Source organism: Oryza sativa, chromosome 4 (assembly GCF_034140825.1).
Source record: "Oryza sativa Japonica Group chromosome 4, ASM3414082v1".
In the NCBI taxonomy this organism is placed as follows: Eukaryota; Viridiplantae; Streptophyta; class Magnoliopsida; order Poales; family Poaceae; genus Oryza; species Oryza sativa.
The window spans coordinates 30,650,783-30,707,702 of record NC_089038.1 but is presented as its reverse complement, the minus strand read 5'-3'; the positions used below and the strand labels follow the sequence as shown (position 1 = coordinate 30,707,702).

Here is a 56,920-nt window from a genome sequence, read left to right as displayed (position 1 = left end):
GTAGCGCTCTTGTATGTGGTGGCCAATGCTAAGGCTTGAGCTTTATTTTTTAAAAAGCTACTGCGAGCAGATAGCAAGTTAGCAACTTAGCATAAAACGCTGTCAACATTAAGGTGAATGCGTGCCGCTGTCAACATTAAGGCTAGTCTGGTTCCCATCGTCTCCCCATCTCGAGTGCGTCCCTCCACGGTTTCCTCCGTGTAAATTTACTCGTGAATTAGAGCAAGTATAATAGTAGACTATAAGCCGGCTAAATACTGAGATGGAGGAGAGGAGAGAGAGGAGAAGCGGGCTATAAACTTACCGCCGGTTTGAACACAAGAACCAAGAAACTCTGTGAGAGAGATAAATCGGCTATAAAGAGCTAACTATTATATGGGTAGGCTGAGAGAAAGCTATAAAGAATCTTATAGTTAACAATTCGACTATATTATTAACCTTGCTATGCTCTCTGTGTTGCGTTGCATGTGCCGTACCTGAATTGATGATGGCCATATGAGCTCGAGAATCTAAGGCCACGTATACAAGAAGGAAACTTTGCCGACTCTGTGTGAAGTTGCTACCAGCCCAAGGCCGAGGGATCGCCCAGAAGCACCGAGTAGTAAGGCCGAACCATCACGGCCTGCAGTTCGCAGCAATCACCTTATGGGCTTCTGGCCCAACTTTAAGTCTATAACGAACCACACCTTCCTCGATAGGTCGCGTCGCAGCAACCCATATTCTCACAAGGGCCCACCTGTCCGACCTTTTGTCCTCCTCGTGAGTTCCGGCCTCGCATCGCCGCCGCCGCCGCCGCCGTAGCAACAAAACGCAATTAGAACGCGAGCGAAGATGGATTCGACCTCTACAAGCCCGAGGGGATTGCCACTAATCACCAGCAACGGAGCGGCCAAGCAGTCCAACCGCGCCACGCTCATTGGGGTAAGTCAAAGCATGAGGTATACTCTCCTAATCCTAACCATCAACCATGTAGGTTTACTGCTCGACAAGAAGTTGGTTCATACTCAACTATTTATAGTACATGATGGTTAGGTCAGAGGTTGAGGATTGGAAGTTGGAAGGCTTGGCCTCAACCAATTTTTTTAGGGACAAACACCCTTGATAGGTCTAGGGCTGCAGTTTGCCGATCCCCTAACACAGACGTGCGCACTAATATCTTTTGCCTAAAAAAATTACGGAAGTGAACATTTACAAAATTCCTTTACAGTATCGTAATAAGAGCATCATCTTGCCAAGTAAGAAGAAGGCAGTATTTCAGCTGGCAAGCTGTACTCAGTGGTAATTTCCCCTGAAGACTGCAAGCTGGGAATTGGTCTTGCCTCACTATGTACACTGTCTTGTCCATTAGTTATCTGTATTGATTCATTGCTTCTTCTGATGATTTGCTCCTCGTCAAACGACTCTCTTAGCCCATGTAGAACTGAAGCCACTTCCCTCATAACTGGTCGTTCTTCTCCCTTCAAATTTAAGCATCTGACTGAGAGCTGGGCAACAGCATGTATCTGCTCTTCACCTGCTTCTGCCAAAATGTGTGGCTCTATCTCCTGTAGTAGACGCCTTTCATTAAATAAATTCACAATATACATGGCTAAGTTACAGGATTCCTCCGGCCTGCTTGCAGAAATAGGTTTCTGCCTTGTCAATAGCTCTGCAAGAACTACTCCAAAGCTGTAAACGTCACTCTTCTCTGTGAGCTTGCTGCTTTGGAAATATTCAGGATCGAGATACCCAATTGTTCCTTGAATTAGAGTTGTTACATGAGTTTGATCAAATGGGACTGATCTTGATGCACCAAAGTCTGATATTTTAGCCATCAAGTTCTCATCCAAAAGTATGTTGCTTGATTTGATGTCTCTGTGAATGATTGGTGTAGAAGATGTAGAGTGCAGATAGTCAAGTGCTTCGGCTGTTTCTTCAGCTATCCTTAAGCAATCTTCCCATCTTAAAGAACTCCTGTTGTGGATGTGCTGGAAGAGTGTTCCATTAGGTATGAACTCGTAAACCAACAACGGAACGTTTGTCTCTAGACAGCAACCCAAAAGCTTGACAACATTTGGGTGATCAATCTGCGATAAGATGGTAATCTCATTGGCAAATTGCTCCACCTGGCTTTCATCAAACAAGATGGACTTCTTTATGGCAACCGTGGTATTATTTGGAAGGATACCCTTGTAAACCATCCCACTTCCGCCTCGACCAAGGATCCGACTCTCACTATAGTTGTCAGTGGCATCCTTGAGTTCTTCCGCACTAAATATCTTCGCTGATGAATCCTCACCTTGAGATGTCATCATCGAAAATCTTTGCTGCAGTAGCAATCCTCCATTCTTCCTGAATAACTCAGCTCTGTTTCTTTCCACCTTTCTTTTCTTCATTGTCAAGTAGTAGCACAACAACACTGTAGCTAGCGTGGCCGTAAGTGCAAGAGCTACACCTGCAGACACTGGATGAGAATATTCACAACTTGTGTTAGTCTTATTTCTCAATGATATCTTGTGGAAGTAAAAAGAAGTATAAAATTGCAATCAATATTAGGAGCCTTTGACCGAACGACTATTTGTCTGCAGATTGTAAATTGTGATTTGTGCATGGTTCCGGTTTATTTATGAGCTCCGACTTCAATTCTTTCGTCCAGAAACAATATTGAGGTATTTTTTACAACCTTAACACATTTTTAATGTTTATCGTCATTAGCTATGTCTAATCTAGTTTTGCTAGCTCAACTGAATCATTAATCATGAATGCAGTCAATACACTGGTCATATCTATATGATGTTCAATCATTCATGTTAGTAATGACGTAATCATCAGCGGCTATATACTGTAGATTAGCAGTTCTGCACGGGAGATATTTTTGACAACTGTATTAATAGCAGAGGAATTAAAAATAAAAGAGAGAAAATGAATGATCTGATGTGGAATGCCGGGTGTTGAGCATATTTACCCAAAGCGGTATATAAAGGAAACTGCTTTTTGCAGCCACTCCCATTCTTCTGGCCATCGCCGATCATGCCTTTCGGGCAAACACACGAAGTAACTCCTTGCTCATCCTTGCAGGATTTTGAGTACGTGCAAGGGTTCAATTCTCTGCACACATCTAGGCCTAATAATAGTAAATTGCATGCAATTAGGAGATGTTTTCCAAATGAAAAATGATTAGGCCGCTACTGGTTCATTATTAGATGTTGTAAACAAGATTTCGAACGTTCTCCCGGTACATTGAACAAATAATAATTTCCTGATTAGAAAGACTGCACTTAAAATGCTCTTCTGTGTGGTGAACAAAGCACTTTGTTTTATGATACCTTGCGGTTGGTTGTGGGTAGGGGCGCCTGCATGAGAGAGAGAATATATGATCTTGGTCAGATCATCACGCATTATTACGAGTAACTATTGCAGAATTTTTTTAGAGAAGAAATATTACAGCGTAATCCAGCCATATATAGGAGATGCATACAATATCATTTTAGCGTTTCAACCGGAAGAAATATATCAATTCATATTGACATTTCTTTAAGTAAAAAGGGAACAAAGCTCCTATCACCCAGGCAATCCTAAGTTCATGCATAGTCACGTTAAAAGGAACAAAATTCTTACTGTGGTATTTATTGGTAGTAGAATCAATTTAGACCTTTCATCTTTTCTCATCCAATCAAACATAAAAGTACCCAGGAAGAACCGTTTAAAAGCTTTTTTTTTTTTTGAGTTTTCCAACTTATCTCAAAATTGGTCTAGAAATAACACGTGGTGATTAATATGGTTGTTTGAACAGAAATTCTAGAATAAGTAGGATTATATGCAATCTAAAAAAATATCCCATTATCTTAAACAAAAGCAGTCGGAAAAAATATATGGCATGTATTTACCAGGTGGCCGATGGGAGTCAATGCACCCTGTCCCTGTCCTGTAGCCATCACCAGTCTTATTATTGGGGCAAGAGCAAGTATATCCTCCGGGAGTGTTATGACAGAGTACGCTACAGTTGTTGTAAATGAGAGACCGGCATTCGTTGATATCTTCATAAATAGTGTGAAGCCACATTGAGAAAGCAGAAAAATACAGTTCTATTCATAGCAGTTAGCTAAGTTCTATGGTAATTGAATTCTGCCATGATACAAACAGAAAGAAACTATAACAAACTGTTTTCACTAGCTAGTGCATATTTTTTAGATCACTGTGTTTAGAAGTATCTACTATTTACCTTGGCAGCCGCCTGCCTCGTATGGATTCCCGTTGTGTTGGTCGTACCCTGCTTTGCATCTGCACACGTAGCCCTCTCCCATGAACCTGTCCATGCATGAGCTCTCGTTGTTGCAGCGGTACTGTGTCTTGAAGCTGTTGTTCCGGGCTTGCTCACAGGTGGCGCGCCCAATCACCCAGTCCAAGACCATCCTTCGCTCACCCAAAGGCACCAGAACGTCTTCCAGATGCACTGGCTTGCTGTCACCGCCGCCGGCTCTGAAGATGTGCTCTTCTTGGTGGAGATGCATTGGCTTGCTGTTACCGCTGACTTTGAAGATCTGCTCTTTTTGGTAGAGGATGAAGGCTGCGCTGCAGGTGCCGGCCACGCTCGCCGATGTCTTGTTGAACTCGAAGGTGACCTCCTGCGCGTCGTCCAACGGCATGCCGTAGGCGTCGCAGCAGGCCGTCCCGGGGCACAATCCGTCAGAGTTTACTCTGCCGTTGGTTGTGCAGCTTCCGTTAGTAGACCAACCATGATGGTGTAGCGAGCTGGTGAAGGTAGCAGTAAAGTTGGAGTAACAGCCGGTGGCGACGAGCGTGTTGCGCTTGGAGAAGAAGAACGGCGTGTCCGTCAAATTCGTCGGCCCGATTCCGGTGCTCCCCACGACCGGCCGGCCGTTGCGATCGTAGCACAACCGGTAGATGGGGCCTGCAAATATGACGACGAAACCTTCCTGCGAAGACACCTGATCGATTCGAAATTTTTGATGGCCAATGCGGAGCATGGCAGCACTGTCGTTTTTCCGGCATGTTACCCTGAAGCCAGGGGCAGATTTGCCTTTTAAGCCGAAGGGATAAGGGACTTCGTCGCACGACAGGTTCTTCGTCGTCGTCAGCTGCGAGTTTCCCTCTAGAGGCGGCCACTGATTCTCCCGTCCCCGGGAGAGCGTGACGTGAGGCATCGCCGAGAAGACGGCGAGCGCCAGCACCAGTGGGGTGAGAGGCCATGCAGCCACAGCAGGATCAGCTGCAGCTGCAGCGGCCGGTGTGCTTGCTCTTCTGCACGGCATGTCGTCGCGCCTTTGCTTGCTGTTCTCCTTCTCGGTGGTGCATACAGCATAGACGAGCGCCGAGAGAAGCTATGTTGGGAGTGTGAACTGTGAAGGGGTCATTGTCGCCGAAAGCGTGCTAATTCTCTTGTGGCTACTGGCTACATGTTGGTTTTAAATTTTTAATTGTTTCTCAGATTAACCTGGAACTTCTATGTATTCTCATGAGACTGAAAAAACTTTTACTCCCCCCAATTTTTTTCAGATGTTCTATAATACAAGACATATATGCAATTAACTAGCATCCTTAAAATTACTTATCACCGGATAACTACTTAACCCCCTCAACTATTAAACCATGTATTAGACCCCCTCATCTTTTAAATATTGTTTAATTAACCCCCTAAGGTGGTTTTGGAGGGTGGTTTTGCCACGGTGGCGTGTTAAACTGGACAAGCTTCCTGTGTTAGAGCAGGCTGACATGTAGACCGGCTTGTAAGTGAGAGGATTAAACTCTGGACATTGAATCGGCTTAAAAAAAATCAACACTAAAAGTATATGACAGCATGCACATAATCATAATGCAAACACAAATTAGATCATAATTTGAACTATTCATTTCCACCGAAACAAACATAATTGGCTGCTACATCATGAAAAGCTATTTCAGTGTACAATTCAAAGCAACAGGTGCTAGCGCGCCATAACATTCAGAATTTAAGCAACAGGTGCTAGCGGAAATAACGCCATAACATTCAGAATTTAAGCATAAGTGTTTCAGGTCATTTGAGTGTCACAAAATCATGCATGTCCCACATGTCAGCCTGCTATAACACAAGAAGCTTGTCCAACTCAGCACACCACCTGGCAAAACTACCTCAGGGGGTTAATTAAACGGTATTAGAAAGATGAGGGGTCTGATACATGGTTTGATAGTTGAGGGGGTTAAGTAGTCACGCTGTGATAGTTGGTGGGGTTATGTAGACTTATTCCTTATTATTATTTAAATTCTTCACTCTTAGAATTTCTAATTCTATTGGACACATGCATTGTATTTATTAGGATGATTCTAACAATAAGATGATAATGCGAAAGGGACTGTAACCCAGTGGTTATAAGAGCCTCAGTTGCCTTCTATTTTGAAATGGAGAGAGCATATACTACAGTGGTGTTCATTTATATTGAAAATAATGAAGCTAGTATATCCATCCGTCTTATCTGAAAAATTTATGAAAATTTTTTTAAAAAAAATTAACCACACATAAAGTACTAGATCCTCCGTACAAAAAATATAATAATTTTTAGAATAGTGTCAAGTCAAACATTTTTAATTTTGACTATTAGTAGAAAAAAAGATCGATCATGTAAAATTGATTGTTACTAGAATTATCATTAAACAACTATCATGTGCAATTCTTTTTATTTAAAACATTTTACTTTTATAGATATTATTGATCAAGTAGCATCTTGAAGACTGTGTCAAAATCTAAAAATGAGGGAGTATTCATGTTTTATCTAGTAACGAGAAAAACACTAATCATAGAAAATTTTTAAATAAGACGATGAGTCAAATGTTATATCAAAAACTAAAAAATGAGTCTTCGTAGGATGGAGGGAGTAATTAATTGAGTTTTAATTATTTGAAACTTAAAAATGAATTTATCTAAAAGAAAGTTTTCGTGCAAAATACATCATTTAGCAGTTTAAAAACATGATATAAAAAATCAAGGTAAAATTGGTGTCTTGATCTAAATAAAATGGGGCCTACATCGGTTCCAAAGCCATAATAACTTCTGACATAAATATATAGCTAAAAGTTGCTACATTTCGAGAAATAAGTAGTATATCTCTGTCTCAAAATATAATTATTTTAGCATGGTACTTTGTTTTAAAATGAAGCTATTTCTTCACTTACATCTTTCTATCAACCAATCACAACCATCCCACTCAATAATAGGAGGGTGTGAAGAATCTAGATAAAGCTACAGATCAATTGCTCAATGCGCAAGGATGAATGCACGAGAACACCACTACCCAGACTAACAGGCAAAAACTGATAAACAATATGGCACTTAAAGTTGGAAACAATTTGAGGTCGCTCTCTTCAGTATACGCGGGTCGTTTTCCACTAGAGCTCCATACGACGACCGCTATCTCTTAGCTTAGTGACCATGCGACGACCCGAGGACACTGTATTGTAGCGTATAGGAGTAAATATTGCACGATCCTTTCGAATCTTTCACTTTGTAGTCGTCGTCGTCGTCTCGTTAAAGTGCCTTTTTTTCTCCGGGGGATCATTAATTGTTTAGTGAAACATGAACAGACTGTGATGTGAATGTGATGAGGGCATGAAGCAACCATGCACCAGCACTGCACAGATCCATTCGCTGCTGCTGTTTGGCAGGTTTCCACGGTGCACTATCTTCTTCCAGTTTTGGGAAGCTGGACAGTTTGATCAATCTCCCGAGCAGGTGATAAGGCCGACCATGACGGCCCGCACATTAGTCGCGCTCCCGTTTCAGCCCAACTATAACGGGCCGCAATCCCTCGCGCACCTGTTTCCGGCCCAGGTGAAATAGATCACGCCGTCAACCCATCGAACGGCTGGAAATCGCGCATTTTCCCGTGTCTGTCCGACCTTTCTTCCTCGTGAGAACGTTTGCCCCCCAGCACGCCGAACCGATGGAATTTCAAAAAATCGATCTATTTTCGTGAAACTGTTAGGTATCGATTTGTGAAAACCGATAGGTAGTAGCCGCTTTTTTACGGCGTTGATCAAATTCATCGTTTTTTGTCGTATTTCGATAAACCGATAAGAAGCTGTTTTTACAAATCGAGAAGTTAAACCCTGGTCTTCGTCGTCTCCGGCGGAGGAAGAGATGGATTTGGACTGGAATTTGTGGCTTCAATTAAGGGCATGTTTAGTTTGTGAAAAAATTTAGTGTTATATCGAATGTTTGACCGGATGTCCGAAAGGGTTTTTGGACACGAATGAAAAAACTAATTTCATAACTCGCCTGAAAACCGTGAGATGAATCTCTAGAGTCTAATTAATCCGTCGTTAGCACATGTGGCTTACCGTAGCACTTTTGGCTAATCATGGACTAATTATGCTCAAAAGATTCGTCTCGTGATTTTCTTCTTAACTGTGCAATTAGTTTTTTAAATCTATATTTAATAATTTATACATGTGTTTAAAAATTTGATGTGATGTTTTTAGAAAAAAAAATAGAGAATTAAACCAGGCCTAAGCTGTCATCGGAATACTACTCGTGGAGCTCTGTTGTGGAACTATTGCGACGATGCTTCTGCGGTTTCCTGGCTTTTCTGTCTGAGCGTATTGCTGAGAATATTACTGAGTCTGTGCGAATTGCACGTGGTCAAAGATTCGCTATGAGGCACCCAGCTTTAGCTTTCATGAGACATCGACATGGCCGTATACTGAGTTTGGTGGAAGCGATTTCACGTGGCACCTCGCCTGCAGGTTCGCACATATCGTCTCAGAATTCTCAGTATATAATTGCGTGCACACAGTCACCGATCGCCGTTTCAAAAAAAGCAAACTGTTGAGCCTTCTGCGATTTTCTACTGAAGCCCACACTCATGATATGCTCACACACTTGCACAATTGCACTTGCACGTTCAAGTTCATGAATTCATCTGCACATCTTCCGGCTAGCTATAGCTGCTATGCACATGGGAGTGCAAGAAGCAGTGAGAGCTCTCTGATGAACGATTCAATTGGGAGGAATAATACCAGTCCAGTGCTCGTCAGTTCATCACGTGCCCCATTGAGTACGTACGCGGCCGCGATGCCGGTGCGTATATGTGCCTTGAGAGGTGTGCATGCATGCACGCACAGACGACGACGGCCGGCGTGGTGGTGCTGGTGGTCTGGGGGAGCAGCAGTTTACAGATAGACATGATACGCTCGAGACGGCATCTCAGTGGAGATGCTGCGAAGTGGCGAGCAATGCATGCAACCGGACAAACATGTCTCACGCATGCACATCGACTGTGTGCCTGCGTGCGAGAGAGAGCATCCCATTCGGTGAATTAAGAAGAGAGAGCACACTGCACTGTGCACTGCAGTTTGAACAAAGTTAAGAGCAGCGGTGTGGTAGGCGTCGGTCAAATTGCACTGTCGTCTCGGCATCATAAGTGGCACTGCGCTGCTATCCGGGGATCATCAGTTGCAAAAACATTACGCTTGCATGTTCTCGCGCAGGGAGGCAGGGCCAGCAGGGGGGAGCCAGGAGAGGCAGAAAAGCCTGGGTCAGTTAATTTTAGCGTGGTTGCACTTGTATGCGGATCTGGTCTGGACGATAGATGCCGTTCACGTATTTTTCTCTACCACCAATGATTCAGCTCGTTACTTCCACCTCTACTACTGAAGTACATAGAGCTGAATTCCCTTTTTAGCCCCTTGTTTCATGAATTAAGCCTCCTTCATGATAGGAAAAACATAGCTTTACGAAAAACATAGAAATAGATCAATAGGTGCATACAAAACTGTAGGATTATAAACACAAAAAATCAATAGGACAAGCTGTTTGGAACACGGGAATATGAGGAATTCTAGAGTGGATATTAATTTGTATGCATTTTACAACATGCTAAGCTATTATTAATGGATCTATTGTCAATGGATCCATATAACAATACTCCACTAGCACCGTAGTTGAGAAAGCGGGTGTTCGGTGCCCTCAGCGATGGCACACCACAACGCCGCAACAGGCCTAGCATAGATTTGCTATACTAGTTATTGTTGGTGTAGCTGTAGCGATAGCCACATCAACTTATATCAATCTCAATCAAACACCCCCAAAGTATACTCGCGAAACTTTACGCCGATCCGACACGAGAGGAAAAAGGAAGAGAAGAGGTCCATATTCCCCAAATGATGATGGGAGTAGGAAATCTCTTCCTCTAGATTTCCTCTTCTTGTGTTACAAAGATGTCGTGACCTTGAGTCATGGACAAGTTCGAGGATAGACGGAAAAGTTCATTTTCTCCGCTTATCATAAGAAATGAGCTCGAACACAAAATGCACAACTTTAGTGATTGATATTCTTGTCTTGCTATAGGATTTTGGCCGGCTTACAACTTTGCCCTTATGGATATATGAGTTTACCATAATGCCCTTGCCAGGTCAGCAACCCTAAGGACATTTTGATACATTTTAGAGGTCATTATGGTCATTTGGCGGCAACTGATAGAAGTAGTTGGGAGTGGCCTCCACGGAATCTTCTTGTGGTATCTTCATTGCTCGAGTAGTGTTTTCCCTCAAGTTCATTGGCCAAACGCACTTTCCATCTTGAGAGTTCATACATTCCTTCTCACTTGCTGGGCCCTTGAAATTTACCAGTCACAAGTTGAAAACCCACTCGGATGGAACTTTGCCACTCGAGTGAGACTTTACTACTCGAATAGTATTTTACCAATCGAATGGGAATTTATCAATCGGATGGTACTCTACCACTCGAATGGTATTTTACTAGTCGGATGAGAATTTACCAATCGGATGGTACTCTACCACTCGAATGGTATTTTACCACTAGGATAGTATTTTACCACTTTAATGGTACTTTACCACTCGGATGGTAATTTCTGAGTCACGAGCTTTTTCCAAGTTGGACACTTAGAATTCTTAAGACCTCTTTTCCTTTGGTGTTTTGACCGGACTGGGAGGATGGTGTTTACCCCCTGCTACAACAAAAGACATTAATAGTACCTAATCCTTTGAAAATGTATGGTTCATTAAAAATACACCAATCCAAAGGAGGAGGGGGGAAAGCAATACATACTTTACTAATTTTTGTTAATGCACGGTTATTTGACTTCTTGTCAAAATTTTAAAATTACCTATGGATTTGTTTGCTTTGGTTCACTTACAACATTTTTGTGACAAACAAATATAAATAGACAATTCCAATGGATACATAGACAAGAAATCAAACATTCCTTAGGTTTTGATTGCTCGAACAAATTAAAGGTATAAAGCAAATGCATTGTCTATTTGGTATTCATATCTTTTTCTAATACAGTTACTTTTGGATTGTTTCAATTGCTTCAAGATTTGCTCAACCAGGTAACCCTAGTACCTCTTTTCTCTCCACGTTCAAACCATTGGTAAAAAAAATGCATGACCAAAATTTAGGAGTTGCTAATAAAACAAAACAACCGGAAAGCTTGTTTACTAACAAAATTTATTTCTATACATCTTGTCGGGTCATCTCATGTTGTCGTTTCAAATGTGTTTCACGTTGTGGTGTTCCTAATGGAAATGACGATGGGTATTGAATCAGTTAGTTGTCATTGGTTGCTGAATGTAGTATTCAACATAACATGCACATAAAAGGCCATCTGAGGCCCACTAGCCCAATCAAAAAAAACCGTGATGATGTAATGATGCACTGGAGAGTAATACGTACGTGTGGGGTAGTCGCTGTTGTAGCCATTGTGTGTGCCCCCATCATCTTTTGTTTTGGCTAGCCACTCCAAACCACTATCCTCGGTTAACGTTGTCCTTGCCCACCACCTTATTCTCTTACTATTGATCAATTACCCTTCCACCGCCCTCACTTCACCTTGTTAATATAAACCATACACTTGTCGTTGCTACTATATCAGAGCAAGTATAATAGTAAGCTATAAGCCTACTATAAGCTTCGGTGGAGGAGAGAGTGTAGGATCAAATAGCAATAACTAAGCCAACCAGAGGGGGTGAATAGTTGGTATACCCAAAAAACAAAAACTTTTAGCGGAAATAAAAGTTACCCTCGAAATCGATGGATCGCGGTCTGACCGAAGATGTTGCGCCGGTCTGACCGCCTGATGAACATCGGTCTGACCGATGTAGATCGATCGGTCGAACCGCCGAAGTCGCCTGCCTCGCCTGCTGTCGCCGCCGGTCTGCCACCGCATTGCCGCCGGTCTGACCGCCGGTGTGTCGCCGGTCTGACCGCCGGTGTGTCGCCGGTTAGACCGCCGAAACCCGGTAAACACAAATCGAAGAACTCTTAAAGTGGATGACGACTTTATTGATTCTCTCTGTGTTTACAAAGTGCACCAACAACACTCCTTACAAAAATTTCGACTAAACTCGAAACCCTAACTCAAAACTCAACTTAATTGCTCTCAAAAGCGATATCGGGAAGCCTCACGCTCCCCCTCTATTTATACATGAGGTAGGCAGCCTAAAGCCACGAACCAAACTCATACTAGGAGTCCTAAACACCTTAGGAAACCCTCTAGTACAAGAAACAAACTTTACATAACCAATCATACCAAATTTGGACTCCTTCCAAATTCGAGTCCGCATCCCATACGCACATAATAACTCCATCGTATGCCATATGGAATCTCCATCAACCACGTGCATCAACTCTAGCCTAAGTATCCCGCATGATCTCTGACCACCACGGACGTCGTCTTATCCCCAAGCCGACTCCCGGTCCATCACCGCAAATACTCTCCCGAGACATCGAGTCACCTACACATGAAATAAACAAAGAAACCATATTCGGAGACCAAGCTATCTCCAACTTGACTCATTAGTATCAAACAACAGTATTACATACGTATAGTATCCATCTAGAAGCCATAATCATGAAATAATCACGGATATCCAAACAAACAACCCGAAACCGAAACCGACACAGAGTCGGCCGGTCAGACCGCGGGCTGGCCGGTCTGACCGCTCGATCACTGCCGGTCTGACCGGCATACGCACCCCGGTCTGACCGGTCACATAAAATGATAGCACCTGTAATTCACCTGTAAATCCAATCATCTTCAAAACCACTTCGTGAATAAATTCCAAATAACACAACCAATAATCTCCAATGCCCAATTGTTCATCACAGAATAATAATCAAAAACACCTTTGATTTTACAGAGAGATAGTGAAAAATCAAGGGTGTTGGCTCTCATACAAGAGCTAGATTATTACAAACTCCAAGACAAATACATTAAATGTATAAGTGAGAGACAGAGAAGAGAAGAAAATTATAGCCAACCTTATAGCTAATCTATTATATCTGTTGGCTTTAAAATGTGCTAATAGTAGGAAGTGAGCTGTACTATTATCCTTGCTCTCATACAACTGTCTCATGATTAAAAAACGTGGTAATTTTGCTATATATTAAAGTCCCCTGCTACCTTCATTTCTCCTTTTTACCGTCAACTATAAGGTAGAGGCTAAAGATAAGCGTCTCTTTGAGCTAATAGATAACTAATTCTCTCTTAACTAGAAAATCTCGATTGAATTATAGAAGCAACAAGCGAAATTGGAGTAGTCTAAATCGTAAACACGAAGTTATGAGAGAGCAATACGAGCGTTGTACCGTTAGGCAGAGTGGTTGAATGTCGTTTACCCCCAAAATATACTACCAATAGGTAGAGTTCCTTGCCTATGGTAGCTTTTAAATTCAAATGTAAAAAACACTCGATGCACTAGGCTCATTTCATTAATTAATGCTTTCGGACTCGACCGTGAACTATTCCTAGTGTTCTATCGAGCTAATTAATGACTAAGCAAACCAACCTTTGACACAATAGGAGAAACATCGGTAACTGACTACTCCCTCCATCCAAAAGTTTTAAGATATATTTTATTTTTTGGTTTTCTAAAAGTTTAAGTCCTATCCATATAGTCATTACTATGTGTTATATTAAATTTTTGAGCGGAGCCTAAGAAATCATTATACTTCAGTACTTATTGGTTACATGTTCATTGATTTTGTCACATAATGAATTAATTAATTACTCACTGGCCTTGGTCAAAAAGAAAATAGGTCTTGGACTTTTTGGATGGAGGGAGTAAAACCAAGAAATCCCCCGTCATTAATATGGTGATTAGGAGTAACTTTGTCATTTATGTTTTTCCCCGGCTAGATTGATCTGTGGTCATCCGTTGCACCGGCATCGATGATATTCCATAAAAAATCCAGAAAGAGAAACAAATATTTAATCATTGCTAAATGACAATTATACACCATGCACATTATTCTTTTTTACAATAAATATCACTCCATATTTCTACTACCGTTAATTGAAATAATTGTAAAAAAGATCTAAATCCTCCAATCAAATAAGACCAATGAATGCACCATAGTGAGACTTTAAAAGAAGAGAAATTTTACACTACATTTTTTAGAGTAAATTATATTAGCGGTACATAAATTTGTCAGGTGCGTGCAATTTAGTGTATGAACTTATAAAATGCTCGTCTCGTTTTGGTGCATGAATTTGTCTGGTATGTGCAAACTAAGACTAAAATGGTGCGACAAGACCGATTTTTCTTAGATTCCACTTTATCTTTCTTTGTTTCTGTCCCTTGCATCATTACTCAAATTTTTATTTTTTTATACAATCATTATGCCTTATTATATGTTTATCCTTCTTAGACTAATGTTTACATAGAGTTTAAATCAACCACAGAATCAACAAGATTAACCTTGCAGTGCGATTTTGACATTATTCGCACGCATCAAACAAGCTCGTGCACAGAAACGAGCGTTTTAGAAGTTCATGTACTAGATTGCACCAACCTGACAAGTTCGTGTACCGCTGATGCAATTTACTCTTTTGTTTATCTCAAAATACACAGTATCTAAAAGTATTAAGTTTTATATTAAAAAAATACGGTGTCTCTCGATACATTAATTATCCAGAATGGTAAAATAATTCTTAAAAAGTATATTTTCGCCCTCGGAATCAAAAACATTTTTGAGTTGCCCTAGCGTGGGGAAAATCTGCAGAATGACACGCTAATCTTCTGCCCCCACCGCTCACACGATTACATGGACAACCGCCACGTACGATAATTAAGGGCACAAGGCTACGGCCTCACCCGTGTTCACCGTGTACGCAACAACAGTACGCATGCAGGAGTATCTTTTTTCTTCGGAAGAGGAACAGTGACGCCGTTGCTACCTCCAAGGAGAGACGGGACGAAAAGATCGAAGGACACTTGAGACGTGCGCCACATTACAAATGCACGTACGCCGTGACAGGACAACACAATGTGTGGGTGTATTACTCCTATAAGGCTTACTGTGCCTACTTTTTATGTACCGGCACGTAATAGGGCTTACTAGAATCTAGACTATCAAATCGTGTGTGCTCTAGCGACGCATGCAGCTTTCTACAGGACAGGTCGTTTTCACGTAGTATCGATCGGTAGCTCGCTCCCTTCCTCCAAGTATTGGACAAAAACCAAAAGCTAGCGTGAATGCAGATACATCGATCCGGACCAATGCAACGAGCTATGGAGATTTGTCAAGTCAACCGCGTGCAGCAACTATAGCCCAACACTACAGTGGCCGCTATATAACGAGCCCAACGCGACGCACAGAGGTGTGTGGGCGAAACACAAGAAACAACCGGAGAAACCGAGCCCGGCCGACCGCAAGGACAGCAAGCTAGTAGCCATCCTCGCATGGATCCCAACGATGCCTTCTCGGCCGCGCACCCGTTCCGGTGGGACCTCGGCCCGCCGGCGCCGGCGCCCGTGCCACCACCGCCGCCACCACCGCCGCCGCCGCCGCCGGCTAACGTGCCCAGGGAGCTGGAGGAGCTGGTGGCAGGGTACGGCGTGCGGATGTCGACGGTGGCGCGGATCTCGGAGCTCGGGTTCACGGCGAGCACGCTCCTGGCCATGACGGAGCGCGAGCTCGACGACATGATGGCCGCGCTCGCCGGGCTGTTCCGCTGGGACCTGCTCCTCGGCGAGCGGTTCGGCCTCCGCGCCGCGCTGCGAGCCGAGCGCGGCCGCCTGATGTCGCTCGGCGGCCGCCACCATGGGCACCAGTCCGGGAGCACCGTGGACGGCGCCTCCCAGGAAGGTATCTTACGCATCGATCATACCACTATCTTTCTCCTCTTGTTTCATGTGATTACCGAACACGCTCGTGCGTATTAAGTGCGTACTGTGTGTTCTTGCGTGTGAATTGCGACGATGTCATCATGCATGCATGCAAAAGCTGATCGGTTAAATTCTTAACCATGTTCCTGTGCTTGTTCTGTACACGATGCTGTGATGCATGCATGCACGCGAACAGTGTTGTCCGACGAGCATGACATGGCGGGGAGCGGCGGCATGGGCGACGACGACAACGGCAGGAGGATGGTGACCGGCAAGAAGCAGGCGAAGAAGGGATCCGCGGCGAGGAAGGGCAAGAAGGCGAGGAGGAAGAAGGTGGACGACCTAAGGCTGGACATGCAGGAGGACGAGATGGACTGCTGCGACGAGGACGGCGGCGGCGGGTCGGAGTCGACGGAGTCGTCGGCCGGCGGCGGCGGCGGGGAGCGGCAGAGGGAGCATCCTTTCGTGGTGACGGAGCCCGGCGAGGTGGCGAGGGCCAAGAAGAACGGGCTGGACTACCTGTTCCATCTGTACGAGCAGTGCCGCCTCTTCCTGCTGCAGGTGCAATCCATGGCTAAGCTGCATGGACACAAGTCCCCAACCAAGGTACGCGTGATTTACGAGCATTACGTATCTTACGTACTCTATATCTTACGTACTCCTACCCTACTATGCTCGCGTTCTTGCATAAGCATGCAGACGTAAGACGATCTGAATAAGGGAACGTTCGTTCCTGGGCAATCTGGGGGATTGAGAGACAAAAGCATCTCGTTTTCCGTGCGCACGCTTCCCAAACTGCTAAACGGTGCGTTTTTTACAAAAAATTTCTATAGGAAAGTTGCTTTAAAAAATCATATTAATCCATTTTTGAAGTTTAAAATAGTTAATACTCAATTAATCATGTGCTAATGGCTCACCTCGTTTTGCGTATCTTCCCAATCTCCCCAATCTCCCCAATCCCCTTCTCCTCAAACACACCCTAAGACTACTGTCATCCCAACGGCTCGACTTGTTTATTGTTTATTACTCATTCACAGTTACTCCTATAAGTACTACTAGTAGGAGCAAATACATCGTGCTGCCGTCAGATATGGAGTAGGAGTATTCTGTTGGCCAGTCTTGAGTTAAAAAGGTGCGAAAGATTCATTATCATTGCATGGTAACAAACAGTTGATTACTAAAGCATCTAGTAAATAACTTGAGTATTTTCAATGCTTAAGTTTTCCGCCTATTCAAAACTTTTAGCATTGGCTCTTTGACTTAAAAGGGCGACAGTGTTTAAAATTTCTAGAAAATCAACTGTACAACGGGCAAAACCTTTTGAAAAACATTCGTAAAACAGCAGGAATGCTCACTTTCCTTCTGTAAGACTTGCTAGGGTGTTAATCTATTCTACCAATTCATGCTCACAGACGAGGAACACACATCACATGGTAACAGGATGCTCCCTGTTTCTGTCATACCGGTATTTCTGCCATGCACTCGTGCTCTCCCTGTTTCATTAGTCCCATGCATAGCCGTCCGTTCGCTTTGTTACAAGCAAACAGTGATTACGTAGTGGATGCTTCACGTACGCGGGTAGTAGAAGAATTCAGGAAGAGCTGGACACGAGCGCGTACGCCGATGCGCAGTAGTACCAAGTACCAACCTGAAAAAGAGTGCCGACGTGTCAGTTGCAGGTAGGCTGGCAAAGCCTGCGTTCCATGTGTTGTCTTGTCGGGCCCTAGCCATCAGCGTAGGCATGCATGGCAATGGAGCCACACCCCACAGCCATGGAGCCATATGGAGGTAGGGGGAGGAGGACGGCCACTTCCTCGGATTCCGTGGCGGCAATCCCTCGCACGTACGGCCATGTGAGCTCACCTGCCGCCGTGGATCAGGGCGCTCAGCTCGGAGACGGTGCAATGAAATGAATGCACGCACGGCCTGGTCGGGGTTCCAGGGTGATTGGATGGCTTTGCATCCCGTCCACTCACAGCCCGGACGGACCGGCTGCTGCATCGATGCGCTCCTGCGCCCCCAAGCAGCCGATCAGATCCGTGATCTCACTGTGCGACGCATGAGTCATGTGCACGAGCTAGCTGCACGCACACGCGAACGTCTCGGTGGTGAAACGCAATGAAATGGCCTTCATGCATCATGCATGTATGGGTGGATGCAGGTGACGAACCAGGTGTTCCGGTACGCGAAGAAGGTCGGGGCGAGCTACATCAACAAGCCCAAGATGCGGCACTACGTGCACTGCTACGCGCTGCACTGCCTGGACGAGGAGGCGTCGGACGCGCTGCGGCGCGCCTACAAGGCCCGCGGCGAGAACGTGGGGGCGTGGAGGCAGGCCTGCTACGCGCCGCTCGTCGACATCTCCGCGCGCCACGGATTCGACATCGACGCCGTCTTCGCCGCGCACCCGCGCCTCGCCATCTGGTACGTGCCCACCAGACTCCGCCAGCTCTGCCACCAGGCGCGGAGCAGCCACGCCGCCGCCGCCGCCGCGCTCCCGCCGCCCTTGTTCTAAGCTCGCCGGAGACTCTGCTGCTGTTCCCGCGCCGCCACGGCGCGTGGGAGTTTCCTGTGGTGTTGGGCCGTGTTTTCGTTGTAAGGCAGTTAGGTCGTTCTAAGCTATTCGATGGGCCGATCGAGGATGCGTCGTCGTGTAGGAACTCGTCGTGTACCCATGTTTGCGATCTGGATGGCCCATTTGTTTAGCTGTTACCATGTTAAATTCGTTTCCTTTATTTATGAAATGCTAAATCCTAAATGTCGTGAATTTTGCATCGTCTGACGAAATGTTATGACATCCTTGGTTCAAGCAGCTCTATTTATGAAATGCTAAATCCTAAATGTCGTGAATTTTGCATCGTCTGACGAAATGTTATGACATCCTTGGTTCAAGCAGCTCGAATATGTGATAATCGTGACATATCCTCATGGCCAAATAGATATTGGGGTTAAATTTGAAGAGGACTCGACGGGTAAATGGCCAAATAGAACAACCCTCATGGCCACATATCGTTTAATTCCATGCTAAACAACTACTACCTCCTCATAAAAAATCCCACTGATTGATTTAATGCTGGTAAACAGCAGCACCTACTCCTATCTCTAAAAGAAATCCACTGAAACAATAGTATGGGCAGAATTGGCGACTGTCAATAGAGAAAAAATCCCATTGCTAAATAGCAAGTTCGTGAGTAATCAGAATTGGCTAGATGTGCTTTTATCATGGTAAAAGAACTGAGAAAATCATACAGGTTCATAATGTCCCATTTGCAGAAACGGGTGCAAGCAAGAGTGACAGATTCCTGAAAATATTACTAGTAGGCATTTTGATCAGATCAAGCACACAGAAAATAAAACTGAATCAGACATCTCATCAGACAGGACTATAGATTAAATTATGCAAGTACTTGAAACTCCATTCCAGAGGACCAAATGGTACCAAGTTGCAATAGTAACATTGAGGTCTCAACAAGATCACTACTAAAGCATGACAAAAATAGGTCGAATCACATCGTCTCGTAAGGTACATAAGCAGCATTTTGGAACAAATGATCACTTCAGTAGCACGAGATGGTAATGTCCTCAAATATCAAGCCTGAAAAGGTAATAAAACATAAAGATGGTTATACATACATGATTTCAGGACAGGCTACAGTGAATAGTTTATTTTCATCAATTACATTTAGATACCCATTAAAACATTTAATCAGATATAAATTCAATTACAGACATACTCCGCACTAAGCTATTTGAGCTTACTATATAATCATAAACCGATTCAATCAAATGGCAATCCCATCCTAATAACTCCTATCTCACCCTATGATTTTCCGTCGCCATACAGGAATCAAAAGTCTCAAAAAATATCGGGCAAAGTACCTTGCCAATAAACATCAGGAAGGTTAACTAAAGCTTAACATAAATGCAGTATGTTGCATAGAGAAACAATGCGAGTAGTACACTGAAAATAACCTAGACAACCAAAACAGCAAAGTTACACAATAAATTGCACGGTTCGGCAGAACAAGTGAAAAACAGGATGGTAAGTGTAAACAGAAACGGTCACTTAATATCACGAGTATAACGCATGACAAGTGATGATCAACTCTTGTTAAAGTTACAAAACAAGTAATTCCATTCATATTATTCAACGTTGCAAACAAAGAGTACAGTGCGTGGACTTGGTTAAAAAAAGTTATATATGCTTTCATACTAAGAATTATAGGGTTACACAGCTATAAAAGCAATGAGGCCAAATGCATTTCATTTTCAACCAATACCATGTTGGTACATATAAACCTACATATGGAAAAATAAACATTACAGCAGAACAGTACGGCACTAACAGACTTGTGTCATGAAAATTTTATGAATTTAACAATTGCATTGCAAGTTAGCTACAAAAAAGGGTAACAAGAAAGACGCATTTGTATACCTTTTAAGCCGAAGGGATCTCGACCTCGCCATCGGAGATCTCCTGCTGCAGATCCTTGGGGTCCTTGCCGTCGACGGTGCACCCAACGCTGACGCAGGTCCCAAGGATCTCCTTGACGGTCCCGGCCATCTCCTTGGCCATGGACCTGTTCCTCATGATCCTGGCGATCTCGATGACGTCGTCGAGGCTGATGTTACCACTGTGCTTGATGTTCTTGACCTTCTTCCTGTCCCGCTCGGGCTCCTTGAGGGCCTTGATGACGAGCGCCGCGGCGGAGGGGACGACGGACACCTTCGCCTGACGGTTCTGGACGGTGAGCTTGACGGTGACGCGGAGGCCCTTCCAGTCCTTGGCCGTCTCCTTGGCGATGTCCTCACCGATCTTCTTGGGGGAGAGACCGAGAGGGCCGATCTTGGGGGCAAGGGACGACGCCGCGCCCACCTCGCCTCCGGTCACGCGGACGAACACATCCACCACCTGCGTCGGGTCGAGCTTCGGCGGCATGGCGAGCCCTCGGTTGCAGGTGGCGGCGGCGGCGGCTGGGAGTGGGTTCGCGGGGAGGCGCTACGGGTGGGAGTGGAGGCGCAGTAGGGTTTCGACTCGAACGGGTTACTCGCATTTATATAGCGGCCTAGTTGTGCTTACTTTCTGATTGGGTTGGGCCTTCGTGAAAACACTTGAAAGGCCCATTAATAAGCCTATTTGGAGCAATAAGCTTTTAGTACGTGACTATGAAGCCCAAAACTCTTTCGACTTCCAAAAGGAATAAGTCCACGTTGGCTCCCTCAATTATATGTACAATCTGATTTGTACTCTTCAACCCCAATACTAGATATGAATGCTAACAAAATGGCTCCCTCGGTGATTTTGAGGGTGGTTCTCGCTAACGTGGTTTGTTGACCTAATCTAACCTGCCGAGTCGGCATACAGGACTCGCATGTCAGTGACTCTACCTCTTCGCCTCCAAACCTTACCGCGTCGCAAACCATGTTGCCTTGCATGGTTGGCGGGGAAACCGACGCTGCATCATCGAGCTAAGGAGGTTGATCGACACTAAGCTCAAGGAATCCTCAGCGTCGCAAAGAGATTGAGGAGGTGCATGATGATATGGGCTCCACCTCGGGCCACCATCTTCGAGTGAAGCTGACCTGCACTCTATCCGGATCGAGGTCAGCCTCCACGCCATGCTCGAGTACGACTATGATGCCACCTCTTGATCGAGGACCTGCTAACCGAGGCGGGCGAACACAAAGAGAAGATCCACGGTCCATTTCTCTGTCCTCAGCGATGTAGCATCCAACCATCGTACCTGATGTCATCAAGACTGACAACAGCGTCATTGAGACAAATGGGGATCAAGAGACCGAAAGGTCGAGAGGATATATGATATAAGACAAACAATCCCTAACATTTAGGCCCCATATGCTAACTCAACTGGTTGGATTAGGTCAACGAACCATGTCACTAAAAACCACCCTCAAAACCAAATAAAAAAAAATCATTTTTCCACCGATTTTTAATAGTAGGGGATTAAAATATCGGATGCTACGATTAAAGGATGTGAATCAGATTGGACCAATATTAAAGGACTTTAGTGGATTTAGTCCTATCCAAAATAGAGTCCGTTCTGGTGTTTAGTCCACAAACCCGTGGAAGTTTGGGCTACCTCTTACCAAATGTGGGCCGAAGTTTTGGACGCTAATCGTGTGTCGTGGAAACACAGAAATATCTGGCACGTCTGTTTCATCATGAACAATTTTGCTATATCTCACTCGAAAGATTTTTTCTTATCTCTCACTCGATTTTCTCACTCAAATTTACAGTGCATTTTCTTGTAAGTTACAGTGTAATTTATGAAACTTACACTGCAACTTTTGTAAGTTACAATGTAATTTTTGAATCTTCGCATGTAAATTTTAAATTTTGTATTGGATTTGGTCTTTTTCTTGAGGATATAGTAATTTAGTGTCCATTATGGTGTTTCTTAATTGCTTTTTGCTTTTTATTATATCTATCAGATTTTAATCCAAAAATTAAAAATCTGTGTGATACGATCATAAAATTCTTTCGAAAGATGTATAGGTACTCCCCATCATGAAATAAAACGTTGAGCAAACCGACAATTTTAGTTATAAAAAAACCCGACAATTTTCCCTTTTCCTTTTGAAAAGGATAATGTTTGTGCAGGATTAGTCAGGGCCAGCGCTAGTCTGATAGGACTTCAAGCGCGGTGGCAGCCGAGACGAGTACGACCGTCCAAAGCTCTTAGGCCGGTGTGGTCATTTTTCTTCGTGCGAATTCAAGCCGCGGATAAAAGTGTCTCCACCGATCACGACGTGACTAGTCAGGATCTTATCTCAGTCCGGGTTCGCTCGCGCACTACGCCAACACACCGCGCTGGAAGCATCATCGACGACGATGAACTCATGAAAGGGACGCCGTTCCGGCTCCGAGCGGTGCGTTGTACGGCACGGCACGGCACGGCTGGTGTGCCCCGGAATGAGCCATCGTTGTTGGGGTTAGCTACTAGATAGGCGCCATCTCATCGCGTTTCCACTTTTGCAGCGATTGGCGAAACGAGCGGGTGTTTCCATTTTCCAGCCGGGGATCTGATTCTAGCTAACGACAGGTGCTGTACCCCTATACCCACGCACGTACGTCGGGAGAGATCGAGGGGGGGAAACCGTGGCGGGCCACACGGGCACATGCATGAACTTAAAACGAGAACAAATTTTTACTCCATGTTGGCCCTATGGTTTTCGCTTTGGCGAGATGCCGTATTAATTGTCGTAAGCTGGCTCTTCAATCACATGGCATGTTTGTTTGTTCAGTGGCGCTTCCACCATCGTACCGGAACTACTGTAGCGTCGCGATCAGCAACTGTGCCGGGATAAATTACTGTACACTCTAGTGGTTGCGAGATTCCGTTTGGGAATACTACGGTACTATACTGCTAGCTACGAGTAGTCACCGATAAATCGCGCAGGAGCACGACGTGTGGCCGGGCGGGCCATAACCCGTACACGCCGCATCTGGTTCCGGCTCCCACATCGCGTCGCACGCGTTGGCGGCCGGTGGCAACCGAGCACGGCGCGGCGCTACCAATGCCGTGGGACACGTCGCACGCTTTCGTGACCAGGTGACCCCAACCGCGCCCAAATCGATCGCTTTTCTGGCTCCCCATGGACAAACCTGAAACCTGGCACGGAGAAGGCGTCAGCTATGACACATGTAAGTAGCAACCGAATCGGGTCTATCTTTAGGCTGCCGAGACGCATCATCGTCTGCGTCTGGTGCCGTGCCTATGTGCATCATCTTCAAGGCTTCAACCGTGCGCGGCGCACACGCACGCAAAGGTAGCTACTGCCCGTGCCGATCGATGTCCCACTGTCCCGTGCTTATCCTAATCCTGGGGTGCCATCATGTATTCAGGTACCAGTAACGCTCCGCCAGTGCGAATTCCCAACGACCAATCGGTTGCGGCAGATAGCCTGACGCCACCTATCGGGAGAAACTTGCACTGGCAAGCCAACGCCTTTGCTCTTTTCGGCCTCTTCCTCGTAGTCGTAGACATGGGAGGGGACAAATTTGAGAGATGTTTGAAAATTCTGGAATTCTGGAAACTCCGGTCCATGAATATCTGGACGATATCAGAGCAGTACTGCCTGTTGAATGATCAATGATCGCTAAGTCAAAACGATGACAGTTAATTTACCAGCACAGATCATGCGTTCGTGGCTCCATTATCAACTTATCACGGCGTCCTGACTTCCGTACACGCACACAAGGGCAGGCACGTGTAGCGAGTACTAATTGACCAGAAACGCACTCGGAGTCGGTGCTTAATAATCCGGATCTCGCATGGCATATTCCGATGTGGGCTACACAGTACACTTGATAGGAGAAACTGTACCAGGTACGAGCTAATCAGCTAATTAACGGCGGCCGGTGGAAGACGAGACCTAAGACAGGCTGCACGTACTTATTCTGCTCTGGGTAAGTCCATCCCCAACCCAATGTCTAAGATGGTGTCCATAGCATTAAATAAGTTGTCACCTAGGAAAAAAAATGATGTGGCAAGTGAATAAATGAGGAAAGAAAAGGAAACCATGTCTTGCATGAGACATTGTTTCTATACAACATCCAAGACATCATGTGAGATAAGGGCACCCACAATGGTTATCTATAGGCTCTCTATAAGAGATCCATGTCAGCATATTTTTCTACTTGGAAGAGATTAAATGAAGAGAGAGAGCAAAGCTATCTACTAACCTGGAGATAGTCTATAGAGAAAAACGAGGCAATGTATTAGAGAGCTATAGATACCCATGTAGACATACTATTGAGATGGTTTACTATTAATCTAGTCTATTGCTGAGATGTACATGTTTTATAGATAGCACCTTACTTTACCATTGCAGGTGCTCTAAGTAGCATTAAATTGAAGTATAGAATAGTGGTGTTTGCATTGGAAGAGTAGTGTATAATACTAGTTTCTTGATGATGTGGAGTTTATGAAAACCATGTCTAGTGTTTTGGGTTGGGTCTACCCTAAGCAAAGTTATGCTTATTTTTTAATTATGTAGCCCTCAATCTCCAATGCATGCACTGCTGGTCAATTCGCAAGTATTACTCCCTCCATTCCAAATTGATCTATATATTTTATAAGTACACCAAGATCAAGAAAAACTAATAACTCTCTCATACTATATTTATTCTAGCAACAAACTCGATGCATACACCATCCCCACTATTTCTTAGCCAATAGCAAATCAAGATATTGCATGTGGATTATAAATACTTGTGTGTATGGATGTATGCATCAATGTCTATTTACTCCAATGCACAAATAACGAATAGACTTAACGAATAAACACAAATATGTAGATCATTTATAAATAACCTAAAAAAAAGGGTGAATAGCTAATTTAGTCCCTCAAGTTTCAGCGAAGACTCAATTTGGTCATTTACATTTCATTTTGTCCACGTAGGTCCTTCAAATATTTGTTTTGGCTTGAAATCATCCTTGGGTCCACTTAATATGCCATATGGCTATTTCTAGTCAATATTTCTATTAGAAAATGTCCTTTTTGCCCTTAATTTATATACATCTATATACTAGAAAAGAGAAAGCCAACATGAATAAACAACATTACAGATGTACTTCCCATTATTTCAACATGTGCACATGAAACTTAAGCAATTGCTATCGTATACACTTGTTAGTACATATTTTTTTTCTTCGTTTTACATAATATATACTATGTATTATCTATAAAAAATTCAAGCATGCAATTTTTCTCTTGTATATGTAAATGATGAGGGGTATAAGTGTCATTTATGAAGAGAATTGTTGGTTCAAGGATAAGTTTGAACTAAAATGAAAACTTGAAGGACTAATATGTATAGATTGAAATATCAAGGACTAAACTGAGCCTCAGATGAAACTTGAGGACCACTTTGGTTATTCACCAAAAAAAAATATGTAGATCAATTTGGAATGGATGGAGCAGTATATCTGTTGTCATCGACGTTCCTACTCCATTAGTAACAGCATACTCCATCCGTCCGAAAATAAAAACCGATCTAGACAGAATGTATAGATCGTTTTTTTTTTAACGTAGCTCATAGTATTATGTACCATATGTGCATATGTATACTCCTCAAATTTGAAACCTTTTGTTTCCGTAAGGTTTGGGTGATGGAAAGTTGGTGGGTTTTTTTTTATGATTTTATTTACACGGGGAAGGAAACGAAGTTTTCCAAGCATATATTAACCATCAGCAGACGAAGACTCGCCTAGTTGCTTAGTATGAATGTTACTACTATATACGCTGTACTGTATCACTACATAAACACATTGATGTCGACGTCTACCAATACAAGTTGATTGTTAACGATATCTGAATGCTTCAACAATGCTATTTTCTCAGCACATTCGAATCAACGCTACTCAAAAAGTCTTTGATCCCCTTTAATTCCTTGTTCCATGTACTACTAGTGATAAAAAAACAGATTCGACCGTCCACCATTTTTCATTTGCAGGAAAAAGAATGCCATTTTGAATGAGAAATTTATTGCACAAAAGGGGCTGGAGTGGTAAACGAGTACGTTACTCATGCAGTCCCCCTCAACCCTTCTCTCTCTCTTATCCCTTGATGTTTATAGTGCCAACCATTTGAAATTCTAGATCAAGGTTTTAAAACTCCTTTAACAGTTTTGTGAAAACAAAAAGGTGTTTAATTGTGTTTTATATAACTATAAAACATCAAACAAACATTCCCAAGGACCAGTTTTCTCCGAAGTACTATAACCATGCAGTACAAATTGTTGAAATTCGCGTTGGAATTCAGCTGTTAACTTCTTTGTACCTACAAGTCACACCACACATGTTTGAAATGCGTGGCTCTGTCAAAAAGAAAAGGAAAGAAAGGGAAAAAAAAGAAAAGAAAAGGATCAAAGGAAAAAGAAAGAAACAAAAAAGAAATAAAAGAAGGCGTGATCTTAGTCATATAATCGGACGGCATAGCGCGGACGGAGTGTCCAAGAAGGCCAAGATCGATGCAGTCGCTTGAGGGACAGCATGCCTCAGCCGTTGGTTAGTTGGCTGCGGCCATCGCAATTAGCCAAATGGTCGTCACTACTGCGGCTTCCCAATCGCCGTAATATACCACCATTCTCTTTTTCCGTCCGGGTCACGGTGACTGTACGCTGGTGTACCGGCATCATCCTCCTCGGGGGCGCTATAAGTAGCCGGAGTGGTAGCTGAGCAGTCCACAGGATTGAAAACCCACTCTTCCGCTTCTCCTCCCAATCTCGCCGCCCAAGAAAAACACTGAACCTTCGCCTTCCTCTCTCGTCCGATCGACCTTTGCATGGCAGCAGTAGCTAGCTCCAAGGGGCGGGTGATCGCTGGAAGCTTCGTCGCCCGCGTCCTGGCCGGCAAGGCCGCCTCCCCGAGGTACGGTATCACTTCTGCTCGTCTTCCTTCCGTAGCTGTTCATGCTTGGTCTGAAGTTTCAGGCTCTGAACACGCGCAAAAGTTTTTTTTTTTTTTTTTTTTTTTTGTCTTCCGTGGTTATATAGCCTGGTTTTTATGTTTCAGACTGATTTTTATGGACTATGGAGCTTTACATGTTGTTCTTGCCGTAAGGAGTTTGATGGTAGTTCTAGTTAGTATGCTTAAAACTAGTAAAGATCTCCCATGCTTGATGCTTCCACATGATTTATGACTCTTGATATGGGCATCCTCAGTAACACTTCAGAAAGATAACCAAGACTTGTTTAATCTCCTGACTCAAACAATCGATCTGTGGTACCTGTAGAAACTAGAAACTAGAAAGTCTAGCGGAGTACTAGGATTTACCAAAAGAACTCTACTGGGCCAGATCCAGGGAGATATTTTTTTTTACTGCCTGCCTCCTTATCGGAGGGAGGAGAGAACTGGGGGCAAAAGAGAGGGTGGCATGCGTCACCGATGACCACCACCGGCCACCCACACAAAAGAAGATGAAGAGAGAGTAGTGGAAGCGTGCGACGTGTACACCGATGGGAGCGGAGCCACCCCGACTCGTCCGTCGTCGCTTTCCAAAAGTTCTTCGCTGAATTGGTTGATGGGTTGGTTTGGCGCGCGGTGGCTGTCGCTACTCGCTCCTGCAGTGTCCATCAAACCCTTTTTTTTTTAACTTGGTTTTTACTCAAAGGGAGATTGGCAAGCGGTGTAGAAGTGGGACTGACGTGGCGGGCCCCGTGGGTCGCCGTCTGGGCCCACCAGCCGTCCTTTCCCATCCGGCCCCGTACGATTCGTGTCACGCTCTCTCGATCTCGCCTGTTTCCTCCTGGAGCGGAGACCGATCCGGGCCGTCCATCAGCACCGCCCAGCTAATCGCACGGTGGGTATGTTACTGTACTGCCCAGATCGGTGACCGTACAAGCCGGAGCGGGTCGGATGGCATCGGTCTTATCCGCAAACCAACCAACCGACTCCCCCCTGCGTCGTTTGGCTGGTGTGCCGCTCACGTTCTCGCTTGTCCTCTTTCGCTGCTGCTGACCCCAGCAGCCACGACCGCAGGGAGCATGGGATCTTCAGTGCCGTCCCATGTGTACAATGAATATGCCTGGCCTAAATAAAGCCTGAAAATCACATTGCAAAGCAAGTCAAATTAACACAGTAGTAAGCAGGTGCGGTGAGAGATTGTCTTGGACTGATTTTGTGTGGTGTCTTGTGGGTTGCAGGAGATTTGTGAGCGCTTCAGCCTACGACAAGAACGTGGAAGAGCAGGTGCGCCCGGCGGTGGTGCCGGACGATGTGATCGGCAGCGTCGGGAGCCCTGACAAGTACTGGGGCCCTCACCCGACCACCGGCGTGTTCGGGCCAGCGGCGGTGGACGCCAAGGCGGCGGCGGCCGTTGGCGCGGCGAAGGCCGGCGCGAATGGTGGCGCCTCCGTGCTCGACCAGAAGGTTTGGTTCCGCCCCCTCGAGGACGTTGAGAAGCCTCCCGTCGCCTGATCGACAGGCCTAATACGAGCCTTGGCTCTGTGCCACCTACCATTCTCTTCAGCTGGGGCTCCTTGATTATTATTACTGTACTAGTAGTGTGGTTCTGCTAATATAGTATCAGCAGATCGACATGGCGTGCATCGGTAGTTACAGTGAGGCGATGCTGATGCCTAAAATAAGAACAAGCAAAAGACGTGTGCTCATGTTGCTTGTGGCTGTAATGTACTTCTGTCCTAATCCGTACTATAAGTATTTGGTTACCGGTGAATCTTTTCTGAGCGTGATGGTGCATAAATATTCTAGCTGTGTCCCCGTCGTTGGATGGTTTGGTTTGCAATCAGTGTCACGTGAGGGCACACGGTATTGATAAGAGCTGAATACCATCTTGCTGAATAGGGTGGCTGATCAGGAGCAAAGGACAATAGCAAATGATCCGGACATTTTGACACAAGTTTTGGATGCCCAAGAGCTGAAGAGCACAAGGTAGTGTGACGTTCATCAGATTGATGTTCCGATTACTCTCAAATTTGCCGGCTATATTTCAGAGTACTAGTACACTCTTGGACAGTGAGTATATATGTTTGAAAGGACACTAGTCTCAACTAGTTTGCCATTAGAAATCTAACAGATTGAGCAACTGCAAATAACTTTGAAAATACACACTTACAAACAGGCACACACGCAGCTGATGAAGTGATGAGCTTACTACGATCAGACTTTAAAATACAGTCGAATCGTACATAAATAGAAGAAGAAACATAAATAAATTATTCGAGCGGAGGTTGCAGAAACCATGGTTTCACAACACACGCATCTCGTCGATTTACGTGGCCATTGCGTGACCAAAACCCACACCAAACTATCACCAACCTCACAAAACAAACAGCAACGCAAACCCCATGATATGTTCTTGCAACAAAGACGTTGATCACACTTTCTATCTTCCAGGGTGGTGGTTGGCTTGTTGCAGGATGCTGTCCAGTTGTGTTGAATCAACAAACATTCTCGTCCAACCTGCCCAAGGCCACCCTTTTTGCTTCCTTACGCTGCATTATAGAGCCGTCTTAGTACTCAGCATTATATGATAAACTAGCATGGTGGCCCGCGCAGATTGCGCGGCTAGCATCATTATATTTTCTCTCATATAATAGCATATATTTTTCTCATTATATTATTAAAATATATTACAATAACAACATAATTTTAAATTTTGCAATAACTTTTCAAAACTACTAATGTGTAATAACTACTCTAGTCTCCTCTTCTAATATTTCTTATTTTTTAATTCTGAATTTCAGCTATTTCTAAATTGTATTTCTATATGGACTATGCTTTTTTTTCTCTGATTAATGTGAGAATTTCTAGGCCATGAGAGCGAACGTGGAGGCTCCTTTTTATTCTGAATTTTAGTTGGTTTTAAATTCCAATATAAACTTTATACTCTACTTCTAATATTCCTTATTTTTAATTCCAAATTTCTTTTTTTTTCTTAATTGTATTTCTATATGGACTCTATACTCTACTTCTAATATTTCTTATTTTTAATTTCGAATTTCGGTTATTTCCTAATTGTATTTCTATATGGACTCTATACTCTACTTCTAATATTTCTTATTTTTAATTCCGAATTTTAGTTATTTCCTAATTGTATTTCTATATGGACTCTAGTCTCCTCTTCTAATATTCCTTATTTCTTAATTCCTAATTTCAACTATTTCTAAATTGTATTTCTATATGGACTCTAGTCTCCTCTTCTAATATTCCTTATTTTTTAATTCCGAATTTCAACTATTTTTAAATTGTATTTCTATATAGACTCTAGTCTCCTCTTTTAATATTCCTTATTTTTTAATTATGAATTTCAGCTATTTCTAAATTGTATTACTATATGGACTCTGCCTTTTCTTTTTCTCTGATTAATGTGAGAATTTCTAGGTCATGAGAGCGAACGTGGAGGCTCCTTTTTTTTTCTGAATTTTAGTTAGTTTTAAATTCCTATAAGGACTCTATACTCTACTTCTAATATTTCTTATTTTTTAATTCCGAAATTTCTATTTTTTTTCTTAATTATATTTCTATATGGACTCTATACTCTACTTCTAATATTCCTTATTTTTAATTCAAAATTTCTATTATTTCCTAATTGTATTTCTATATGGACTCTATACTCTACTTCTAATATTCCTTATTTTTAGTTCCGAATTTCTATTATTTCCTAATTGTATTTCTATATGGACTCTATACTCTTCTTATAATATTCCTTATTTTTTAATTCCGAATTTCAACTATTTCTAAAGTGTATTTCTATATGGACTCTAGTCTCCTCTTCTAATATTCCTTATTTTTTAATTTTTAATTCCAGATTTTAGCTATTTCTAAATTGTATTTCTATATGGACTCTGTTTTTTCTTTTTCTCTGATTAATGTGAGAATTTCTAAGCCATGAGAGCGAACGTGGAGGCTCCTTTTTCTATTCCTTTAATTATATAATAGATAGTCTACAGTGCATAAATAAGGTCAGGTGTCATTACCTTGTGCTTAGTCAGCTGCTCCTTGAGCTTGGCTCTAAGAGTCCTTAGGCTAAGTTTAACTAGTTCCACAGGATCCTCCTTCTGCTTCTCCACAACCTTCACTTCGTTGCCGTCTTCCATTGCAGCTAGTTCAGTACTCTTCTTATTACTGACACCCATGGTTTCAGACACCATTTCCTCGGCAGCTGTGACCACCGCATCAGTGACATTGTTGGGCGTTTCAGTAGATAGTGGCAAGGTCCGAGCTCCCTCTTCCAAAAGAGAGGTATTGCGATCACCCAAGTCTCCAGGACCGTCGAACTTCAGTGTGAGGTCACCGGTGAACGCATTCTCCATACTGACATCCTCCCTCTCTGATGACACACTTTCTACATTGTCCCTTTCATTGTGTTCAACGGCATGGCAAATATCCGAGTTGAATTCATCTTGCTCGGTCTCTGAAATCTGCAGCAGATCCTCACTGGCCACAACTCCCTCCTCTTGAGCATTTTCAGCAGCATTTGTCTCTGTATCATGTGGCTCGTCAACTGTCTCAACTCCCTTCTCCTCAACTGCACAACCGGCCTCATTTGCTGCTTCCAGTGCATCCTCCCCAAGCTGAATGGCACCGTCAGCATCATTTGACAGTGTTTCATGCGGCTCATCGCCTGTCCTAACTTCCTTCTCCTCAACCGCAAAACCGACCTCATTTTCTGCTTCCAGTGCATCCTCTTCCTCGTTGGCCTCGCTGTCTGCCACCATAGTCTTCACAGTCGCTGAGCTCTGCTGCAGATCATCGGTGGCAAATACTCCCGCCTCTTCATCAGCACAACTGAGCTCTGCTGAGAAATTAAGCTGAATGGCATTGTCAGCATGCTCTGTCAGTGTACCAATCAGCTCATCAACAGTCTCAGATCCGTCCACTTCAACCGCAAAACCAGCCTCATGCGCAGCCTCCATTTCATCATCATCCTCTTCTTTGGCATTGCCAATATTGGTGGGCAATTCAGCATCCCTAGTTGCTTCGCCGCATGTCACCGTAACCAGCGGCACCTCATCAGCAGGCACGGCTTCCTTCTCTTCACTAACTGTGTCGGAACTCTCTTCAGTCGCCATGTTCTTGGGACACTCACTGTTGCACACAGGGGCTTCCTCACTCGCTCCAACAATTGTCCCAGTCACGATGCCAAAAATGGGCGAATCATCCTGGCTGATAGTCTGTTCAGCTTCGACAGCTGCCTGCTCATCTTCTACAACTGCATCAGGTGAGCATTCCTGAGCTACTGCCTCGACAGTTTCTGCAGGTGCTTCCACTTCTATCCCTGAATTTACCAATCGAACAGGCACACTCAAGTCAGACCTCCCAACTAAAGAAGAATGAAATGGAGCTAGTGAAATCGTTAACAGAACGGAGATCTCACCTTCCTCTTCCTGCACCGGCTTCTCTTCAACTACTGCATCAGGGTCAGGCAAGCATTCCTGAGCTACTGCCTCGACAGTTTCTGCAGGCACCTCCACTTCAATTCCTGAATTTCCCCAATTGAACAACATGCACACTAAATTCAGACCTCAAAACTACATAATAATGAAATGGATCTATTACAAGTTTCGAGCGAAATGGTTGATAGAATTGAGATTTCACCTTGCTCTTCCTGCACTGGCTCCTCGTGTGCGCTATTTTGCTCAGGCGCAAGAGGTTCTCTGGTTTCTTCCTCCAGCATATCGGGCTTCTTCGCCGCTGCTCTCCTCGTCGTCCGTCTACCCCTCGGCACCTTCTCCTCTGCAGATGCTGCTACAGTACTCTGGGCCCTCCGGCGAGTGGTTGGTGCCGGTGCAGCCTCCGTACTAGTCTGCGGCCTCCGGCGAGTGGTCGGAGCCGGTGGCGCTTCCACAGCCACATCACCTGTCTCGATCTTACTAGTGGGAGCGGCCCTTCTCCTCGTAGTTGGAGCGACCACGGGCTCGGCCCGGGCGCGCCTGCTGGCACCGCGCCGCCCCTCGCCATGCACAGGCGCGTTCTCGCCCCGATTTTCGTCCTCCTTGCCCTCCTCCTCGCCGTCGTCCGGCCTGATGAGCTTCGACGACCTGACCGTGCCGCGGCGGCCACGGGGGAGAGGGGCGTCCTTACTCTGCCCCGGAGCCTCCTCGTCGCTGTCGTCCAGGTTGACCACCTCCGGCGAGCTGACCGTGACGCGGCGGCCGCGCGGGAGCGGGCTCCCCTTCTTCTCGCGCGGATCCTCCTCCGCCACCGCCTTAACCGCCGGCTTGGTCGCCGGCGCCGGTGGCAGGGCGACTGCCTGCTTGACGAACTCCTCGATCCCATCAACCTGGAACGCGAAGGGCCCGGCGAGGTAGCACATGAGCATCCCGCACCAAACAAAATCCAGGACGGCAATGGGCGACTGAAGCGACGGCCGGTCGAACAGTTGACGGGGCTTACCGTGGCGAGCTTGGCGAGGGCATCGGCCATGGCGGCGTTGGTCATGTTGGCGCGGACGCCGTTGCGCTTGCACAGCGCCTGCAGGTCGCGGCGGGGGAGCGCGTGGAAGTCCATGCCTGCGTACTCGCCGTCGCGGACGCGCGCTTCTCTGGCTCTCCCTGTTTCGAGCTTCGATTTGAGCTGGTTCGTTTGCAGAATTGCAGTGGAACTTGTGGAAGGAGCTGGAGCGATGGGGAAAATGGGGGAAGGGAGCGTGGGAGTCGGATATAAAGGCGGAGCGGGGGTGGTTTTGAATTCGAGGAGGCATTTGACCGTTAGGCAGTCGAGGCTTTGCGGCCGATTTGTCTTCTCAATTCGAACGTTGCGGGGCCATGTGGTCCATATGGTAATGGGCCTCTCGATCTCGTGCCGGATTTTTCAAGGAATCTTTACATATTTTATTGGGGAATAAGTTCACTGTGACTCCCTCAAAATATACTACTATATCCAATCAAAATTGTTTCCCTCAAACCCAATTTAAGATATTTTAACCCTCTAGCTATTGAAACCGTTATAATTTGTCTCCTTCAACATTTGCACTGACATAGCTCGTTGATCTGATCCAACTGGTTGAGTCAGCATGCAGGGCCCACATCGACGAGCTCGATTGGGGGTAGGGAGATGGTGGGCTAGGAGCAGAGCGGAGCGAAAGTGGAGGCATGGTAGGAGGAAGAGAAAAAAAAACCCTAGCATGGCTTTCCGGCCATGTTGGGTTGCTATCGCGGTCATCGCCCTACTGTTGCCCTCCCCTCACAAGCCGGTACACCGTCTCCTTCTCCGGCATTGGTAGCACCAGGCGCATCCATGTCCACAACTTGCTGCCCTCCACGACAACGACGTAACCCCACGCTCGCAGAAGCCCAATCCCTTCTTCAATTGATTCAACAATCGAGTTCGCGAAGGGCGTCCTTCGCTCTGCTCCACGCTGCCGCTTTGCCTCCCCTTCGACAATGTTGGCATCGTCGCACTCCGCCAGGCCTCAGGTTACCGTCGCCACCCTCGCTCAATCCCATTCTTGCTCGTGGGCCTTGTCGCAAACCGCAATAGAGAGGGGAAGATGATGAAGAAAGCGACGTGGGTGGCTTCAGGGAGGAGGACGTTGGGCTATGGGTAGGTGCCGGCGGCAGAGACCCATGCAAAGCATGGTCGAACTGCCTCGGTCCCCATAGTTGGTGCCTCCTTGATCTAGGACGTGATGGATTTGGCCACCCTATGCACTTCTATCGGAAGACTACTGCATGGGCTTGTCTGAGCTCTGGATGCGTGACTAGTCAGGAACTTTACCATCGAGTGCCATTCAGAGCCAGAGTAGCTTGGTTTCTTTTGTTGCCGGATCCCAGAGCTTGAAGGGCCTCACCGACGATGGGGACAAGGAGATGAGCTTGAGCTCAAAGAGACCTTCCGACCACCACCGTTGCTTCCTTTCTTTCCATGGATGGGCAGGTGAACTTCTCATGGACGGGGTTCAGCTATCGTTGTGACCATAATGATTATGGGGATTATGGGCCAGGAGCGGTGTGGGCATATCAGGTGAGATTGGGCTGCCTGTTTCTTCAGCCGTCGCCTGTTCCCCATCCACCTCTCTGACACCTATGGCTACCAATGCTGGTGGTTACTGCCACCATCCTCGAGCACCTGCCATCGCTCCTGTCCTCTCTACTGCCGACGGGAAAGAGGGAGGAGAGAGAGATATGGGAGCAGAGAGGGAGGGAAATAAAAAGGGAAAGAATAGTGAGAATGACATGTCGACTCCATGTAATATTCCCAATTTTCTTACTAACTCGTGGTTTTGATTATGGTTAGCATGCCACATCAGCAAATACCATCCTTAATAGTATTATTGTAGGGGCTATTTTTAATCGATTTTAATAGTTGAGAGAGTCCTTATACCCGATTTTGGGTTTAAACGTTACGAATCAAAGTGGACGTTTTCCTTTTATTGGAGTAGCCTTTTGGACCGATCAGCCCCGGTGGCAAGCACACGGCCCATAAAGGAAGCTGCTGGGCTGTCAGCCCATCAAACCTTGTTTTTTTTCCTTGAACTTTACACATACTGTCGGCTGTCGCTATTGCTAGCTAGGAGTACAAGATTCTTCTGTAACACAATACGACCACGATTGCGTGTAACCTGATCATGGTAAGGGAGTAACGAACAATCACGACACGACCAGCTTCACCCTGTAGGTCCGGGCGAACGCGCTGTACACGACGAAGTTGAGCGTGCACAGCGCCGCCATGACCCAGAAGAAGTAGTCCATGTGTCCTTCGTTGAGGTTGTCCGATATCCACCCGGGCCGCCCGTCCACGGCGGTGAACGCGTTCACGACGGCGTAGATGAATGAGCTCATGTAGCTTCCCAGCGCCACGGTGAGCAGCGCCAGGGACGTGCACATGCTCTTCATGGACTCCGGCGCCTCGCTGTAGAAGAACTCCAGCTGCGCGATGTAGCAGAACACCTCCGCGCCGGCCAGCGCGAAGTACTGCGGCATCTGCCACGCGATGCTCAGGGACTCGCCGCGCCCCGCCGCGTCCAGCCGCATCATCTCCACCAGCGCCGCGACGGCCATCGCGAACGCCATGAGCAGCCGCCCCGCGCCCATCCGCTGCAGCTGCGACGGCTCGCCGTTGGCCAGGGATAAGCTGTTGAGCATGGGCACGATCACGGAGCTGTACATGAGAACCCATGCCAGGACGCAGAGCACCTCGAAGGACACCATCGACGCGGGCGGGATGGTGAACGACATGATCCGCATGTTCATCGCGGCGCCCTGCTGCACGAACGTCGTGTTCAGCTGCGCGTACGCCGCCGAAAGCACGATACTCGTCGCCCATATCGGCAATAGCCGCAGCAGGATCTTGAGCTCCTCGACCTGCGTCACCGTGCAGATCCTCCACGAGGCATCCGCCGCGACGTCGTTCGATTCCTCTTCCAAGTCGGACTCCATGACCACCGCGGCCTTGTCAAGAAAGCCGAACTGGTCGGTGTGCGCTATCTTCGACTGGTTGATCTTGTCATGGACTTCGTAGAGAAGAGTAGTGTCCGCGGGGACACGGAGTCTTGCCTTCCGGCACGCGGCAACCACGACCTGCGCGAGGCTCTTGATCGGCGTGCCTGTGGGCATGCGGCGCTTGTACATGGGCGTGGCGAGCACGAAGCCGCCGAAGGCGAGCGCGATGCAGGCCGTGGCGATGCCGAAGCCAAGTCCCCAGCTAACGTTCTGCTGGATCCACACGATGAAAAGGCCCGACACGATCATCCCGAAGTCGACGCAGATGTAGAACCAGCTGAAGAAGGACATCTTGCGCTCGCGGTCGGCCGTGTTGTCATCGTCGAACTGGTCCGCGCCGAACGGCAGCAGCGCCGCGCGCACACCGCCGCTTCCGAACGCCACGAGGTAGAGCCCGAGGAAGGCGATGGTCTGCGCGCCAAGAAGTGGCTGCTGGCACGACGAGCCCACCACGGTGCACAGCGCGGTGGTCGGCAGGAACGCCGAGAAGGTGACCAGCATCATACCCTGCACACAGACGATGGATTGCAAAGTTAATTAAGCACATTGGACATATGGATTTCAACATACTATCTTGCAAAATGCATTGATGCTTACAAGGAGATAGAAGACGAGGGAGACGAGGATGGTGTTGTAGTTGCCCCAGAACGTGTCGGCGATGATGGCGCCGAACACCGGGGTGAGGTAGCTCGTCCCGAACCACGTCGTGACATTGGACGCGCTCGCGAGATTGCTGCCGTGCAGGAGAGTCTCCAGGTACACCACCAGGTTCGTGGCAATGCCGTTAAATGCTGTGCTCTCCAAGCACTCGAATCCTAGGACCACTGTTGGCGCTTTGCTCCTCGCTTTCTTGTCTAGTATAAATGGCGCAGTGAGGCTTTCGTCCTGGAACCTCGGGCTGCGAATCTGCGAACGAAGTCAGGATGTGTCTAGTTTACGTTAAAATTGAAAGTTTGGTTAAAATTAAAACAATGTGATAGAAAAGTTGAAAGTTTACGTGTGTAAAAAAGTTTTGATGTGATAGAAAAGTTAGAAGTTTGAAGAAAAAGTTTGCAACGAAATAAGGCCTCAAAAGATTGCACAATTTGAGGATTTGTTTATTTTTTTAAAAAAAATTAAAAAATAAATTATCATTTTAAAATTTTACATATCGAAAAGTGGACTTATAAATCACCTTACAATAGGACAATCTATGTGGCATGGCACCCCGTGGGAGGTATACCGTGACAATTTGTAGGTGGCCCCCTTGAAAGATAAATCACTTTACAGGAAGGCGATTTCTCCTCGGGTGGGAGCCTTGTAAAATTGCCATAACGCACCCGATGCATCACTAAATTTTGCGTCATGACAATTTTATAGATGGCTCCTTCTCAAGAATAAATCGTCCTAGGGGAGGGCGATTTATGCAAAATTGCCACGGCACCCCCTCCCTGGATTGCCATGTCACATATATCGCTCTACGGTAGGGCGGGAGGAGTAAATTTTTGCAAAACTTTAAAACTGTAATTTATTTTTTAATCTTTTAGAAATAATATGAAATAATATAAAAATTAAGAAAAATATCCAATTTGAGACCTTTGTTTCTGAATCTACGGGCTCCCAATGATTTTACATGTAAAACCAAATTAACAGATGTTTTGGGCTGGGTTTGAGCTGGGAGTCTTTTTTTTTTTCAACAGGGCGTACGGCTGCCTAAGGCCTATAAAAATAGCCCATAGGGCGACTATGCTGGGACAAATTGATTGGCCGGACGTTTTTCCCTAGTGAAAGAATCTTTTAATAAAAAAGAACACACATTTGCATCGAGATATTGATAATAGCTTAATATAAAATAAATTACGCTTTTAGAACAAAAATCTGGCAGGTGGATACGGTCTAGTACAATAACTTGAAAAACCTAACAGTTGTGTACAGTTCTTGATACGGTCAATTAATTTCACTATTTTATGATAGTAGAAATTGCATGCTGGCCTCTTGAAATTGAGAATATCATTTTATTGTCACAACACAATTTGCAGGGTAATCAATTTGACCATTAAATCATATTTCTTGTTGTCTGCAGTGATGAATTCAAAAAAAAACACTTGCGAAAATTATTACCATAGGACACCTGAAAAATGGAATCCGTAATAAACCAACAATATAGCATGTATACTATATTAAAGTACTAGCAAAAACAAGAAAACAATGTGTAGCTGCTTTTTTTACTAAAACGAATGCACAAAATGGTCGTATACATCCATTTATTAGAGTTTAGAAGACGAGTTATGTGATCCATTATCCAAAAATTTCTCAGTTCCTTTTTGACGCAAAAATTTCTCAGTTCTTGCAGCAGATCATCACACATCGCACCCCGCCCGCCAAGTTTTTCTATTACTACGGACTACAACTACGCAAGTTAATGACTAATTAACAACAGAGGACGAGTTCAAACGTGATCAAGAGGTGCTTACCTTCATCTCTTCATCCTGGGGAATGGTCCTTTCCTTCGTCGCGATCCTCCGGAAAGTCAAACTCTGCACAAAAGCAATCCAAACAATCAGATTATAAACTCCAAATGAAAGCCCTCAAATTAAGAAGCAAGCTAAACTAAACAACTAATCACGCACTGCTGCACCGATAATATCAATCCCTATATCTCCCTAAGCTTGGGTCGACGGCGAGCTCGCTCATGAAGTTTCACATACCTTATACAGCCGCGGCGATGGCTGGGCCACGATGATTTCGCCGGCGTCCATTGCCGCCGCCGGAGTATCACTGCGAGATTGACCCGCGAACCTTGGAAAGCTGGGGGAAATCCCGTTTTCCCGATAGCTCCTGACTGCGCCTGCGACTTCGGCTGTGAGAGGCAAGCAAGCAAGGTTATACACACGCGCAGCTGGCGGGCGTAGTCAAAGAGCTCCACGCGAGGGAGAACAGGTAAGCGCGCCCGCGCCCCGGCCACCAACAGACCAACTCACCAACCCCGGACAATCGGAACTCGGAAGATGAAGTGTTATTAGAGCGAGGCGAGATCGGTTCAAACGCTGCAGTTGTAGTACTTGTTAAGAGCAAGTTCAATAGTATAGCCAACTGGGCTCCAAATCATTTATAGTCAATCTAATAGCCCATTTATATAATAGTTATCTATAAAAATATACTACATCATTAATATTCGGTCCTATCTCTTATATACTCATAACGTATTGGAGTCCGTGTTGCAGCCGGCTATAAATCTATAGTCCGCTTTCTTCTCTCTTCTCTTTTCTTCTCGATATGTGGTTATAGCTGGTTTATAGCCTGCTATTGTACATGTTCTAATTGATTCGTGGCTATCAAATGGTTATTAACGCGCACATGCGCGACACCGGTCCACTGCCCGAAATCATCACGCGATGAGATTCTCACGAGAGAACGCAAGAACTACTAGATAATTGGATAAAGTATTAGCAAGTGATGGTTATATTTAAGTTAGTTCGCGACGCGAGACGGGAAATTTCGGTGCACCCGCTCCGCGACCTGCAGAAATGCAAGAGGCCGCGAAGGCCTTTTTGTGGCTTTGTTTAATGACGTGGACAGAATAAGACAGTGGATAACTTAATGGGGGTGGGTGGTTCTACTTATATAGGAGCTGACAGTTCTACAGTATGTCGACGCAATTAACTACGTTTTCTTTCACTGTCAACTAGTACTTAATTACGTGTTGATGCATGGCTGCGAGGGCTGTGAAATAAATTTATCATCGCCGTTTGCTCAAGCGGAAGGAGTAAAATTGACGCAATCAAAGTAGTACATCATGATCCTCCCAAGCAGGAGCAGATTATGCTTATACTTATCGGCTAAAATTTAAATTTAGAGTTAATTTTGAGATTTTTTTCATCGAAGTTTATTTTTCAACCTTTATTTTTAAATCGCTAAGAACACGATATAAAAATTTTATTTATAAATTATTTTTTATTTACAAATAAGCCGTTTCGCTTATTCCCCAAATTAACGAAACAATGGGCTGTTCAATACTATAGTGAACTTGCTTATACATTTTGTACTTCAAAATATTCACTGTATCTTGTCAGAATCTAACAGAAATTTAGGAGATAACCCTAAATCTCAAGTAATTAATTAAGTTTTAGCTGTCAAAAGCTTGTCTCCGTGTCCCAAGCTCCTGCTCGTCAGAACTGAAAATCATAAGGTAGCTTCATAAGAAAGAAGTCCCGACGATGCAAATCACTATATGACATGTATATTTATTAGTTTGGCAAAATTTACTATAGTACATTTAAAATTTGTGGTATTTGTTACTGGACATTAAAAACACGTACTCCCTCCGTCCCATAATATAAGGGATTTATAGTTTTTACTTACGCTATTTGACCACTCGTCTTATTAAAAAAATTTAGAATTATTATTTATTTTTTTGACTTACTTTATTATCCAAAGTACTTTAAGCACAACTTTTCGTTTTTTATATTTGCACAAATTTTTTAAATAAGACGAGTGGTCAAATAATGCAAACAAAAACTCAAAATCACTTATATTATGGGACGGAGGGAGTATTTGTTAAAGGACACAATGAAAACACGGATTTCATTACATCCGGTACAAACGCGGAGAGTAACAGCGTGGAAAGTAGTAAATTACTCATGTGTTGATCTGTTTGTAAGGTGATTGGGTCTGATTCAAATCAGACCAGACCATTCTGACTCTCCCAATCCAGTCCATTCTCACTCTCTTAGTATGGGTCCGGTTTGAACTAGATCTGCTCGGGTTAAAAATAAATAAGCCCTATGGACAAACTTATCATTTTAAAAAGTTTCTCTATCTGTACTTGCAACGGATATAATAAAATAATCTGTTCGTGTCTAGTAACTAATTATCATGTTTTTACGGTGTCCTATAGCAAATAATGTGAACTTTGACTATTTTGTTGTAAATTTTACCGTGTATATGACTCATATATTTGAGGGAGCCAAATGGGCCTTTTCCTGGCTGTAGATACACTTCGATGATGCCGGTCCAGATATGGCCCATTTATTCATCACTGCGGCCAAGGCTGGGCTCTGGACTCTCGACAGCGCATTCTGGGTCCTAGCGTTGGCAAGTTTACAAATGGCCCATAAATTTAAGAGTTTTGATTTATGGTCGAGATTTACAAACGGCCCATAGAGATTTGATCACCAACGGCCATAACTGTTGCAGAGTACTACCATGAAATGTGCGGTATCACTCACACGGTCACACCATGTTTCCACATTGCATTTCCTTCTGTTTTTTCTTTCAGGACCACAGCATAAATAAAGTTCATGGATGTCCTGTTGCCCATCCGTATTTCCTTTCCAGTAAAACCGACAAAAAGAAAGAAACAATAAACAACAAGGAACACGATGGCGTCGATCAGCAGCAGCCAGAAGATATTGGTCGCTGCGATACAAAAACCGTTTCGCAGGTGCACCGGACGTGTCCCGTGTATTTCCTGGACGCACCCCGTTCCTAACGCTACCTTGTTTTGCCTATGTACGCGCGGACGTGTGGGCGAGCGATCATGACACGACCGTCTTCACCTTGTAGTTCCGCGCGAACGCGCTGTACACGACGAAGTTGAGCGTGCACAGCGCCGACATGACCCAGAAGAAGTAGTCCAGGTGTCCCTCGTTGAGGTTGTCCGAAATCCACCCGGGCCGGCCGTCCACGGCGGTGAACGCGTTCACGACGGCGTAGATGAAGGAGCTCATGTAGCTTCCCAGCGCCACGGTGAGCAGCGCCAGCGACGTGCAGATGCTCTTCATGGACTCCGGCGCCTCGCTGTAGAAGAACTCCAGCTGCGCGATGTAGCAGAACACCTCACCGCCGGCCAGCATGAAGTACTGCGGCATCTGCCACGCGATGCTCAGGGACTCGCCGCGCGCCGCCGCGTCGAGGCGCACCATCTCCACCAGCGCGGCGATGGCCATGGCGACCGCGATGAGCAGACGGCCGGCGCCCATGCGCCGCAGCTGCGACGGCTCGCCGTTGGCCGGGGAGAAGCTCCTGAGGAGCGGCACGATCACCGAGCCGTAGACGAGCACCCATGCCAGGACGCAGAACACCTCGAAGGACACCATCGACGCGGCGGGGATGGTGAACGACATGATCCGCATGTTCATCGCGGCGCCCTGCTGCACGAACGTGGTGTTCAGCTGCGCGTACGCCGCCGACAGCACGATGCTCGTCGCCCATATCGGCAGCAGCCGCATCAGGATCTTGAGCTCCTCCACCTGCGTCACCGTGCATAGCCTCCACGAGCCCGCGGCCGCCGCCGAGGCGTCGTTCGAGTCCTCTTCCAGGTCGGACTGCACGATCACCGCCGCCTTGTCAAGAAAGCTGAACTCGTCGGTGTGCGTGATCTTGGGCTGATCGATCTTGTCATGGACCTCGTAGAGGAGGGCGGCGTCGGCGGGGACACGGAGGCTGACCTTCCGGCACGCGGCGACCACCACCTGGGCGAGGCTCTTGAGCGGCGTGCCGGTGGGCATGCTGCGCTTGTACATGGGCGTGGCGAGCACGAAGCCGCCGAACGCGATCGCGACGCAAACCGTGGCGATGCCGAAGCCGAGTCCCCAGCTCACGTTCTGCTGGATCCACACGATGAATAGGCCCGACACGATCATCCCGAAGTCGACGCACATGTAGAACCAGCTGAAGAAGGACATCTTCCGCTCCCGGTCCACCGCGTTGTCGTCGTCGAACTGCTCCGCGCCGAACGGCAGCAGCGCCGCGCGCACGCCGCCGCTGCCGAACGCCACGAGGTAGAGCCCCACGAAGGCGATGGTCTGCGCGCCAAACACAGGCTGCTGGCACGACGTCGAGCCCGCCACGGCGCACAGCGCGGTGGTCGGCAGGAACGCCGAGAAGGTGACCAGCACCATGCCCAGGAGGTAGAACACGAGGGAGACGAGGATGGTGTTGTAGTTGCCGAAGAACGTGTCGGCGATGATGGCGCCGAACACCGGCGTGAGGTAGCTCGTGCCGAACCACGTCGTGACATTGGACGCGCTCGCGAGGCTGCTGCCGTGCAGGACGGTCTCCAGGTACACCACCAGGTTCGTGGCAATGCCGTTGAACGCTGTGCTCTCCAAGCACTCGAATCCTAGCACCACCGCCGGCGCTTTGCTCCCGCTCTTCTTGTCCTGGATGAGTGGCACCGTCAGGCTGACGTCGTCCTGGAGTTTCGGGTTCCAGCTCTGCAGATCAAGTTCAAAGTTTGGGGAGAACATGTCAGTTTACATTTTTTTTTATTTCTTGTATATCTGAACAAGCCATCAAAGTTTTTGCGGCGTTGTTGTAGACGTCAGCGATTGTACTTGAAAATCGTAAAGGGATAAAGGAAGCAGCTTTGTACAGATGAATACGAAAGGTATACGGTGGTTGTGGTGCACTTGTGTGTATGTGTTCTGTTGCTTTAGTTTTCTGACCAACTTTTTTTTAAACTTATGCGTGAAAAGTCTGACAAAATTTCTTAGTATTAAACACACACTATTAATTTTTTCTGACTTCAGAATTTTTCACGCTCGTTTTAACCATGGAGACCTGACCAATGAGTGTGTTGCCACCAACTCACCCTCGTGGCAACGTGCCAATACGTCGTACGACTATAGTGTGTTTGGATACGGTTCGTCTTAGCCGTAACATTATTCTCTATCTTGCGTAGAAAAGGGTCAAATAGTGGTGCAACTGCACCACATAGATGTAGACCATGACTGTTTCCTTCGTTCACCTATTCACCTCTGTTCTGTCATTTTGGTGAACCTGATAACAACCCATTCTTCAATCTGAACTCTGAATTTAAAGAAGGTGAAACCAATAACAGCATGCCTGAAAATTACTATGCTATAGTTATGATCCATATGCGTGCATTCTCACTGCCATCGCTTGTTTCCAAGTTGCAAACTGGAGTACTAAGAAAGATCAATTCATGATGAGCGAAACCGGTGAGAGGAGGAGAACGAGATAGTTGTGAAGTTGTGCATATGCTTACCTCTGGCAGCCGCTGCTGGCCTCTCTCCATGGCGTCGCCGGCGTCCATTGTCGCTATGCTGCTGCAACTCGTTCAGAAATCAGAATTCAACGTCACCTGCTTTTTCTGCAGCTAAGCTAGCTCCTGCCGTCGTGAGAGCGCCTTGGGGTTTTTGGCTGCGAGCTGAGCACGAGAGATGGAAATGAGCGGCAAGCAGGGCAGCTTATATACGCTTCCCGCGAGAGAGATGGAGAGAACAGGTAAGCGCCCTGGCCGCAGTCACCATCTACCCACCCCAGTGAGAAAAATAAAAAATATCAGCGCGAGATCAATTCAAATCTCTGCGTTTTTAGGTGAACGCAAATTGTATTATACTACTATTACGCATTTATGCTTTCCTTGCACGGTTTCATTGCTCTATTTTAGCGCGCACATGCGTAAAATACTAGTCCACTGCAGAATTAATTAAAGATCGAGAAGCAAGCAGTTGGTCGTAATGGTTTTTGGTCGCGAGACGTGCGGGAAATTTCCGAGCTGTGCTGGTCGCGGGCTGCGAAGGCTGGCTGTGGCAGGCTAGCAGCTGCTCCGATTAGTCTTGGCTCCTGAAGGAGACTACTACTGCACTTTTGTCCGGAGTGCGATCTGCGCCTTTTTGAGGACGGCGTGCCGCCGTGGCAACAACTATCTATCGAGAATTTGCTGCACCCAATCTTCTAGCTGGATTCTGAAACGTGCCGAATTTACCTCGGCGGCTATCTACGGAAAGATGCGTCTCGGCTTAATGTGGTGTTCCCTGCTTCACTGTCAGAAGAAGATTCAGTTCAGTGTCTTTGACCCGTGCTGGAGAAAACTGAAGAAACCGTATCAAGGTTATCTGTGGAAGATCCGTCAAAGATAATTCGGCATGTGGTGGGTACTTTTCCATTTTTCTTGTAAGTTTCAGGTTTCTTGTTCTTTGCGATCACGTTTAGGTACCACCACTGAACTTCAGAGTTCAGAACAAACACTGTAATTTGGTCAGGAAATGTGCTCAATCTTTAAGGTGGCTACCTGCAAGGTCGGAATTCCCTCCCTTTGTTAAAAAAAGAGAGAGGGAATTTCTGTACAAGCATGAACGGTCCAGCGGGATTAAAATGTGCACGCAGGGCACTTATCCACTACTACTTGAAATTACATCAGCTGCTCAGAATAACAGTCAAACTACAAGAAGACAGGTGAGACAGCGAGACCTCTTCGGAAAGAGTTTTTGTTCTTCACCTACATTCACTATCAGCAAGGAAAAACCAAGCAACTGCACGAGCAATCCTAAGTCGCTGTCACTGTTTACTGCTTCAATTTGCTCTTTTCATAGTAGCATGCACCGTAACTCTGCTGGTTCTTCGGACACGGTACTAGGTGTTCGACACAGTTGCTTCATCTTTGTCATAACTGACGCGTTCCATTCCTCCATTTCCTCTGACAATAAACAAACAATATAGTGTCTGGTTGGATAGTTCAGGTACGCGTTATAAACGTGAAGCGGTCTTTCTGAATTTTGTTACACCATTCTAACCTGATCTAATATGATTATCCAATATGCAAATAATGAAGTGTTTGTCTTGACAACACGCAATTCTAAATCCACGCGATTTTCTCATGTATTGCTTTGTTACCGTTGTTCTTTTGTTTGTGGACAATGCAAAGTTAACAGATTTATTGCTGATAATGAAAGCGGAGTGATAAGAGAGAATTTAGCTCAGTCAACATTCAACAATCGACCATATGCATGCATGCCTTAGCGGTTAGCGTGCATACAAACTAGACATGTTTTGCACTTTTGCGGTCTGCAACTGCTCACCGTAGAACTAAGATGGAAAAAAACACAGAAGGGAATAAAATGCTTAATTCTGTCTGAATCTTATCCATATTTGTTTCTACCTCTTCTAAGGCTGCGGTATATATATACTCCCCTTTTTCCAATTTCTAACCCCCCCTATTTTTATTGTGCACGATATTTAAACTGCTAAACAGTGTATATTTTATAGAAAAAATAGAAAAGTTGCATTACAAAATTATATCAATCCATTTTCAAGCATTTTAGCTAATACTTAATTAATCATGTACTAATAAGCCATTCCATTTTACGTGTAGAGAAGATTAGTTACCAACATGTCCTGTTCAACACAGCCTAAAGCTGTCTTTGGAAGTACAAGCACTCATATTCTATTTTCTCATTTTTTATATGCACGCTTCTCGAATTGCTGTAAAAAAAACCCAACACATTGACGTCACAGGGAAATGCAACTATGCTAGAGATCCTTCAGTTTGTTTGGTGCAAGACACCGTTATTATGTGGTTGTTGAGAGATTCAGTAAAATCGACAGGTTATTAGAGAACTTTCAGTAAGATGGACAAAAGACTTATATAGTGAGATCACATGAACACGTGATGCTTTGACTGAAGAAATGTTACGATCACCTACACCCTGCTCTCCCCGCCAACTCACACAACCGTCACCGATGGTATCACCCGTGGCGAAGTCCTATTGTGCGGCTTCTGTTCTCTGCTTAATTTGAATCACGCTTGAGGCGCAAGTAGTAATCAATCTACCAAAATAAATAAAGCTTATGATCAACATCCCTTCTATATAATTTATCCAATGCGATGACTAATCAGTCTTGTTTTACCAAACAGTCTGGCCCCAAAACATCAACCAATACCTGAATCCAGGTCCTCCCAAAAATGTCCTCACGCATTCAGATTCAACTACACCCAAACAGTCAGGCCATGCTGATGACATGGACCCCCAAGATCTCATGTCTGAAATGGTAGGTGGATAAACGGACGAGTCAGAAGTGGAGAAGCAAATAATGGGTATTTCGTTCGTGAAAAAAATGGGTATATGTTTTGACCAGATGTCGGAAGGAGTTTTTAGACACGAAGGAAAAAACTAATTTCATAACTCGCCTGGAAACCGCGAGACGAATTTATTAAGTCTAATTAATCCGTTATTAGCATATGCGGGTTACTGTAACACTTATGGCTAATCATGGACTAATTAGGCTCAAAAGATTTATCTCGTGATTTTCATGCAAACTGTGCAATTAGTTTTTTATATATATTTAATGCTATATGTATGTATCCAAAGATTCGATGTAATATTTTTTGAAAAAAAAATTTAATAACTAAACAAGGCCTTAGGCCCTCTTTGTTTAGGCTTAGGCTTATTGGCCTAGACTTTTAAATCAACTTATTGGCTTATATAATTTATAAGCCAGTGGATTTAATGTCCTAAGTTTAGTGGTGGAGTCATACATCTATCTCATATAAGCCAAAAAAGCTTCTCCAATCTAGCTTTTGGCTTAATAGTGTTAGAGTGGCTTATGGCTTCAAAAAAAGCCAAATGAAAAAGCTGCTTGTTTGTTTTGGCTTAAACTTTTCGACTTATAAGTTGGCTTATAAGCCTAAACAAAGAGGGCCTTAGTGTCCAGCTTATTCTCACCATTTCGATGAGATTTACTATCGTCTAATCGAGTTATCGCTTTCGGCCATACGTACGTGAAGGCCGGTCGAGATTTTTTTTTTTTGAACGACTCGCACGAGACGGTGCGAAGTTCTATTGATAGAGCAGGAAAAAATTATAAGATTACAACCCTGGAGAGTCGTAACTAGGAAAAGGAAAAAATATACCACTACCCACACGACCAGGAGAAGGCTAGCACCGGATCGGCCGCCGCTAAGCGTGACCGACCGCCACTAGATCAACAAAGGGCACAGACGAGATCGCCCCTGCGAAACCACGACTGATGCACGATGCTCTACCACCACACAAGCTTTGCCGACATGTGGGACCCCTGCACCGGCGTCCCCCGCCGGCCAGCCTTCGTGCACCGAAGACCGCGCCACACCCACCGGCAGCTCCTCCTCACACCTAGGTCGCCTCCTCCACCGCCGGCCGCCTCTCTGCGCTAAGCCGGCCTCCTCTACTGGACGCGCCTCTCGCGCCAATCCGGCCTCCCTCCATCGGCTGCGCCTCCCGCGCCAAGCCGGCCTCCATCTCCGCCGCCCGTGCCTCTCGCGCCGAGCTGGCCTGCGCTGCCATCGGCTGCACTTCTCTGTGCTAAGCCGGTCTCCGACCCCTCCACCGAACGGTGCCGCGCCGACCAGATGCGACCGTCTCCCACGCCCTCGGCTAGTCAACCGAGGCCGCCATGCCTCCGGTGACTGCGAACACGGTCACCACCACCACAGCCGCTGCTGCCGAACACCCAACCACCTCGCCGTCATCATCCCCACCTCGCACCCGACTCCTTCCCCGCCGCCGACGTCACCACCGCCTCCGCAAAACCTTTGCTGCACCGTCGCCCTCCACCACCGAGCAGCTAGCATCTCAACGCCATGGCTTCCACCACCGTTGCCAGTTGACACGGCAGCCACCACGTTTCCGCCGGCCCACTGCCGCCGCCGCCGCCGCCGACACCACACAGCCGCCGTCGTCACCAACTGCCGCCGGTATCTAGATCCGGCCGAGACCGTCGCCAACTGCCGCCGGCCGTCGTCCTTGTCGTCGCCAACTGCCGCCGGCCGTCGTCATCGTCGTCGCCAACTGCCGCCGGCCGTCGTCGTCGTCGTCGCCAACTGCCGCCGACCAAACTGCCGCCGGCCAAACTGCCGCCGCCGTCGCCAACTGCCGCCACTCTGCAGCTCCAGCTGAGAGGCGCGGATCTGGGGGGTACCGCCGCCGTCGCCGCCAGGTAACGTGCCGTCGTCGCCACGAGAGCACCAGGCCGCCGCCTCCGTGCCATCGGCCAACTCCGTCCCCGCCGCCTTCAGCAACCGCCGCCCAGCGTCATGCGCCCTTGACATCGCCGTCGCCCTCCCCGCCGCCGTTGCCGCCACCCTCGCCGCCGCCAGTCGCTGCCCCGCCAGATCCGGCCGGAGCGGGCCGGATCTAGCGGTCACCGCCGCTCCACCTAGGACGGCCCCCTGCCCGCCCGGAAGAGAGGACGCGAGAGGCCCCGCCGCTGCCGTCCTTGCGGCCGGCCGGCTTTGCCGGCGGCCGCTCGGGCGGCGGCGAAGCAGAGGGGGAGGAGGGGAGGGAGAGGGGTGGCCGGGTCGCCGCCTCCCGTGCCGCCCCCAGGGGAGGACGACGCGAGAGCTCCAAAGAAACTTGGGAAGAGCAGGTGGTGGCGAATTTCCTCGGTCAAGTAGTTTAGGCCGGTCGAGATTGACCAGCGATCGATCGAGCTCAACAACCTCCGCTTGACGAAACTCGTAAAAGCGCGCCGTGGCCTCACGCCCTCACCAACCAGACGATGCCGCAACTCCCGCAAGCCTGAAATCTTCTTTGATCTTTGCTAGGAGGTAGTTGCCGCCGACCGTTGCGTTCAAATTCTTTTTAATCTTTTTTAGAACTAGTCGCATGTAACTCTGGAAAAATCTCTGTGAAGACTGTTCCGCTGCTCGATTCTCCTTCGTTTTTTGAGATTGGGTAAGAGTTTAATAGTATAGCCCACTGTTAGCTCCAATTCATCTACAGCCAATTTAATAGCTATTCATATAATAGTTGCTTACTATACTATTAATATATTGTCCCACATGTCATACACACATTACGTCTTATAATCCGTGCTGTAGCTTGCTACAGATCTGTAGTCCGTTGCTCTTCTGTCTCGTCGTTTATCTCATTAAAATATGTTAATTGTACCTGCTCTAAGCCGTTTGGCTTACGAGCATCTGGACCCATGCCACTAGGCTCTATGCCAGAGCGTCCAAAATTGGTAAGAAATGCTAGCCAATATAAAGTATGTGCTTAAGAAAGGCCTTCGGACTCTAATTATTTTAATAGTTTAGGAGATCTGGAAGGAAAGAAATCAGTGGGTTTTCAAACACAAGGAGACTGCGACCCTTAACCTTATGAAAAAAATAAAAGAAGAGGCAACAACTAGGACCATGGCGGGAGCAAGGAGGCTACGAGATTTTATATCAAATTGTGTATAGGCCTTCTCAGTTTTGTACATTTCTCATTTTTTTTTATCCCTACGAGTTATACTTTGTTCCCTCTATTTTTAATGAAATAGCACAATCTCGTACTGATACCCTTAAAAAAGAAGAAGAGAGAATTGAACAGATAATAGCCCGATCTGCGTGCTTGATCAGATCGGCAGCATCACCTCCCCGTCAAAATTGATGGGCAGGTTTGCCGAATCTCCACGTAGTTCAGATCGTCCAGCCTGTAAAACTGCATGTCTGAAAAAGGGTAGGTGGGGGAAACACGACGGGAGCTCCGGCGAGCGGCGGTGAGGGCCGAGGAGAAAAGTAGGAGCCCGCGCGCTCTTCTTCTGCTATGGAGGAGGATTGCTGGTGACCGTCAGATCAAATTTTTACGGTCTAATAGATCAACGAAATAGGTACTTAGGTACGATGGGCAGTTCTAGCCCAACGATACGGAGAACGAAATTTCGCGATCGCTAATTCTCGGCGCGCGCGCCTCCGCCTACGCTTTTTTTCCCTTTTTTTACCCATTTTTTTCGTCTTTTCCCACTTTTTTTTTATTTTTAATCTTTAGCACGTTTTGAGTTTGAAAGTTTTAAAATTTTGAGTTGAAAATTTTTAAATTTGAACTTGAATATTTTCAAATATCGAGTTGAAAGTTTTAAAATCTCGATTTGAAAGTTTTCAAATTTTTCGAATCTGGAGTTGAAAGTTTTCGAATCTCGAGTTGAAAGTTTTCGAATCTCAAATTAAAAGTTTTCAAAAATTTTAAATCTGGATTTGAAAGTTTTCGAATCTCGATTCTCGAGTTGAAAGTTTTCGAATCTAAGTTGAAAGTTTTCAAATCTAACTTGAAAATTTTCAAATCTAAGTTGAAAGTTTTCAAAATTTGACTTTAAAATTTAAAACTTAAATTGAAAGTTTTCAAATCTAACTTAAAAAGTTTTCAATCTGTTAGTAAAAAATCTCCCAAAAAATCTCGAGAATATTTCCTAATTACTATTATTAGTGTTAAGTATATTAACTAATAGAGATAGTTAATAAGACTTAAAAGAGGGGAGTGCTCGCTATCAGCGCGAACGCGCTAGCAAGGCGCCAGAGCTAATTCGCGCGTACGCGTTGGCGGCGCGCGTTTAGGCCCATAAGGCCCACGGCGCTGGCGCGTATGCGCGCGGACGGCGTCCACGTCCTTTTTTTTTCTGAAAAACCTAAACCTACGTATGCGTTTTTTTAGTTTCTCTTTGCCTTTTTTCGCAATTTTTTTATTTTAGAAGTTGAATATTTCATCTTTGATTTTAGTTGAAAGTTTTGAATTTGAGTAGAAAATTTTTAAGATTTGAGTTGATTTTTTGAATTTTTAGATAAAATTTTTCAAATTTGAGTTAAATGTTTTAAATTTTCAGATGAAAGTTTTTAAATCTGAATTGAAAATTTTCGAATCTTTAGTTAAAAGTTTTTAAATCCGAGTTGAAAGTTTTCAAATCTAGATTTGAAAGTTTTAAAATATAAGTTGAATTTTTTTTTAAAAAAAAATTAGATTGAAAGTATTTAAATCTTGACTTGAAAATTTTTAAATATGAGTTAAAAGTTTTAAAAAAATCTTGACTTGAAAGTTTTCAAATCCGAGTCGAAAGTTTTTAAATCTGAGTTGAAAGTTTTCAAATTTGGATAAAAGTTTTCAAATCTGGGTCGAAAGTTTTTAAATCCGAATTGAAAGTTTCAAATCCGGGTTGAAAGTTTTCCACATCTGAGTTAAAAGTTCTATTTATGTATTATTTTTTGAAAAAAAACTAATACTAACAATTATCATTAGCGCTAATTAAGGTCATCAATACTAATCAGCGTTATTAGCGCTGAGAAGTGAAATAGGGACGTGCGCGGCTGCGCCAGATAGGCAGCTAGCGTGCACGCGCCCGTTAGGAAGCCCCCTAGCAAGGAGCCCCCGCAAAATTCAGCTTGTCTAGTTCGCCGGCGAAAGTTGCGTCGCATCTTGGCCCATCAAATCTGGATCGCTGCCAGTGATGTCGATCCATGCTGGCCCAACAAATTGAGGGTACAGCCCACAGATAGTCAATCTGTCCAAATCGGCCCATTAAAATTAGGCCCATGTTTTTGCCTATGTACTATGTTTCTTTACATATAAGGCCCTCCTATGGCTGTTTATTGCAAGACCATTCACTTGCCATTTCAGGTGCTCGACGCGGAGTGGCGGACGACGACGGCCGTCGAGCCCCTTCGCCGGCGCATGTTCTGCATCCCGTCGTCAAAGCATTTTTCTGTTGTTCTGACACAAGCGAATGTCAAGTATAATCCCTACCTAACCTTCTTTGGCGTGTAGTTCTTGGCGAGGGCGACGTAAACTGCGAAGTTCACCGCGGTGATGGCCACGATGAGCAGGAAGAAGTAATCCAGGTGACCGTCATCCAAGTCCAGTGGAAACCACCCTGCATTGCCCCATACCGCGGTCACCTTCGCCACCAGAGTCACCAGCTGAGAGTTGAGCAGGTTCCCGAGCGATATGGCGAGGAAGTAGAACGCCGTCGACGCGCTCCGCATCGTCTCCGGCGACTGGTCGTAGAAGAACTCCAGCTGCCCGACGGTGAGCGACGCGTCGGAGGCGGCCATCACGAGGTACTGCGGCAGCAGCCACGCGATGCCCATGGCGGGCGCCCCGGCCCTGGCCGCGTGCAGCCGGCGCGCCTCGGTGCACGCGGCCACGCCCACCGCGACGACCGCCGTCGCGTGGCCGAACCCCATGAGCTGCAGCGGCGTGAACGCCACGGCGCGGCCGAGGCACCGGCGCGCCGCGGGCATCACGGCCCTGTTGTAGAGCGTGACGAAGACGGCGACGAACGCCATCTGGAAGGACGACAGCGACGCGGCCGGGACGGAGAATGCGCCGCGCGCGATCCGGCCGTCCGTCTTGGTGCCCTGCTGCACGAACGTGGTCTGAGCCTGCGTGTTCGCGATGAAGTAGACCGCCGACGTGAGCCATATCGGGATCAACCGCAGCAGAATCTTGACCTCCTCCACCTGGGACACCGTGCACAGCCTCCACCTGTCGCCGTCTTCCAGATCCTCGTCGCTGACAATGGCAGCCTTGTCCAAACACCTAGTGCATCGCAAAGGGACGAGTCTCTGAGACCATGGTTGTTCACCTAGCTCCATGAGAATATATTAGATTACTACCTGAATTGGTTGGTGTGCTCTAATCGTTCGTGCACCGGATGCTGCAACGAGTTCTTGACGCCGTCGTCCTCGTACAGTTCAGTTGGATCGTCCGGCAAAGTCAATTTAGCCTTGTGAGAGAACGCCACAAGCACTTGGATCACACTCTTCAACGGGCTGCCCGCCGGGGGCAGGATCCGGTACATGGGCGCTGTCGCGGCGAGGACGACGACCGCGACCGCGACGAACGACGCGCACAGGCCGTACCCGAACCCCCAGCTCACGTTGTCCTCGAACCAAACCAGCATCGTCCCCGCCGTGAGCATGCCCACGTTGGCCACCGCGTAGTACCAGCTGAAGTAGGACGCCTTCCTCTCCCGCACCCGCTCGTTCTTGCCGCCGCCGTCGTCGTCGTCGAGCTGCTCCGGCCCGAACGCGATCAGCACGGCCTTCGCGCCGCCGATCCCGAGGGCGCAGAGGTATATGCCCGTGAAGAAGACCAGCTTCTGGCTGAGCGTCGCCGGGACGCAGTAGGCGCTCTGCCCGCACGACGGCGGTCTCAGAGACGGCAGCGTGGCCGACGCGGTGATGGTGACCATGCCCTGTGTTCGGATTGTGTCCGTCAGAGAAGCAGAGAGCGCCATTGTGCTTCTGCAGATCGTGTGCATTACAGGGGAAGATCGCTTACGACGAGAGCTATGGAGAAGCCGGCCAACACCGTCGTGTACTTTCCCCAGCAAGAGTCGGCGACGGCGGCGCCGAGGATGGGCATGAGGTAGGCAGTTCCGACCCAAGAACTGACCGTCGCCACGTTCGAAGCACTGTCGCCATGAAGAACGTCCTGAAGATACACTATCAGGTTCAGGTAGACCCCGTAGAAGGCAGTGATTTCCAAGAATTGCAGGCCTGTTAGTTAGGATGGGTTGACTGGTGAGAATCTTACATAATTCAGTTCGAATTGGCAGTTCAAGAATGTAAACAGAGGTAGACAAAAAAAAGGCAAAAATATGAAAAGACAGTAGTGTTGGCTGAAAAACATCACTCTGGAAAAAGTTGAAAGGTAATCCTAGGATATCCGCGCATGGTAATCTGACATTTATTTGATCCAATCATGCATAAGACCAGGTCTCATATAGTCATATCATTATTTTCAATCAGACTCTAATCTACGTTTCCCTTTTCTCGAGAATCAGTCTAATCCGATCGTTGTCTAACCTACTATAGCTGATGACTACTGCTACTGCACACATATTTATTTCAGACCTATGTTTTTTTAGACAAATCAGTACTACAGTAACTCTTTTTTTTTCTCAGCATTTTCATCTGACGATATTGCAATATTGCTGATTTGAACAAGTCGAGCAAGTATGGCTAGGCACTCACTCAAGATGATTATCAGTGCCTTGTTGGAGCAGCTCTCAACCTTCTGCACCTCAGCCACCTCTTGTCCCCGATCTTCCTGAGATACCAGGCTCTGATTTGAGGAAGATGCCTGCAAGCATTACAGCAAGCAAAACCTTAAAGCAGAGTCGCCGTATACTAGTACCAATCTCATTTTGACCAAAAAATAGAACAATAAAGCAGTTGCCACGTAAGTAAATAAGTTGGTGTTCTCATCGAAGCCCCATTTGGAATGCGAAGGTAACCAGCCTATTGTACCTCGCAATCTTCAGCAGAGCAGAAATCGATAAACGGAAAGACTCCTCTGCACTCTGCAGTGCGGTGGCCACAAGTCTACAACCATATAGTACAGTGGAGGAGCTGCTTCTGCTGTGGTCTGTGGACCATCCATCATGTGTTGTTCGACAACGAGGGGCGCCGCGGGCCGCGGGTGCACCGTGCACGGCCCAATTCAGGCGGCACACGCGAAAGCCGCGCGCGACGTACCGGCCGCGGTGGCCGGCTAGCGCGGGTGATGCGAACACGAGCCCTCCGCGATTCGAAGCAACGAGCAATCTCGCGCGCGGCGCCGGCAGCGAAGCTGTCGGTGGTAGTACATACTACTGCTGCTACGGGGGCGCGCGGGGAAGCAGAAGCACACGTACCTCGTCGTCGGCTAAAAGCGGCCTCCTCAGAGCGCCCTGCTCGGGACGCCGGCGCTCGTGGTCAGCGTCCATGCCGGTGCACCGGTGCTATCCGCGCGCCCCCTCCTTGAAGCTGAAAGAAAACAAACGCCGCGAGTCCGAGTCTCCCAGAGGTAGAGAAAGTAATATGATGGTTGGGGGGTGGAGCAAATCATGTATTAATTGTTTTCTGAAGAAAAAGTGGGTGGAGCAAATCTTCACCGTACCGGCCACGGGGTGACGGCGACGGATAAAACCATCGTTTTCACGAGTTTAATTAAACGGCTTTGGGAGAGAAAGCCCGCAAGACGTGTAAGCTTTTACTTCATCCAACCCTTATTATCCCCTGTGCCTGAAAGCTCCGGTATCGTTTGGGGATCACTCTTCTAATTGAGACAAGTCAAGCGTCAATAGATCTCGTTCAACCGGACCATGAAGATTGAGGTGGTTCCTGTTCGCGAGTACGGCAACTACAGGTAACAGGTAAAAATCTGTAAATGAGACACAGAAACGTATAGGTCAATCAGTGAATGGAGCTCGCCGGCCCAAACAGCGTTGACAGCTAATCGAGATGGATGCATGGCGCCAGATGTGCAGTGGTTAATCTTGCTGCTAGTGTTTTCCCTGGGGCAAGATTTCAGGAAACAGCTGAAAGCCTGAAGCAGCACATGACTGCAGGAACCACTGAGCACAAAATAGTACTTATCGTAACTA

General features: G+C 46.2%; 8 protein-coding genes across 8 annotated transcripts; 2 read left to right on the top strand and 6 right to left on the bottom strand.

The window, feature by feature from the left end:
- Positions 1-788: 788 nt before the first annotated feature.
- Positions 789-5,252, bottom strand: LOC4336860 (wall-associated receptor kinase 17). Its single transcript, XM_015779416.3, has 5 exons — positions 4,202-5,252; positions 3,867-4,016; positions 3,306-3,332; positions 2,945-3,103; positions 789-2,443 (listed from the first exon to the last, which is right to left on the bottom strand). The coding sequence occupies exons 1-5, from the start codon at positions 5,250-5,252 to the stop codon at positions 1,224-1,226; spliced, it is 2,607 nt and encodes an 868-aa protein (XP_015634902.1). The 3' UTR covers positions 789-1,223.
- A 10,191-nt stretch (positions 5,253-15,443) lies between these two features.
- LOC4336857 (probable transcription factor FL) lies at positions 15,444-18,859 on the top strand. The gene is made up of 3 exons (NM_001402417.1): positions 15,444-16,081; positions 16,298-16,707; positions 18,263-18,859. The coding sequence occupies exons 1-3, from the start codon at positions 15,676-15,678 to the stop codon at positions 18,614-18,616; spliced, it is 1,170 nt and encodes a 389-aa protein (NP_001389346.1). The 5' UTR covers positions 15,444-15,675; the 3' UTR covers positions 18,617-18,859.
- Positions 18,860-19,491: 632 nt separating this feature from the next.
- Positions 19,492-21,127, bottom strand: LOC4336856 (large ribosomal subunit protein uL11). The gene is made up of 2 exons (XM_015781651.3): positions 20,537-21,127; positions 19,492-19,696 (listed from the first exon to the last, which is right to left on the bottom strand). Exon 1 carries the CDS (start codon positions 21,038-21,040, stop codon positions 20,540-20,542), a length of 501 nt encoding a protein of 166 aa, XP_015637137.1. The 5' UTR covers positions 21,041-21,127; the 3' UTR covers positions 19,492-19,696; positions 20,537-20,539.
- Positions 21,128-27,312: 6,185 nt separating this feature from the next.
- LOC4336855 (late embryogenesis abundant protein At5g17165) lies at positions 27,313-29,304 on the top strand. Its single transcript, XM_015781066.3, has 2 exons — positions 27,313-27,497; positions 28,772-29,304. The coding sequence occupies exons 1-2, from the start codon at positions 27,412-27,414 to the stop codon at positions 29,043-29,045; spliced, it is 360 nt and encodes a 119-aa protein (XP_015636552.1). The 5' UTR covers positions 27,313-27,411; the 3' UTR covers positions 29,046-29,304.
- Positions 29,305-29,612: 308 nt separating this feature from the next.
- On the bottom strand, positions 29,613-34,217 carry LOC9271520 (uncharacterized). The gene is made up of 5 exons (XM_015781065.3): positions 33,987-34,217; positions 33,189-33,873; positions 32,968-33,072; positions 31,568-32,868; positions 29,613-30,082 (listed from the first exon to the last, which is right to left on the bottom strand). The coding sequence occupies exons 1-5, from the start codon at positions 34,098-34,100 to the stop codon at positions 30,029-30,031; spliced, it is 2,259 nt and encodes a 752-aa protein (XP_015636551.1). The 5' UTR covers positions 34,101-34,217; the 3' UTR covers positions 29,613-30,028.
- A 1,717-nt stretch (positions 34,218-35,934) lies between these two features.
- Positions 35,935-40,038, bottom strand: LOC4336854 (protein NRT1/ PTR FAMILY 8.3). Its single transcript, XM_015778304.3, has 4 exons — positions 39,721-40,038; positions 39,487-39,549; positions 37,631-37,939; positions 35,935-37,540 (listed from the first exon to the last, which is right to left on the bottom strand). The coding sequence occupies exons 1-4, from the start codon at positions 39,769-39,771 to the stop codon at positions 36,182-36,184; spliced, it is 1,782 nt and encodes a 593-aa protein (XP_015633790.1). The 5' UTR covers positions 39,772-40,038; the 3' UTR covers positions 35,935-36,181.
- Positions 40,039-42,300: 2,262 nt separating this feature from the next.
- LOC4336852 (protein NRT1/ PTR FAMILY 8.3) lies at positions 42,301-45,195 on the bottom strand. The gene is made up of 2 exons (XM_015778560.3): positions 45,024-45,195; positions 42,301-44,229 (listed from the first exon to the last, which is right to left on the bottom strand). Exons 1-2 carry the CDS (start codon positions 45,069-45,071, stop codon positions 42,550-42,552), a joined length of 1,728 nt encoding a protein of 575 aa, XP_015634046.1. The 5' UTR covers positions 45,072-45,195; the 3' UTR covers positions 42,301-42,549.
- Positions 45,196-53,051: 7,856 nt separating this feature from the next.
- Positions 53,052-56,321, bottom strand: LOC4336851 (protein NRT1/ PTR FAMILY 8.3). Its single transcript, XM_015778826.3, has 5 exons — positions 56,189-56,321; positions 55,527-55,635; positions 54,832-55,049; positions 54,165-54,745; positions 53,052-54,087 (listed from the first exon to the last, which is right to left on the bottom strand). Exons 1-5 carry the CDS (start codon positions 56,258-56,260, stop codon positions 53,289-53,291), a joined length of 1,779 nt encoding a protein of 592 aa, XP_015634312.1. The 5' UTR covers positions 56,261-56,321; the 3' UTR covers positions 53,052-53,288.
- Positions 56,322-56,920: the final 599 nt, after the last annotated feature.

Coding starts and splice junctions, on each gene's coding strand:
- LOC4336854 (XM_015778304.3), bottom strand. CDS start 39,771: ATGGACGCCGGCGAAATCATCGTGGCCCAGCCATCGCCGCGGCTGTAT. Junction 39,550..39,720: donor CATCGCCGCGGCTGTATAAG/GTATGTGAAACT, acceptor GCTTTTGTGCAG/AGTTTGACTTTCCGGAGGAT. Junction 37,541..37,630: donor CCCTCGTCTTCTATCTCCTT/GTAAGCATCAAT, acceptor GTCTGTGTGCAG/GGTATGATGCTGGTCACCTT.
- LOC4336852 (XM_015778560.3), bottom strand. CDS start 45,071: ATGGACGCCGGCGACGCCATGGAGAGAGGCCAGCAGCGGCTGCCAGAG. Junction 44,230..45,023: donor GCCAGCAGCGGCTGCCAGAG/GTAAGCATATGC, acceptor CTTGATCTGCAG/AGCTGGAACCCGAAACTCCA.
- LOC9271520 (XM_015781065.3), bottom strand. CDS start 34,100: ATGGACTTCCACGCGCTCCCCCGCCGCGACCTGCAGGCGCTGTGCAAG. Junction 33,874..33,986: donor CCCTCGCCAAGCTCGCCACG/GTAAGCCCCGTC, acceptor TTCGCGTTCCAG/GTTGATGGGATCGAGGAGTT. Junction 33,073..33,188: donor GCCAGTGCAGGAAGAGCAAG/GTGAAATCTCAA, acceptor GGGGAAATTCAG/GAATTGAAGTGGAGGTGCCT.
- LOC4336857 (NM_001402417.1), top strand. CDS start 15,676: ATGGATCCCAACGATGCCTTCTCGGCCGCGCACCCGTTCCGGTGGGAC. Junction 16,082..16,297: donor GGACGGCGCCTCCCAGGAAG/GTATCTTACGCA, acceptor GCACGCGAACAG/TGTTGTCCGACGAGCATGAC. Junction 16,708..18,262: donor GACACAAGTCCCCAACCAAG/GTACGCGTGATT, acceptor GGGTGGATGCAG/GTGACGAACCAGGTGTTCCG.
- LOC4336851 (XM_015778826.3), bottom strand. CDS start 56,260: ATGGACGCTGACCACGAGCGCCGGCGTCCCGAGCAGGGCGCTCTGAGG. Junction 54,746..54,831: donor GCTTCTCCATAGCTCTCGTC/GTAAGCGATCTT, acceptor ATCCGAACACAG/GGCATGGTCACCATCACCGC. Junction 54,088..54,164: donor GAGCACACCAACCAATTCAG/GTAGTAATCTAA, acceptor GCGATGCACTAG/GTGTTTGGACAAGGCTGCCA.
- LOC4336856 (XM_015781651.3), bottom strand. CDS start 21,040: ATGCCGCCGAAGCTCGACCCGACGCAGGTGGTGGATGTGTTCGTCCGC.
- LOC4336855 (XM_015781066.3), top strand. CDS start 27,412: ATGGCAGCAGTAGCTAGCTCCAAGGGGCGGGTGATCGCTGGAAGCTTC. Junction 27,498..28,771: donor GGCAAGGCCGCCTCCCCGAG/GTACGGTATCAC, acceptor TGTGGGTTGCAG/GAGATTTGTGAGCGCTTCAG.
- LOC4336860 (XM_015779416.3), bottom strand. CDS start 5,252: ATGCCGTGCAGAAGAGCAAGCACACCGGCCGCTGCAGCTGCAGCTGAT. Junction 3,333..3,866: donor TGACTCCCATCGGCCACCTG/GTAAATACATGC, acceptor TCTCTCATGCAG/GCGCCCCTACCCACAACCAA. Junction 2,444..2,944: donor TCCTTTATATACCGCTTTGG/GTAAATATGCTC, acceptor ATTCTCATCCAG/TGTCTGCAGGTGTAGCTCTT.